The following is a 72,089-nucleotide window of genomic DNA, read 5'->3' on the forward strand; positions in this document are numbered from 1 at the left end:
TAATGTTGAACTTTGAACAATAAACTTGCACGCAAGTTAAAACAAAGTTGAATATTTTGTGTGTCATCTGTTGAGACGAAGCCACAAATTGTTTTGGATTGCATCCAGAGTCTCACGTGTTATTTTTTTCTTTACCAGCATAATATTTGGATGCTGGCTGAGAAGGCTGTCAACTGTACCACCCCCGAGACACGCATATACACACCCAGCCACCATCAGCTCTCCATCCACCCCTCCCGCACCCATCCACATATGCCACACGCTCCTGTCCACCCCACACCACCACCTCCTCCGCCTCTTCTCCCTTCCAGCAACCGCCCCCCCTTCCCCATCCTCCACTCCTGCCAGGCTGCCACCTGCTCTCTGCAGCATGCTGCACAGCTGCTGTGCTACAATGACAAATTAAGGTCCACCGTGGCAGGCAGGAGTCATTACCTACTACTCCTGCCATGGAAGACTTGAAGAGCTATCAGCTACCGGCGCTGTGTGCCTCCCCCCTTCATGTGCAAAGAAGGGGTAAGGGACACTAATCGTTTTAATGAGAAGCAGGAGATCAGGGGGAGTTACAGTTTGGGGACACATGAGCCAATATGCTGTGTCAGTCAGTGTCTGTGCAAGTCAGGTGTTATTGACTGTGCTGTTCTCACAAGCAACATAACAATGAAAGAATACACATTCACAACACATTCCTTATTATTTAAGATAAAACTGTTCAGAATCTTCAGATTTTACAAGAGTTGCATTTGCCACTCACTAGAGCACTTACTGTTCACATTCAGATAGCATTTTTCAATAGTTAAGTTACACTTATAGGAGAGTAACACAGTTTTAACTTTCTTTATAATAACATAAGAAGCCTATTTATAGTTCCGGTAAATAGGGTTGGTTTTATGCCTGACAGGTGTGGAAAACATACAGTTAAACACAGCACTGAACAATATAAGAAGTATGCAAAAAATAAGCATGCATGAGCATGCAAAAAATCTATTATTGTACGATCTACTGTACAATATAGAGCGCCTTGAGGTGACTGTTGTTGTGATTTGGCACTATATAAATAAAATTGAATTGAATTCAAATCTATTTATATGAGTCAACTCATTGTTTAAGTTGGACAGCGGTTGTAAACTTAAAATAAACACCCCAAATTGTAAACCACTTGTGCGCACACCTTAACTACTTAGCAGTACTACTTCAGACAGGCTTCACTGAAATACTGTAATGCCCCTGTATTGTAGTACATCTGTTATTATTTCAGTAGGGAACTCCATCAGTCACTGTGATCTAATCTAGTACTAATTCAGTGAGTCACCCTTTAAATGTATAAGTTTAAACAATATCTTTGACAGTGACAACAATGTCCTAACTCATCTTGTCAACTAGCCCTGTGACAGGTTAACAAAGAAGTGAGTAGTCAGTTGGCGGGAGACTGGAGTCAATGAAGAAACAGGCTTAGATGGTGGTAGGATTTTCAGTGGCCATTGTGGTCCCTCAATGTGACAGCTGGCCATTGCTCCCCCTTGAACCTCTTTCAGCCTCTTTGTCACAGCCTCTTTAATCAAACCAAGACTGTTACACAGCAAATACACTGACCTGAACTATGAGCTGACTGGATGACTAGCCAAATGTATTTGGAGCTGTTACAAGGTTTTAGCAATATGTAAACCCCCTCCCTGTTAAACTGTAGGACTAATATTAGCATGCGACCTAATGCATGAGCATTTTCATTTTTAAGTATAAAGAGAATGGTAAGTGGACTGGTTCTTATATAACGCTTTTCTACTCTCACTGAGCACTCAAAGCGCTTTATACAACTTGTGCATTTACCCAATCATGCCCATTCACACAAACACTTTATCTAAGGTTTTTAGGGCTTCTAACATTCACTCGCATTCACACTCCGATGGATGCATTGGAGGGCAACATGGGGTTAATATTTTGCTCAAGGATATTTGGCTCTTATCTGATTTTTGTGACATGGTAATGATTAGAGGTTTTTGTGTTTTTCTTCTCAGTGTTGAGACATAGTATTCTCGAGCCTTTGGGTACGGCTTCTCCAAACTCTGTGGAGCTCAGTTATAACCAGCTTTGACCATTACTACACCAGCCCCCATATTTACCTATTCACTCTTCACTGTACAATGGTTGACCTGACAGATTCTTAATCCACATGAGAGATTGCCCTTTTTTCCAATAATGTGCTTTCTCAGCTCACTGTACAAAGTCAAGAGGGGGCAAGTCATTAGCTGGTACTGTTTACCCTACTTTCTCAGCAGTCGTGCCATCTGTGTGAGCACTGTAGGTTGCATAAGGCCTGGCAGATATGACACCTCCGCAAAACCTGTTCCCTTTCATCCATTGTTTTAGTCAGCTCCTCCAAAATTATCTCCTTTTTTTGTCTGTTCCCTCAGCTTTCTTTTTACAAATCCACCCTCCTCAGCTATTTTCTTTTTGCGATTATTTACCTTTACCAATTTTCCTCTATTATTTACACACCTCCTCTAGTCTCCTCCTGTCATCCCTGACAGCTGACAGGCCAGACCCTGCCTGGTGGTGACACTTCACCCACGCCGACCCAAGCCAGATCACTTGTCCATGTGTAAGCCAGAGCCAGGGCCAAGTCCAGGATTTCTACTGGGGTGTGGAGGGGAGGCTGCAGAGGCAAGCAAGATGGCCCTAGTCATCATAATCATTCATTGCCTGCCGGTCCTTCTGTCCTTGGCCTCCTCCCACTCTTCATGCTTTTTTGTCATCCACATGTCAGGGCCACAAGGCACGCGTATCAGCTGAGCCCAGGATGGTCAGAGTCAACGGGGTCAGGTGGCAGACGCTTGGTTAATTCCTCTGAGACCACAAAGTGCTTGTGTCAACTCATACAGACACTGAAATACACAGATAAAGACAAACAGACATGCATTTGCATAGACACACATGCACCGCATTCAGTACGCAAAATAAGGCAGGCTCTATATAGACCATGATGTTAGAGAAGCTGATTGGGGGAATGGGGTGGGGGTATCAAATAGATAGATCAGCATTAAGAAGGAGGAGGGGAAGATTATAAACACACGAGCAGATGGAGAGAGATATATTCCTATTATGTAGATCCGTCTAACCCTCAGTGTGGTCTCCTCTCCTCCGCATGAATGTCTCATCCATATATACCTTTACATTATTCAGGAGGTTTTAATGAGAGTAACTAAATATTGCGGTGATTGTGGTTGCTGGGTTGTTTAGATGGCAGAAGGAGGGCCACAGGTGTACAAGCCTGAGACTTATTCTTCTGTTTGACCTCTCATTATCACCCCCAAATTCATTCATTGTTATCCTGTGTCCTTGGGTGTTCGGGAAGCAGGGCGGTATGTCTGTCTACTGTTGTCTGTTCACAGCACAGTCTGTCATTCATTTTTAAGAATAAATTATTCCATATTTTTAATCTATTATTATCCCCTCATTTGTCTGTCTGCTTCAGCTTATCCATCTGTTTTCCTGCCTTTTGCCCCATTTTTTTTAACCTTTCTCCTTTTTTTGCTCATTTAAGAACATTTTCAATGACTTTCAGGTGCTTAAAAATAACATAATTCCCAGTTGCTCTGCTAGATGAAAATGCCACAATCATCACTCGTCTATCTATATAGATATCCTTAGGATAGGATAGGATATCTATCTATCTATCTGTGTGAATGAGTGTGTGAATGTGTGTGTGAATGGGTGGATGACTGGATATGTAAAGCGCTTTGGGGTCCTTAGGGACTAGTAAAGCGCTATATAAATACAGGCTATCTATCTATCTATCTATCTATCTATCTATCTATCTATCTATCTATCTATCTATCTATCTATCTATCTATCTATCTATCTATCTATCCATCCATCCATCCATCCATCCATCCATCCATCCATCCATCCATCCATCCAGCAGCCCGTCATGGATGGCTTGATGAGAGGTCTGGTCTGTTGTTACAGAGGAACAGGTGGGGCAGACTAAACAGTCAGCACAGGGTTGAAATGAACACATACACAAAACACACACACATGCAAGCTGCAGGGAGGCAGGCTGTCAGCCGCTCAGACACTAGTCCATATGGTAGACCTCTGGAGCTGTTGCCCTTAGCAGAGTAGGGGAGGGAAGCAAAGATGCTTGGAGGATGGCAGGAGAAGGCAGAAGGATGCAGGGGGACGTTGAAACTAATCAGTAGGGCTCCCCAACTGTCCACTGTCTTTGGGGAGTTGAGATATGCATATATGTGACTGACTGAACTAAGGGTGCAGAGATGATAAGTTGGGGGGTTGTAGTCTGTTTGTCTGCTTGAGTGTATGTGTACATCCATCCATTCATTTTCTTAACCGTTTATCCAACTGTGGACATGGGAAGGGGGCTGCATTCTGTCCCAGCTGGCGTTGGGTGAGAGGCAGAGTACCCCCTTTACAGGTTATAAGTTATGTGGAAATAATGCTTTAAGTTCTTAATTTGATTTCATTTATTTAACATAAATACAATACATATTCTAGTGCTTTAAGCAATTGTTAAATTGAAATATATAAAAAAAATAGATAGAAATAATGATCTAGCAATTTTCACATGTGTTCTGTATATACAAATTGTGTTTGTAGTTTGTTGTCATTATTATTCAAACGTATTGTCTTATTACTTAAACAACAACAAGAGATACAATAGCAGTCTGATGTTGTTGAGAAGTGCTATAGGGTAATGTTAGTTGTCTTCAGCATAGCAGAAAACCAGTCTGCCTTGACCTAGACAGAAATGACGTTTATAGATCATTAACATGTTAAACTTTTATTCAACTTACATTTAGTCATATATATTTATATATTAGTTTGTTTTTGTTTTTTTAAATTTATGTTAGCAAAGATAAAATTAAATACATTGTCAACTACACATACAGCCATCATAGATAAAGTTAATATTGTTTTTGTTTTTTAATATATCATATAGTCATTTTAAGCATTTAAATAAGGTTTTTTTTTAATATTTAAATGAAAATCTTGTGTTTTATATCCTTTATTCATTCATTCTTGATTTTTACATGCAAGCCCAATATAACTGCTATTAGGTTTATCAGCAATGACATACATTCACGCAACGCACTCTATTAGTGCAAATCATCATTCACCGTTTTGGTTGTTTTTCCTGTACACAACAGAAAACAGATTTAATTTCAGGTCCTTGACTTCTTGCTGACTTAAGCTCTAGTGTAATTTGACGGTGCTCAGTATTGGTTAAATCCTGCAAGGACAATGGTGAAATATGATGTCATCCTACACTACTGTAAATGCAAGCACACTAGCAAACAAGTCACTACTTTAATGTGCACAATTTTAATACTATAGATGACTAGATCCACTCCAAACAATCCAATCAGTTTTGTTTTTTGTGTGTGAGAGATCCTTACAAATCCTGCTCTTCCATTCAGCTAAGCTTTGCAAATATATTAAGCTGTGCTACTGTGAAAGAGAGGCCGGCCACCTGCCACTCACATCCCAAATAGACCAACAGATGCATAGACTGGAGGTCAGATGGCCAACCACTTGTCATAATGCTAAACATCACCATGTAGACCCACTTCTTAAGTCAAGCACTGTTGTTGAAGTCTCCCATTCATTTTTGCTGTGCTATTTATATGTGTGCTTCTATACATGTGCTAATTAGTACAAGGACGTATCCTTTTCTAAACAAAAGTGTGGACAAAGGAGGATAAGGTTTATGGGTGGAATGAGAAAAGGTGACAATAAACTTCATATAAATCATTTGTTTCATTAATTATGTTAAATGTAGCAAGGGTAACTGAACCTCAAACCACACTGGCTATGTATAAAAGATGGGTAATTTTTACCTAATGCCAGCACCAACTAGTTTGGTTAGGCAGGTGGATCTGTAATTCACTGTGATTTTGAATGGGGTGCTAATTTTAGATGTTGGAAAAACAGGTTTAAAATATACTTACTGGAGAAACTGAATAGCCATTTCCTTTAGGCGACATGTTTATTGTTTTGGGGATTTTCCGCCTTCTAGAACAGGAAGATTGGGATGACAATCCTACATACCTGCACACGTGAGCTGGAACAGAACCAAACCCAGGCCTCTGAGCTGAGGACAGACTTTTCTACATGCGGTACACACTCTGACAGGTGAGCTACAGGTGCTGTTCTTTTGTGCGCTCATAGGTTGAACAGAACAGGACACTGCCGCTTGGCTAAAACAAGCTCCGATACTGGACCTTATTTCTACCTCACAAAATCATAGCAACTGGCCAATAAATCCATTCGTTCATTAACCATTAATTAATTAAATGCCACATTGTACACTTGCCATAGAGTGGTTTCATCATAGTTGTGTCTTTTTTTAAAAAAAACAGTTGCTTGCTGTTGCTGAAAACAACAGGGTTGATGTGATAGCTGAGTTTGTATGACTTATTTGGAAACACAGGAATCATCTGACTTCACTTTAAATTTGAAAATCCACATTTTTAACTGCAAGACTATGTTCCCCATCACATCTATATAATATTAATGGATACGATGCCAATAAAAACAAGCTCCATCTTGTATGTTCATAAACAGTATAATTGTTGTATCTTTAGTATTTCCAAGTAAACCCTTTGTCTTTACTTTAAAGTGTCACCCCGGGCAACTGAAATGTCCAAATGATAGTTGTGATTGGTCCAATATTTGTTTATATTATCTAAATGTATTTATTTATTTTGCTCTTTGAGTACCATATGGCATTAATTGCCTACAAATCCATGAATACTAATAGACATATGGTTGGATATGAACTAAATAATCAAAGGGTAATCCTGGGACAGGCTGTGCTTGTTTAATATCAGTTAATGACGCAGTAATTGCATTTTAACCTTATACATATGGCCTATACTTTATAACTGCAAAATGTGTTTTCTTTAACAAGACTGTAGTAAAGTCTGAAATAGTTTCTCTTAATTCAGCTGTTTTTACTGTTTATTTTATTTCTATCACAGTGAAAACCTCATCGCATAACAATCAGAAGCTGTTCCTAGATTTTTTTTTAAAGTACTCTATAGGACATGTGGGAAATCTTTGTTATTTAAACAGATTAGGTTTCCAGTGTAGAGGTAATAGAGCCATTTAATCACTAGAGGGAGACAAAAGATTTGAATCTAAGCTTTGAAATTCCCTGTTGAATATTTAGTGTGAAGCTGAGCCATGGTCTATGACTTAAAAAACAAGTTGTTAGAAATAAAGTTGTTACATCAATATTCACTACAGTAAACATGAACCAATTAGAATAAAGTAAGCGTTGATATTTGAGTTGATTAGCTACTTTAGAATTATAAAGAAATGTTGTTGACAGATGAGAATATTTAGAGCATCTGTGTGGGTTTAGAGGAATTTTCAGTCAAAGCTCCAAACTTGTTTTCATTAAGGGAGCAACTGCCTCTAAACAGCCCACCCAGAAGAGTGTTTTCCAACCCTGAGTGCTGGGACTTCTTTGCTATTTCACCTGCTGTGAAGCAGATGCAACACAGGCTGCCACACACACAGCTGAAGGGCTGACAGATACCTTGCCGATGCAACAGAGCATAGGAAATGAGGACTGCTTCATCAGCTTGTTTCAGTGACTCCTGCATGGTCTTAATGTCTATGCTGCACAATTAAGTGCACCTCTGCTGAGTCACCACAACAGTCCAGTACTTATCCACGTTGAGTTTCTGTCAAGACCGAGACTGAACGGCTTGGCTTATTACTCCTGAAATCATGGCATATTAGGAAATAGTTCAAAATAGTTATTGCATTTTTTTTTCACATTTTTCATTACATATTTACTACTCACTACTAAATGAAAAAGAAAACTGACAGCCAGAGTAGATTTCTGCAAATTACAAAAGAAATGGAAAGCATTGCTAAACAGTTTGAACTGAAGAAATGAGGAAGGAAATAAATTAAATCTGAAAAATATTTTAGTTTGAACTGGAAATTTAAACATGAAAATTGTGGACTGAAAAGAACTGAAATTCCACTTACTGGCACTCATCTTCAGCATACGCAGGATTGTTTTGGGTTTTTAACTGAAACACCATGAGTTGCATTTTTGGCAGTAGCCCCGGTGGAATCAGTTTACTAATCTAAACCACGATTCTACCTTCTATCTGCAGAAAATTTCAAACACAAACAACAAAGTTTTCATGTATTTTTTTTAGCCCATTTCTTCACTGTCATGGAATTCCCAGTCTGGGAGATGAGGTCGTTTGGTCTTGGTCTGTATCCAGTATTGATTCATCCTTTGCGATGCTCAAACACCACGCTGCCAACTCATTTGGTACCTACTGGAGAAGAGCTTTGGGCTAATCATGCTTTGTACAACATCTTACTGGTCACGTGTCTGGTTTTAACAACATTTACTGGTTATTTGGTTACTGACCAACTTTAACTATGCCTCAGCTGCTGCAACAGGGCATCGGTGTCATGGTACTGAGGGGCATTATGGCCTCTTTCAGTTCCTGTTGTCCTGAAACTGATTTTGAATAAGAGCTAATAAATATAATTGTTCTGATTAACGTGCAGGCTTCTTCATGGTAACATCACACCCACTGTTTTCTGTCAGCAGAATTCAAGCCGAAGATGCTTAGTGGGTGTCATTCCTGATATAAGCTCTCTTCACTAGAAATACGTTTCTGGCCTTGAAATCGATTTTGTTTTCCTTATTGCAGAACTTATATATATATATATATATATATATATATATATATATATATATATATATATATATATATATATATATATATATATATATAGGTGCGGTGACTCCCAAGCTAGGCGAGTGGCTCCAGCAGATCCCAGGAACAACATCGGAGATCTCTGTCCAGAAGAGTGCAGTCCTGGGAACAGCTAAGATACTGCGCAGGACCCTCAAGCTCCCAGGCCTCTGGTAGAGGACCCGAGCTTGAAGGATAAACCGCCCGCAGGGGCGTGCTGGGTGTTTTATATATATATATATATATATATATATATATATATGCGCAGTGATTTTGCGCGTTTCGGGCACACTGGAAATGAGATCTGTGATCTGAGGCTGGGTGTTGAAATACACTCGAAATAAATAATGAATCAAAAACTTAATTATGCGTGGCTCAACCTCACATTGCTGATTAACGAATGGGCTGAACAAGAAGCTCTTTGAACTTTGAGTGTGTGTCAACACCGCTGCTAATCGCATCGCCCTCAATTAACTTTACTTAGCCTACTACTGGATAAACCTCTTTTGGAGGAGGAGGAGAAAATAGAGGGAGGGGGGTTCAATGTGTGTGTCTGCATGCCCCCTACCACAGCCCTCTACCCCCTCTTACAGGACTGCCAGCCCGTCTAGAGTTATTCCAGGAATGCGTTGAACATGGCTGCCGCGATGAAGGCGCAGAAAACGGGACTGCTGGAACTTCGAGTGACCGTGGACCGCTGGATCCGGGTATTGGCTACACTTACCGAAGATAGTCTCACGTTAAACCCCGGCGAGGGCACCGAAGAACCCGCGAAGCCAAACCCGAGTCCTGCCGGTGCTATCAACGGAGACCCCCCGAACCTCAGCTCGTCCCCGGTCCCGGAAACCATCACCAACGTGAAGCGCACGGTGCGAGTTACCAAGCAAGATGTTGGCGGGCTCGGAATCAGTATCAAAGGTAAGGTAGTTTACGAAAGTATCTTAAAGATAGCTAACTGCATGAACGGCGAGTTACTGTCAGTTAACACAAGTTTTGACTACAGCGTACCTTCTGTCACCCACCGCGAAAACAGCGGCCAGTTAACTTGCCTAACTTCAACAATGTGCAACAATTCTCAGAAACGTGCGTAAAATGCAACTTTTCCGCGATTTGCTCTATGACAAATATCCGTTCGTGTTATAACTCACACGTATAGGTCCGATGTTAGCGCAGAAAAAACGACAGCTGTGATTTTCTCAAGCTGTTTCTCTCCTCAACAGGGAACCATTTCAGTGCACCACAGTCACCGGAGACGGTAATTAGTTCGCTACTGTCATGTAACGTTGGGTTCCACCGTGTTTAAATAACTTGGATAATTGAATTGAGAGAAATCAGGAAATGGCACGTGATTCTGTTTAACTCGATTTGGGTTTTAAAAAGTTTCCACAAATCCCCGAATACTTTCCGTAGATGCTTATTACCCAGCAGTGTCGACACCAGCAGTTCATTTAAACATATTTATTTATGGACTACAGACACCAAACAAAGCAGGTTATAAACCTGAATATTATGCGTTATCAACCAACACTCACATACACAAATGTGTCATTAGTTTTATTAGATCTAACTTCTGATTATGAAGCTGTAACACCAATAAATATATGTGACAGAGTAAAATCCACGCTCTACAGAGTATTTTAGGTGGTTCAAAGACCTTTTTGGCTGTGGAACTTTGCTTTTGAATAAGCAATCTGGAGTAGACATGGACACAGAGACCTCTACTGCACATAGTGGCCACAAGAATATTGTTTCTACAGGGACTTCTCAATGAAGAAAGGTTGTAATCTCTCCATATTTTACCAGCAAAGCCTGCATACCTGCCATGTGTTTTGCAGCAGCTGATAAAAGACTTTTCCTTGTCCTGCTTCCACAAAAATAGCCTATCTCTGTGGGGATCTCAAACTGAAGATGATTAGGAAGGTTGAGCAGTGGGATGCTATGTAAATATAAAAGATTAAACGGACAGGAATGTGATAACAAAGTTTTAGGAATGTTTTGGATATTATTATATTTTATAGACGGACAAATATTACAGCTTTTGTTCTTGAAATTTAGTAGCAACTGATAGATTTACACTTTTTCTTTTTACACAGCTTGCTTTGTGTCTTTACATTGTCTTTATAATTGAAACAGTAATTAGGTGGTCATTTTCATATTCTTGCCACACACAGTGGGGTTCCGCCGCCTTGGCTTTAACTAGAATTGTTTGAGGTTATTGTGGTGAACTTATGATTCTTTTGTGCAACTTAAATAAACACTGTTTGTTGCACACTGATGTATTACATACTGTGTTTCTTATTTTGCTTGGGTCGTGATAAATGCAAATGCAGACCCCACAATTCTCGCCTAAAAAGTCAGCTTTCTAAATTCAGATTTTCCTGGTGGTGTGTTGTAAATATGTACTGGAAGAGTTTTCCTAGAATTACATATAAAAATAAAAATCTCATTAGGTTTCTTGCACAGTCTCAATAAATCTAATGATATTTTTTAATCATAACCCCTGTGTGATGACATGTATCATATCAATGAATTATTGTCAGTTCACAACCTTAAGTCACCTTGTGTTGTAAAGCATGGGCTGCCAAGGCAGTAAAAGGTGTAATAAATAACGGGCATGGATCTATAAGCAGCATGTGTGGGTATAATTGCATGTGTGTGAGCTGTAGCTTCCTCCTGGCAAGTTTGTCTTCCCAGGTAATCACTTGGCGATTGGTTGATGTAAAGTGTCGAGTTGATAGATAATTGTAAACTTGCATTATTGTCATGTTGCAAAGATGGCTCATCATTGTAGCTGCTGGTGACATCTTAATTTTTAGTCCCCCCGCAATTCCGAACAACAACAAAACAAAGCCAAACCCTAATGACATAACTGTGATGTCCATCTGTGGAAATGGGTGGGTTTGAAAATCAGACAGCATGTTATTAAAACCAAATCCTAGCTAGAAGCCTTTTGGCTTGACATTGTTGCGATGCTGGATGTTCAGAGGCAGTTTTGGGAGGAAGGGTATACAAGATTGAAAGTGAAAGGTGCAGGCAGAAAGAGCAGGCCAAACATGAAATGGTATATGGGACAAGAGGTCAAAGAGGTGAAAAGAGTAAAAAGAAAAAAGAAGCAGGAAGAAAAAAGTGTCAGAAACGCAGGGGGAAACAAATGAAAGAACAGAGAAAAACTTGTAGGCTAGTTGACACCGCATTGCGAACAGCTGAGAGAAGCAGCTCACAGCAGTCAGTTGTCATTGGCTAAAGATGAAAGCTATGTGGCTGGGAGTGGAGTACTCCACTAGTGTTAATTTTAGGGAGCCCACCCCAGCTTGAGGAAGAGTACGGAGGCAACTTTAACTCACGTCTAAATTTAAGAGGGGAGGCATGAAATCTAGACTCCAGGTCTCTGGACAGGCAGAATGGTAAAAGTTTGCGTGTCTCTGCAGACATTTTTCCTTCTTTGGAGCCACTGAGGTGCACGGTCCGTGCATATAACCACAATGACAGTCAGAGGGAATGCTACTTTGAGAGAAGGCAGTTGGTGAACAGTACCATAAAACAATTATTTCACTTTAAAACCATCCCAGACTTTGTTTGAATAGTCCCTATGTGTTGAATTCCAGTTGGGTGGGCCAAATATTATGAAACCATGTTTTGGTTCCTGAAACTCTTATAACAGACCAACTCATACTTTTTCCAGACATTATTTTTGTCAGTCAGCAAGACTCAAGTGCAACATTGCATAACAAAAATATTAATAAAATTGCATTAGGAATATGAATCCACAATACTTTGAAGTTTTGTTTTGACTCTATATATTGTTCCAGCATTGTGTGAATTAAGCTGATGACAGTTGAAGTGCAGACGTGCAGATTTTTTGATGATGAAGAAGCATTATAATAAATAAATTAGATACACAGCACTATTATACCATTTACTAATCTGCCATAAGAAGCTTCTGTGGCTCCACCCTGTCTGTACCACTGCCACCCACCTTATATTTGATTGACAGATTCCCAGCTGTAGGTGCTGAACTGTATTTGACATGAAATGCACCTGCAAGAATGGTAGGAAGGAAATAAAGGTTTGTGTGGGAGTGGCAGACATATTAATGGTTATTTTTTAGAACAATATGTCAAAAAATGTTTATTCTGCAATCATTCCAGTAAGTGGTATTTCAGACTTGAGGGAAACTTCAGACTCTCTTGGGAATTTCCTCTCTCCTCCAAGGTCAGGCTTTATAATGTAAAGAAAGTGGGAAAAAAATATTTTTAACTGTTCCTTAAAGGTTTTGTCTCCTCATTGATTCAAATGTCTACTCTCTAAACGTGCCCCCATCCTTTTCTCTGCCAACGCTAAGTGTTTCTGACACCCTCCTCATCATCCCCTGGATACTTTAGCCCTTTTTCAGACTCACACTCTTTACCATAAAACCGATGACCTCCAAACTTGTTGGCCTTATGTCTAAACGAGCTTCACTTTTTTTTGTAAAAGTCATGATCTCTATCTTTCTAGGCCAGGCCGAGTAACATTTAAATATAACTTTATTAACGACACAAGTTTGAACTGCAGCCACTGCTGTCTCTCACATGCTGGTATGCTGAGCAGCACACACTGAGACGTTGCTCTTGTAGACAATGGCATGTTCAAAAGTGTTGCCACACTTGAGTAGAGCTTATGCTGACAATGCTTGTCTCCTTTTTTTATGGTAGAAAGCACTGGCTCCGTCATTGCCTTGGGCATGTCTGAATGAACCTGTGTGGAACATTAAAGTGATAGTGACCTATATTTGAATGCCGCCACTTTAACAGACTAATGAAGCCATTAATGTTACATTCATCATGTCTGAAAATGGCTTTAGAAACCAGTATCACTATATCCTAGAAACTCTCTTGCCTACTGTGCAACTGCTGTACTACATTTGAATCCTCTGTTATATGCACTGTGTCATCTTGAGCTATATCAATCCATATCAGCTTTAATGAAGCCTTATTGTATGTTCACTCATATTGTCTGCAGTCGTTGTTGCAACTCTGTCCATTCACAGCAATTCTGTTAGATCTTCCAGTATTAATTATGTGGTTGGATTAGCTTATTTACTGTTATTATTCAGTTTTGTACAAGAGTGTAGTTACTTATTTAAAGAATGTAATGAGTTGGGGCTATCTTGTGCCTGTTACCTCATGAATAAAATGTTAATTTAGTGGTATATAACATGCTAGGCCATGATATGTGTGTGTGTGTGTGTGTTCCTCCTTGGGTCTTCTGCAAAAGTCTGAGGTACTGCACAGAATCTTAGCTGTTCCTAGGACTGCACTGGACTTAGACCCCTAATGTTGTGCCTGTAATCTGCTGGAGCCACTCTTCCAGTTACATCTCCTAATGCTCCTGTTACCACTGGGACTATTATGGGCTTTACCTTCCACATCTGCTCCAGTTGTTCCCTGCTACTTCTCTGTTTTCTTGTGCTCCCTTTTCTCATGTTGCTGTCCCCTGGGACTGCCACATCTACGACCACTGTGGTCTTCTGCTCCGTGTCAACCACCACTATGTGTGGTTGGCTGGCCAGCAGCTGCTTGAAGTCCCACAGGACCTTAGCCTTGTTGTTCTCAACCACCTTCTGTGGTGTCCTCCATTTGGGAGTTGGGTACTTCTAACCCATATGAGGCACAGCTGTGCTTGCACACTATCCCAGCCACTTGGTTGTGTCTCTCAGTGTACACTGTCCCAGGTTACATCTCCTGCACCTTCCTGGTCCTGTTGACTGTGGCCTGTAGATCTCCAACGTTGATAGTAGAATTCTCTCACACTCCATATACAATATGCAATATCCATTTACAATGTCACCCACTAAAGAAAGAACTGCAGATTTTTTTTGTATTGTAGTATAGTGAAGTCTATCATTTCTACCAGTTAGTTGTATCTACTTACAACCACAAAATGCTCTCTTAGAATGACTCTTATAGGCTTATAGGCAGATAACATGGTATCCATCTACTTTGGCTTCTGTATTTGTTGTTGGTTCTTCAGCTCCTTTTCAAAATGGCATTAATTAAACACAAACCTTAAAAAATATACCTAGCAGTATTGATAGTCATGCATGTTACTTAACTGTCCTGTGACAAATTCCCATATCTTTTTTTAAGATTTAAAGTAATTACTCAAGTTTATAAGTTTAGTTGTTTTTTTATTAAACATTTGATGATATACATAAAAGATAGCATCACCAACAAAGCTTTAAAACCCACATTAACTTATCTTTTCTATAAGCTTTCTGGAACACCCTCGTTAATTCAGTGACTGAGTCAGTGAGGGCCACATATTGCCTCTGATTATACATCTATATGATGCTATGGTGCTCAGAATAGTGGATAAGTTCATCGTCCTGGTGGCGTGTGTAGAAGTTTTGATATTTTTAAGAATACTACATTGGGTGTCCAAAGAAATTTGCATGATAAAAATCCTCGCAGAGGGATCACCCAGAAGAAATAGCAAAAAAAACCAAAACACAAAAAGCATTTTATCGTCTTTAAGACTATTTCTCACTAGCCTGAAGGCCAAAGTCCAGCTTTAAGCTGACATTAACGATGATATTTCACATGAAGTGCGGAAGCCCACCACAAGAGTTACAGTGCATCCATCAGCTTACTAGTTGACCTTCATTGTGTGACAAAGAGACAAAGGGAGGGAGAGTCGGAGACACAGACCATAGTACAGTAGGCCGATCACTGTCTCCATCAGTTTTTATGTGCTCGTTTAACTGCAGTTTAGGTGACTAATGTTAAGGTGATAAGGGACAGAAACTGTTTATTTCATATTTATAACTACCAACCAGCCACACACTTTTTTAGTTTTATGACTCAGCTCTAACTTATACCTTCTGGTGTGAAGTCACAGTGAATTTAAGGGCATTTTTATCAGTGCTTTATTTACCAGCGTCCAAGAAAACATATAATTTGATTTGCTTTATATACTGCCAATAGGCCGTTCAAATAGGAACTACCAAACTGCTTTGTGAAGCTAATTAGTGGTAAAAGTTGGATTTTTTCCACATGATTTTTAACTTGATTTTCTTGTCTGATCATGCAGGTGGCAAGGAAAACAAGATGCCAATCCTCATCTCCAAAATTTTTAAAGGCCTGGCTGCTGACCAGACCGAGGCCCTTTATGTTGGTGATGCCATACTCTCTGTCAATGGTTACGACTTACGAGAGGCCACGCATGACGAGGCTGTGCAAGCGTTAAAAAAAACCGGGAAAGAAGTCATCCTTGAAGGTAAGATAGTTTTCATTTAGCCAAAAACAATTAGAGTACATCCTGTGACTCTGACATTTTCTTCTTTGTCCAATTCAGTCTTTCTTTCATTGTTCTTCCTGTTGTGCGCCCGCTTTGCTGTTCAGATGCTCTAAAAAGTGACAGGATATTAGAAGTTAACTACAAAACATGCAAAGAAGAAAAACTCCTCGTATTGCCAAATGATATAGTCCTCAGGGTATTAAAGTACGTAAGTTCTTATATCTCATCCACCCTCTGTGCACCCCACAGCTCCAAATAGATACATAGGTAAAAATAATGAGAATGTTTGATACCTTGATATTCTTTATAGATTTTTCCAGACCTGATTCAGTCTTCCTCGAGGGTGATCTGACTTCACCGGAAACATCCAAATAATGAGTTGAACTCAAACAGCGAGAGGAAAAGCCTCACTATTTAAGAATACTGTTAGGGCTCACACCTGTGAGCACCCCAGTATGCTAATGAACCGTCTTTCGATAATATTAAACCGTTTTGACACTGATACGAAGTTAGGTTCATGTCAGAACTACTGCAAACTCATGGGATCCGGCTGGCTTTGCATAGGAAGCTTTGTGGTGGAGTCAGAAGGTGTATTCCCGTCCTTTTATGCTCACTCATTTGTGTGAGATGCTGCAGCAAATGTACAATATCTCAGTCATTCTCTATTTCACTCTCAGTATATTCTTTCAGGGTATGTTCATGCATGGATGTAAATGTGACAGTCTGCCAGTGGGTGTAACACAACAAGGTGAATCTGAGATGTGAATTTTAATTGTGAAGACAGGGGGAAAGGATTAAAAACACTCTTTTCTCTTTCTAAATGATTGCTCAACAGGAATTTGGCATCTCCTGCCAAGCTGACACAGAAAGGACAGTGGTTGGTTCGAGTTGATATTATTCAGTGACGATGCTTCTCGTCTTCCAGATGAAAACCTAGTAGGTTTTTTTAGATACAAATTTAATAATTATGTATTTTCTATCCTAAAAAAACAGAATTTGAAGTTTGACACAGGTTATTGAATCGCTATTTTTCTATGACACAGAATTTCTCAGGGTTAACTGGCACAGTAGGGCAGCTTCAGCAACTTAAGTCAGCACAGGAGATACAAGTAGCGCTATAGCCAGGGGAAATCATTGCAAATCCCCCTGTCTTACTTGTCCACAGTCAGGCAGAAAAGTGTTGATATCAGACAGCTCAACCGGTGCTGCTGTGTGATCTGACATGTCAGGAATCATTTCATGGGTTTCCCTCCCCCCTGAGGGCCCGATAGAGGAGTGAGGAGGCAAAAGAGGCTCAGAGGCTCACTGAGGGGTATGTGTGCATGCACATTTTTGATGTTCTGCTGATGTATGTCTGTCTGACCAGGAGATGACTGGACTTCAGGATGCATATCTGTAGTGGAAATCTTGTGAGCATTTTACGGGAATAAAAGAAAACATCTTTAGGGTTGTGTGTTTTTTGTTTTTTTTTCCTGCTGTAATTTTCAAGATTGCACCTTTATTTCAGGACTATTCTGTATCATGATAATGCTTGAAAATACCGATGACATAAAGTTCATGTACAGTGCTTATTTTGGTTTTGGCATTTTGTCAAGATACTCACAAACACAGTGAGAAGCAAGCTCCTTTTTGGCACCACTCTGGTGTTAAAGGTCAGGGTAGCACTCTCTTTTACATGTGCACAGCAACAAACACACACCACTGCTGTGCTCACGGCAGTTTTCAGCGCTCTGTTAAATTCATAACACAGACGGCCTTGACTGAGATCAAGGAGAAACGGCCTCCATCATATTAAAATATCTTGACTATATGAACAGTAACACTTGAATCTGTCAGATAAACCCTTTCACAACATTTACAGGAGTTAAGGCATATTAGACACCTGGTTAGCATTCTGTACCTTTGCTGGGATTTTTTTTCCTTTCCAACTCTTTTGAAAGTCAAGTGATAAAATATTTTGTATTAAACACATATCTGCCCGCTCAGATTAATGCAATTTGATTGCTACAGCAGCACATGTAGGGTATTAATGTCAAGGTCTGCTTTAGCAGTATAATCAAAGGCTTCAAGGACACTAGGTTTTTCTTTAATGATGTGCTAGCTTAAGGTTTTTCTTAAGAATTGTCTGTGTGCATAAAATTAGAACATTAAAAACAGGAAAATTGCTCATTAGAACCAGTTTTGTGAGGGGTTAAGCATTTCCAGCGGCACATATGTGGCACAGCTGGGTATGATTTTACCAGTGTTTACTTTATCGATTTATAATGAGTCACATGATTTTAAATAGGCCACACAGTTGCTTAGCAGCCAATAGTACAGGAAAAGGGCAACAGTGGGCAGCTCCCAGGTGTGACCATGAAGGTGTGTAAAGCCTCTCACTGTAAATAGGAATTTGTGAATATTCTGTGTTTTTATTTTTTTGGCGGAAAACAATTAGAGCTAGCTTTCTTCACCTTACTTGTGGCCCTTATATTATATTGTTGATGGAATATCAATGGATGTGTATGAGAAAGATAGCACATGGGGTGGGGGGTGAGGGTGGGGGTATCAGATAAATATAACAGGCCAGATGAAGCCATAAAAGCACAGCTGCCAGCATTTCTTCACAGCGACATTTATGGCCTGATTGCTTATGTGTGAGTGTGCGAACATGTGGTGTCTTTACCTGTGTGTGTGCTTCTGCTGCATCACAACCTGTTCTTTTCACATTTTCCAGTCACAGCAACAACTTTTAGGCTTAGGATCAGGAGGAATGATGAGATTTATATATGAGTTTTGTAAAATGTTAACTGTGAAAACATCATGGACCAATTAGGCATTGTTTGATGAAGTGAAGGTGTACAACTGTGATGTTTCCATAAATGACAAATGAATGAGCAGCAGTTTGTCATTACTGCTGTGTTTCTATCCATTCTTAATTTGGACTCTTACTGAAAATGCATCTGCCGTTGCAGCCAGCTCGCCAGCCAAGACAATGTGCGCATCCACTCCACTATGTACATGCACAGAGTTATAAAACTTCGTGTGTGTAGGTGTGTGAGTTCATGTGCGTGTGTGAGTCTGTGAGAGAGAGAGAGCGCGCAATACCGGGTGGAGGGTTGGAATAGTTTGGTGGGAGAATTGTTCCCTGGGCAACCAAGGTTTGACTAAAAGGACACAAACAAAGAAACTATAGTGCCACATAGAACACAAATTTCCACTATCACATAAACACACACACACACACACACCCACACACACACACACACACACACACACACACACACACACACACACACACACACACAGAGGAAGGGAGGATAAAGAGGCTGCAAAGGACAGGTCAGGACATTGAGGCAAGTGTGAATGTGAAGGGGTGGGTTGGGGGTGGGTACATGCTGTCCATGTTTCCAAGGTATCCCAGGAGTCAAGTTTAAGTTTTTTTTTATTGTACGGGAAAGAATGTAACACACCACAGTGAGAGCTCCCGTGATGAACAAGGTGGAAGGCTGCTTAGTATCTGTGCAGACATGAGCTCCTGCAGTAGAAGGTTAAACTCAGAAAACAAGTACACAGGATTACATTTATTTTGAGCTTTCGTAATTGTTTTTTATACCTCGTTTGGTAAAGTCTAGTCATGCCTGCAACCCATGTCTGAAGTCCATCAGGACAGAGCCAGCAATGGCTAGGCCAAGTAAAGTGTCACAGTTAAGCCAAATAAACAGGCGCTAAAGATAATTAATGGTCACAAAACTGCCGAATTAGCTGGAGTTGCTCTCGACAGTCAACACTTTCTAGTGTAGTAGTAAAGATGGAGATTTATCAAAGAGGTCGAGTATCAATTTTGCAACTGAAGGAGAAGATAAAAGACAGATAGTTTTCATTTTAGAGCATAAAATTTCAAGTGGGGATTATTTAAACTAATAATACGAATGTGATTTACCGAAGGTTTGTGGTAGGCAATTCAATGCAAGTTGTGTGTCATTAACAGTTGTTAAATGACAAAAACAGATGCCTGATATTGCTTTGATGTTTGCCACTAAGAGTTTATTTGGAATGACTGTGGGAGATGTTATCAGAATGACCACATAACTGAGGTGGATTGCTCAAAGCTTTGAGTGTGGTATCCTTTGGCTCCTTCCTGCAGTTTGTCATGGAGTCCTTATCCTGAATGATTAGAGCAGAGCTCCAATAATACAGGTGTCACAGTCTGGCGAGGGCAGACTGTATGAATTGAGAAAAGGACCCAAAACGCAGACTCCAAGGAACAGGGAACAGAACTTGAAATGTTAACAAAAGGCGAGCCGTTTAATATGGCTGGTAGAAAAGGTACAAACAAAGGGCAAGGCAAACTGAAGCAAAATTAACACAAACCTAAACTGGGGAATCTAAACAAATAATAAGAAAAACCTAGACAAGAAAATTGGAAGCATGGCATCGGAAACATGGCGTGGACAACAGACGACCTGACAATCACACACTGAAAACAGAGGACTTAAATACACAGGAGGTGATTAGGGGAAGTGGAGACACATGAGGAAACAGCTGACTAGGATAAACATAATGATGCACAGGCAAGAGTAAAACTAACCGCATGAGCACAGAACACAAGACCCCTTTTCAAAATAAAACAGGAAACATGCAGACTTAGACACGACAACCAGAACTTGACAACGTAAGACACAGACATGAAACGCATGAAGAGCAGGGGAGATTTAACATGGTTGGAAACGGAGGGGGAAATAATAAGAACTAGAAACACTTAGGCATGATAATACAAACTTGATAACATAAGACACGCAGCATGAAACACGAAGGGTGAGGGGAAGCTTAAATACAGGGGAAGAAAACACAAGGAGTCTAATAACCAAATGAACTTAGATAACCTAATGAACAAAATAAACTCAAACTTAAAACGCTGGGTCAAAAGACCCAGGACCATGACAACAGGTCTTCTGATGAAACAGTATAGAACTTTACTGTTCTTATTAACATTTGACGTTATCAAGATACTGAGAGTCAGTATTAAAACAATTTTGTATTTTCTTTTTTTTGTTTTATGTTTTTTGTCACAATGAAACATCTGTGTGTCGTCATTCAGCAGCGTACATAGGAAGCTCTGCAACATCGCCAACAGATTTTTCATTTTCGTAACTTAACTCTGTTATCACATCTGTGACATGCTATATGGATATATATGTCAAAATAAAGCAATGTATAGTGAGTGTTGGATTATGGTGGGTTCCTGAAAAAGTCCAAAGTTAAAATTTTGAGTTCCCATTTGGATTTTTTTTGAGGAATGCCTTTTCAACCCAGATTCCCACTAAAAAGTTGGAGCAGGCCGGCATACCCTGAGTTAGAAATTGCGGCAGTGAACATAAACAGTAGTAAAACTGTAAACTTTTGATCTGTAATGCCACTGTAGTGTATTTTTGACTCAATAAATAAGCCATAAATAGATCATAGATCAGGCTCTGTCAATGAACGGAAAAAATAAGCACTGCTCTGTATTGCTAGTCATACCTGAATTGCTCTCCCTTGCTACGGCTGACAAAAAATTCAGTTGGACACTTTCGTGTTCCGCAAAATCTCAGCAAAAATCATTCCGTCATTAACACATGCATGGGGCAAGATCAGTAATTTTTGGTGTTCTTTGACACATCCTACAGCTTTAGCACACACAGATTGCAGGTTTATATGATAAAAATGTTTGCAATATTGCAGCTTTATTGTTAGGATAAATCCAGTGCTCTACCTGAGCTGCAATATTTATCCAGAGAATGGCTGTCTTACCCTGGAAGACCCCACACAGTCCCCAGTAATTTCTAAAAGAGAATTTCCCTTTCCATCAAAAGCGTATCAGTTCTGCTTCAACTGCTGCTCATTGATCTGGATTGCCATGCTGTTTCTGGAGAGAAACACATGCCTAACACCTATGCTTACACTGTACTACCTTCCTTGGCAGATTACTTGCTTGCTCATTGGGTGCTCCTTTCTGATGAGTGTGCACTCTTCTTGGTAGAATGTGTTGGTCATTATTCAAATGAAATGCTTATGTATTTGTTTATAAATAAAGAATTCAGCTTCCACCTGCACATTTTTTCTGTGTGTCTGCAACCTTACGCTACTTTGCCCCATTTAATACATTTGGCCATAAAGCAGAATGATGAGAGATGTGATCATTTCCTCATTTAAATAAGGAAAAACATGAATGGTCTTACAGCATACTTACAGTATGTCCTCAAAAGCATACAGATTCTCCTCAGGGGTCTTCAGTGTATTGTGCTTATTTGGACAAAGGAGAAATATCTAAAGTAGCTAAGAAAAGAATTTTAAAAATTCTATACCAGAGTATAGAAATAATATTACCTATACAAGATGTGCTTGTCTGTAGTCTTAAATTGCTGAAATGTTCAATGTTTAAAGGTGCATATAAAAAGTACATTTTGGTCATGGTGTGATTCAAAGGTTTGTGCTTGTGTTTGTGCTTAATGTCAACCTGATGTTCAGCAGAGTTGGAGATTCTGTGTGTTTGTGTGATTATGTGTACAGAGGGAGAATGAGGGATGGAATGAGACAAAGAGCTTAAGACACAGAGAATCACAGAGTTTCTTATGCCCATTTCTCAGGACGCTTGCAGTTCTCTCTGTCCTGTCTTTTTCATTAGGGTAGCTGTTCTCTGGCCCAGTGCACGCATAGTCAGGGATTAAATAGGCTTAGTTATGGAAGCTCTATAGTTGCAGTCTTTCCTTTGTCTAAAATTATTTTAGCAGGAATGGTATATGTTTTGGACATGTCCTGTTAGTTGTATAAAGCATCCTAATGTCTGTTATCCCTGCTGGGAGGTTGGTTAGTTAGAATTATTTATTGACTTTGTTCCCATTTATTCCTGTTAGAGAAAAGTGTGTCAGTTTCAAAAGTGAGATGTGGTTAAAACAAATTAGAATTGAAGAAGCTTCTTGTATGAGATGTGAAACGTCAGGTTAAAACAAATCTTAATTTCTTATTCTCGTAGGCTGTTTAGAAAAAAAGTACAGCATTGCTAAACTTGATGACACGTACAAAAAAATTACTTTTCAAACCTTGTGATAAGTTGCATGATTAGGTTTCTTAATTGCATATATTTTCTTAACCACTTACCCGATTCAGGGTTTCAAGGTGGCTTGCAGCCCAAGAACTTGCAAGTAAGGTTAAGTGGCAATTCTAAATTAGCTGGATGTGAGACTGTCTCTCTTAGACAGACCTTTCTGTGGTGCATACAGCTTTTCCTCCAGTGTTAAATGGAGGAGATACTAGATTATACTAATTTATAATTATGTAATCTCCCACATTTGGTAACTTTTTGTTCCTTTAAATTCTTTGAAATATGTCAGTAAGATGCTTTGCCAAATAGGACATGTTCGGTCTGCGTAGGTTTAAAACATCTTTTATAGATGTTTTTTTGTGGCCTTGCCCTGACTCTTGGCTGTGTGATGTTTGAGTTGGCTTTGTCAACACACTGTGGATTGTCTGCCCACGGGAGTGCAAGTAGAGTGCTGCAAACACACACACACACCCACAAACATAGACACTCAAATTCCTGGGTGTCACACATTTAGTCAACTTTGCAGATTTGTCCTGATTTAAACATCGTCATTGATGGCAGGCTATTGTGAACCATTTCCAGTATACTGAACAACGGTCGATGTGCATGTTTTTTCTGAACTGTAACTGCTAGCCAGCACCTTCTGTGCATTTCCCATCAGTTGTTAATTTTTAGCCACACTGTGTAGCCAGTTGCACAGTGTGATGCTGTGTAAATGGCTACACATGTATCACATGTGCCAGGGACCAAGAGATAACTATCAGTGACGGCTTGTGTTGAGTCATGTGTTGCTACGCTGTTCAGGCTGTGCCTTTCATGCAGGCTGTATTTTGAATCTGAATCATTATGTCTCTTAAGATGAAGACTCAGTGAACACAGTGTGTGCACATTTGACTGTATTTAATAAATGTGGCTCCATCATCCCCCCAGACCTAAGGGTATTAATACTTGCTATGAAGCTGTCAGATTGTGAACATCCAATATGCACAAACGGTAATGTGTTTCAGCCTGAGGTGAGACTTGATTTGAAGAGGTTCATTTGTGTTTGTGATAAGTGTTAGCTGAAGGATGCTTTGTCAGCATTCTCAACTAGAGCTAACTCCAAACGTAATCTCTCCGATGTCTCGCTCTCGCACATTCACGCAACTCAGGCCTCTTTCTCTCTATGTATATTAAAATTTATGATGGAGAGTTCCCTTACATTATATGGCGAGTTTGTATTCCCGGTTTGTGCAATATGTGTCAATTGAAGAAGTGTATCCATATAATAATTTTATGGAGTAAACCTCACATGTTGAGTATTGTTGTTAATATTTGACCTTGCGGATTGTAAAAGGCAGAAGCAAGAGATGGACTGCAGAGGTGGAGGAAGTCCTGACAACAAATTAAAATCCTGAATGTACAAAAATACGTTTATATCCTTCTTAATTCGTTCGAAGAACTAAATATACATCATTCAAAGTGATAAAAATCAAAATAGGACAGACTTCGAAGGGGAGTTCTGCGCGTGATCTACTAACAATGCGCTAATTTATGTACAGTACAAAGACGCAGTCATTTCATTTTAATAATAAGAAGCATTCTACCAAGAGCTGCGCAAATTAGCTGCTAAAAATAATCTGATGAGGGAATGTGAGGCATGTTCTAACAGAAATAATACATTGCAAGCCAAGGTTTCATGTATTTGTGCTTCTCTTTGAAAACAGTGTCACAATTCAGATAAATGAAAGAAAGCTGAAGGAGAATCAACATGTTTCTGATAAAAAAAGGCAAAACGTTCTCTTAGAAATTGTTCAGGACAGCGAGCGAGGTCCTGGAATGTGAGAATCAGGCAGAGCCCGGGATTTATCCAGAGCAGAGCTGCATTGCAAAACCTGTTACAAACAGTTTCACAATATAACCCTGAAATCTCTGAGGTAATACCTGTGTGTCTTTACACAGAGATACTTGTGTATCTGTGTGTAGCAAAACATTGTTTACAGTGTAATCTCAAGCTGTCCGTGTGTTAATGAATATACTCTGTGCCACATGTGGAACTGCATTCATCGTTGTTTGTTTTTCAGTCACATATTGTAGCATTCAGCTATTAACATGCTTACACGATGTCAGTAAAAGCTGTGTTTTAACAGACATATGAGACGTTTCCTGTTAACAGATCAATTTGGTTCATAACTGATCCAACACCAGAGGCAAATTAAAACAAAGTGCAAACCACTGTGCTCACTCCTCCCTCCCTCTGATGCTACACATTAAGTTAAGTTCATTTGAGCAGTTACCTTTTACTGGGTTTCTGGAGTACTGTGCATATAACCTCAAGATAAAACATTTTCTCTTGCTGAAATGTGACTATTCAGTTTAACCCTTACAATACATTTCCGAGGAGTAATATGGGTCCTTAACATAGGCTTGTATTGTATGATTTGGCAACACTTCAGATCACACCATGCACACAGAAATTCCTGTGTGTTGCAAACACTGTTTCATTTTATTTAATGAGTGAATGAAGGTTCTTATTCCATATCTGTGAATTTAAATGCATATATTTTTCTAATACTTTTTTTTATCAAATTAAAAATTAGTGTAAGCATGCAATATATTGTGTATTTGGCTCAATGATAAACATCCAATATATGATTGGTTCTTGTACTAGCATTCACAATAACATTGTGTATTTTCAACTAGAGTCTTTCCTTCTGCGATTTCCTGCCTGTATGGAAATCAATAAATGCCACAACTGGTGCTTTACAAACAGCAGGGCCACAACTGATCAAACTGAGAGCATTTATACGGCACGCTACGTAGAAGATTTTTTGTTGACCTTTAACTGGGTTCCTGTTAAAGAGTATGTAATAGCCACTCTAGCTCTGGTTTTGTAAGTAGTCACTTCTTTGGCTACAAAATGAAGAGCTCAGTCGCTTTTAGAAGAATAATGAGGACCAGACTGAGCTACATTTTGCTTTGAGGGCTAAAATCATATTTCATATCTACAAATCAAGCTCTTCAAGGACATGTGTGAATATAGCCCCTCAAAGGGAGATACATACCATATAGTCTTTTTAAGCAAGGCCAGCAGAGATATATATTCTTGCTCTATCTTACTGTATTGATTTAAGTAGGGTTAGGCGAGTGATTTATGGAACATAATGACTGTGGAGAGTAAAGTTTTAAGCTTCTCATTGGGACACAGCATGCTGCTGGCTAAGATTATTCATTCCTTGTCTGAAAAAGTTTCTGTACAAGTTGAGATTCTGTTACTGAAGCAGCATATGTCTTAGCCCTCTTATCTATTCACACATGATATAATCTGTAAATAGACTGTACTTTCACATGAGTTAGCACTCACACATGATTCTTTTCCCTTTCCCTGATCCAGAGATTGACCTGTGTGTTTTTTAGGACATGCTAGAAAGGTAGTGAGGGAGGCAGGTGAGATTTTCTTAATTAACACGTCCCGACTGCAAATTCTCAGGTGGTCGTGGCTGAGCTGTGTCAGTCCAGTCAGCAAAGCGATCGTCTGTATTTCTGTGTTTGAGGTAATGTATTCATCTGGTGGGTGGCAGCAGATGCAGGATGGTCCCGTTGTTTGGAATGTTCAGTTTTGTTCCTTCATCTGGAACGTGTGTCCCTAAAACTACTTCTCTCCTAACTGGAGAATAATTTATGGTTCTATATTGATAAAGATAGATGAAGATAAAGATTTCTGATAATTCCAGTTCTCTTTCTAAGGGGTACAACTGACAGCATATGTGGGCAACCTTTGTTCAGTGCAGACTATTACTTTCATAAAAAAAATAAATTATTAAACTTAACAGTATTGCAGTAAATTGCAGGATTCTCTCACTGAAACAACTGAAAGTAAAGTGCTGTGGTAGTGGAAAGAACTACAAATAATTAACTGAAATATAAACTGTATATAGTTTGTAACACTGATGTGTTCTTAAGGTCTGTATTCAGCAAACAGACTGGTTTCTTATGCCAGTATAATTATTACTGTGATCATGATTCCTTTCCTTTTAACCTGGCTAATACACAGCTGTTAGATCTTACTAGGACACGAGAAGGTGGGTTTGCTGTTGATTATTATTTGGCACTTTCTGAAGAATAAATTGCACCTATCTAGTCCCCCAAATCTTTAAATGCTTACGTGGCACATGCATTAAATATGATAATGTGATGTCACAATAACTTTTCTTTCGTCCTGCTTCTGTTCTTAGTAGTTATGTATTGTAAAAGTGACAAAGAATTTTAGTACAGAAATATAAATGCTAATTCAGCATCGCTAAGATGACTCCGCTAAGACTGCTTTATGAAATGCAAATAAATATAAACGACCCTTCTCAGTGCTGCAAACTTGCTGCCACTGTCCATTATTATATTACTCTCTTGCAGCGAGTGTTAGAAATGGCTGAGGAGTCTAACAGACTGGATGCGATCAGACATCAGTAGTAGTGTAGTTCTGTGGTAATGTGTGGTGTTATGTGGATTGTTCTGAATCTCTGTGAGTAACCCTGCCATGAAACCTCTAACGCTGTGGACACAAAGCTTGGGTCCTTTTTCCTTCAGAGCTGCTGGCCCGTAAGGACATTGTGCTTACACTCAGCAAGGGAATGGATTAACCAGTTAAATAACATAGCTTTATTAAATCACAAATCTCCAACAGGCCCTTTCTCCCTCAGTGTCATCAAGTTTACTTAACAAGCCCTCTCTGAACCCTCTGCCCCGATTCTAGGCCCCTGTTAAATTGGTGGCCCACTCTTTGTGTCAGTCTCTTACTTCACTACAGGTTTAAATTCCACTGAACTGTCTCACAGCATTGTGCCCCTTAGCCATGCTGGGGATGGAGTGGGCGATATTTACTTATATTATTCTCAATAAATGTGTTTTTGTAATCGTTGGAAGCTAAAATTGCACATTTGAGGTGGAAAAATAGTTTGTGTATACTTTATAAATCGATGAGTCTTTTGCCTTTTAGGCAGCAATCATAAGCAAAAGAAAAGTGAACATTTGCCACCAAGCATCCCTTCTACTCTGTTCTTGTGTTCTGCCAGATCCAGTTCAAGTTTCCTCCACTTTCACTTTGTTGAATTAGGATAATTAACTCTCCTGACACACTATGCAAAGTAATCAAATCTCTTTGGCAGCATGTGAGTTCATTTAAAAGTTTCACTGTGTTCTGCTTTCTCTCTCTCTCTCTCTCTCTCTCTCTCTCTCTCTCTCTCTCTCTCTCTCTCTCTCTCTCTCTCTCTCTCTCTCACTTATGTCATACCTAACACCTCCCAAAGTTGGCATGTATCCATGATTTTAATGAAATGGGCTATAGGAATGACAGACCTATCTAAATCATATAGACCCAGGTAATTGACCAGAAGGAGATGCACATTAATCAGTGATAGAATAGGGACACATACAGTAAAGCTGGCATTTAACAGCCCACAAAATTAGGGATCAATAAGAAAAGGCTCTGACGAGAGTGTTTTTCCTCTTCCTTGTATGTGTACCATACGCCTCAAAATGTTCACAAACCCCACTTGTGGTTTTGGTAAATCGAAGCCTAATCCTGATCATTAACTTTTTTTAGACTGATTTTGATTAGTAACGAGTATTTATTTTAAAGGAGTTCCTATTGTGCTCACTTCCAGCACAATCACTTCTGCAATTGCATAATTTGCAGTTGTCTTAAAGCATTCCCTTGTGAAACTAGACATTTTAGCTCCTGTCTTTTTTAGCTTCCCTGTCCCTGTAGACCATCCATACATCCATCCATCCATCTTCTTTCACTTATTCAGTTCTGTGTTGTGGTTAAATTCAAAAACAACAAAACAAACCTATAAACCTATTAAAAAACAAAGTTTCACATACCAAGCATGAACATCACCATTGACGTATTTGTTAGATTAAGCCTTTATTTACAAGCACAGAACAATGTTTGTGTGTAAAATGTCAACCAAACTTCAATACGTCTACTGAAAGTTTGAAAGAAATATATGTATATATATATATAACATAACATATCTGACTTTTAACCATACCTGTGTTCTATGATGAAATTTAGTCACAAGCCATTCAGCCTGATTATCAATAGTGGTCAATCAATCAGTTGTTCTGTCTCTGCAGCAGTGGTGACTGTTTAGCATTAGTCCAGCCCAGAATCTTGTTTACAAGTTTAAGAGAAGTGCTGAAAAAAACAAACGTGTTTTCTTTTCCATTGGGAAATAAAAGCAAACTTCACACATGAAAAGGTGATGTTTGAACACAGAATGAAACCATTACATAGTGACAGAACATGAAATGGACCGAAATGAGCTCATAATGTATCTGTAACATTTTCCTTTTTGCAGTCTTGAGTTTTTGCTAAATCTTTCATTTGTTTGATGTCCACTTTCATCGTCTCTTGAATAGTCCACATCTTACATTTTGCGAAACATGAACTCCACATTTTTGTATAATTGATTATTGCAAACCTGTTTTTTTCTTCTTCTTTTTTTTGTTTTGCCTCAATTGACCTCTATGTACTGAACATGTTTCACTTTTTTATACAGTAATTTATGACGTTGTTTTCACCCATAACATTGTTCCCCTGAGGTGTAACATTGGGACATTCTTTGCTTGACATAGTTTACAGAGGCAACAACATGCTTCTGAGGTCAGCAACTCCCCAGTCACATTCCAGCTGCTCCCACAGTAACCAGTGGCAAGCGGACGAAGGGCTGGTATTTAGCTTTAGTGTATTGTTTGGTCCAGTTTCAGTTTATAAGTGCCAAGTCTGAAAACATGTCAGCTCATGCCTAACTTCTTAAGCTGCTGGCCTCCTGATATGCTCCTCCTGGGTATGGATGGCTTCAGACAAGCATTAGCAGTGATGGGATAATGATATATGTGATGGTTTCTGTGTATATTAGGTAATCAGCATAATAATGAGGTCTGGCTGTTTAGAGTTCGAACAAGTTAAAGTGTTATTTGGCAGTTTGTAATGTCCAAGTTACGGTTAAGCAAACTGTGCTGGAACTCAGCTGACTGAAAGTGTCTGGCTAGGAGTTGTTAGGTTCAATGTAAAAGTGACGAGTTTACCATGAAAAGCTTAGTGGCAGATCCTGCAGAAGAAGCAAAGAACCTCCTCACATGCGCACACTTACTCCCACACATAACTCTCTCTCACACAGACACGCACACACTACAAAAGTAGTTTCACTGGCTGCCAGATAAGCTAAAGTAATAACAGTGCCATCTCAGCTAATTTTAGCCCTGTATTGAATGAGCCGCCACTGGTATTCATGGCAACATTTCTGGCTGAGCTAAGCTGTATATTCACTCTCCCTGTATTGCCTGTCTCGCTCGTTCATATTCTCTTTTCTTGCTCCCAATCTTCATTTTTCCTGCTGCCTTTCTCTTTTCTATGTTGTTCATTCCATTTTACACCCCTTTCAGTTCTCCATCTTTCTTATCGTCTCACCTCTCTTTTTAATACGGCACTATATTTAAAAGCTATCACATCGAGATTGTTATTTGGGGAGATTATAAAAGCCTCTTTACAGAAGTAAACATCTCTATAGTTGCTGCTTTCTCCCAACCTATTCTGCTGTGCAGTTTGTGCAGCACCAGAGACATAATCTCACCCTTACATAATAAAGAGTAATGCCCACTGAGAATAGAAATATGTTTATGTGCTAGATATTAGCACCTCTAGCCACGACTATGTTCGCTCTCCTTATATTCTCTTAAAGTGTTTTTGAAGAATCTGTTGTTATTGAAATTGTGCTTTTTGTGTAACTGAGGCCTTCTTATTAGACAGATGTCACTGAAGTGTCATTTGGCTGCACTATACTGACATCCACAGACCATGTAGTCCATGTAAAGCAGTATTAGATATGTGCTCTGAGTTTGTCACACGATAGAAATGGGCGCTATCAACCACATTGCCAAATTTGAATTAAAAAAGCCAGTAAGTATATAAAATCAGGGTTGAAAAACTTTAGCAGCTTTCTTAGCATGGAAATGTTTTCTGTTGTTGTGGTCGCTTATTGACAGCTCACATTTCACATCAGTTCAAATGGTCTGCTGAAGCAGGCAAACACTCTTTTAACCAGTTTACATGAGTTTGGGAGGAAATTACTACCCGCTCTGTATATGGAATATTTTTGTCACTTGGTGGTTCTTTGTTTTTGTAATAAGTTTGAAACCCTTCTTAAAAGCTACACACTTATGAGGCTCGAAGATTCAGTAATTATGTTACATTGCAAGGCAATATAAAATTCTGCTGAAAAATACTAAGTATAGGCAATTTTTACATTTATTAATCTCTGAAGTCAGCATACTTTGCTGACTTCAGAGCAGTAGGTGTTTGGATGAAGTCTGGAGAGCTAAGATAGGAGAAATGATGGGATAATAAAACACAGGCGATGCTAAAAACAGACAGGAATAGCTATGAGAGATTTTAAGGTAAAATAGGAAGTGAAAAAACACTGGTTGTAACCAACCCGTAAACCAAAAAATGTTGTGTGAGTTCCATAAAATGCATTTGCTGAAGTAGCCGGTTGAACTACTGAGATTTTCTTACACAACTATCTCTGAGGTTTACAAAGAATGGCACTATTAAGTATTAAAAAAACTCGCTACTACATGTGTACCCAGGTGCAAGTGTGTGAAAACGTTTTTGTGTAAATTTTGTGTCTGAGTCACAAATGTGTATTCAAGGAAACTCTCCATGCAGACTGCTGAGAGAAAATTTGTACTCCTCAATCTTAATCTTTTAAGATTTTTGCAGCAAATCTTTAACAAAATTTCAAAGGAATTGACTTCATCTCTGTAGAGAGAGAAAAGGGAAACATCGCAGACAGGTTTTAGATCCAAAACATTACTATTGATCCACACTACTTTTGAAAAGTATGGAAAATTAGTTTGCAAACAAAGAGGTGCAGAGAAAATTATTCCGAGAATTATTCAGAATTTAGGTCATGCCCTTTGCTGGAGCATCTTAAGACTTCTTCACACATGCACTGTAATCCCTAAATGCTCATAGCAGCACATCTGAAAAAGAACCTTAGTCATGTTTTACATAAATGTTGCTCATGCAGTTTTCTTGCTTCGTACTATGTGACAGTTTGACAATATTCTGCACACTACTCACGTTTGGATACTTGCAGTTACTTTAAAAGCACACAGTTGTAGCAATGTAGCAATTTTCCATAAGAGTGAAAATTTGTAAACATTCCCTAAATTGGCAAATAAAACGTGCACTGTTAGAGAGTTGATGCTTGGAAGCTAAATAAGTGGAAGGCTGTGTGTATCTGGCAGGATCTCTATTTTGGGAAAAGTAAAAGCCTCCTCTCTCGTTCCTGCTGTCCTGTGCTATGACTCTTCTGCTTGCCCTCTGGCTACATGCCTCTTGTACAGAGCACTTCACACTTCCCATTTGAAACCAAAGCTTTGCCTTAAACCTACTGCTTTGCCACGTCCTCTGGGCTATTTTTACTCCAGCAGTGGCTACTGCTGTTAAAGCCATACACAGCCTTTTGGACTGCAGCAGAGGACTCCATCTGTGGTGGTGTGTTTAGGTATCTGAGCTTGGGTGTGTGAGTGGTAAAACTGCGTTTAAAAAGATATGTGTACAGAATAAGATACAGTAACAATTTCATAACACTTAATTATATCCACCAAAAATTATGGGCACCCCCATAGCCTTGGGTTTAAGATGCTGACCATGAGCCACAGCTTCTTTCTTCAAATTTAAACTGGGAACTTCCCCCTCAGATGTACCTCTGACACTGACATTGGCTATTAGGAGACAAATCTGTCTTTAACTTACGGGACAGCATAAAGATCTCATAAATATGTTTTTAGCACACTTCTGAACATGGGTGGATAGATGGATGGATGTGTGTTTTTGCACTTCTTAACCTCCTGTTGTATTAATGTGAAAGTCCTGACACTATTGTGTCAGTCATGCACCATACAGAACTGGAAGTCCTTATGACGAAGCACCTCGGGCCGTGTTTTTCTAACTTCTTAGGCATTTGCAAGAAAGAACTCCACAACATATGGTGTCAGAATTGTGATGGCTTGTCGGAAGAAGAAAACTGGCCTTCCAGTGCAATGAACAGAACTGCATTCCCAGCACATATGGTCAGATGAATGCTAATCAGCTTTCAACACTGTGAAAGCCTACCTGTTTTCTTCCCCTGTCCCCAAGAGTCCAGACTTCAGTAGAAGTAGTACAGGTTGACACATCTGTAGTCAACCTTGGAGCGCTCCTGGCCCGGGGAGACGTCTCTCTTTCAAACAATGTCGCATCAATAAACCTTTAATAGATTTTCAAGTTTTATGCGCTGCATAAGCTTCTCCGTCTAACTCATGTCTCTGTTTTTCTTGATCCCTGAGAATATCTTTGTTATTTACAAGGATTTCCTGTGCCTTTACATCCATCAGTTGACAGGGTTTCTTAGCTAGACTTTGATCAGTAGTTTACCATTGTATTTCTTGCTGTGCTTTACTCTTTCCTCAAACATTGTGGTTTGGAAACTCAACCATATGACCAGTAACAGAGTGCTTCACAATCAGTTTAGCCAGTCCTAACTGTTAATGGGTCGGGGTTACTGATCTATATATATCAAAAGCCATATTCATCAAAGTAAGCTGTTGGATACTGCTGTTGAATCCTCGGTCACACTGATAGTTCGGTGATGTCATCATGTTTCATGATGTTTCACCTCCATGTGGTCCTTCAAACCACAAAAAGATAGTCATCTTGAAAACACACACTTAGACACACAAAGACACACATGTATATTCACACCAGTGTGTCATGGTGCACTTATAGACTCTTCCATTTACTGAACTTTCAAATTATTTTTACTGTTGTTATTATTGTTGTTAGAGAGGGTAGAGCAGTGGACAGCTCTCTGGGTAGAATCCAAAGACATCTGTTGCTAAAAAGCTGGCTGCAGGTGTGAATGTGAGGTTACTTGTAAATGGTTTTCTGTGTATATGTGTCGGCCCTGTGATGACGACCTGTCCAGAGTATATCTCACCTTCAATAGGCTCTGGTCCTTCATGACCCTGAGATGGATGGAATGTATATTTTGTTTTCTGTTTTTCATCTTTATTTTCTGTTGCGTTTTTCTAAATAGTCCCACATTTTGGACCTTGGCAAGCTTATAAATACATTACTTTTTCAAGTGCACCTAGGTTTTTCCAGGGCTTAACAAGCTTTTGAGGAAATAACAGGTAAACTGATATTGGCACTAAGAATGCCACTGTTAGTAGCACAAACAGAGACGCCGTAACGGTCACTACTGATAATCCTTGTGCTGGAGCACCAGAATGACATGTGACACACGAGTGAGATATGAGTGTCAGATTACATCTTCTCTATGGCACCAGTGGCTGCTAAAGACATGCCAGAATCAACTACCTACAACAGAAATGCAACATAAACATCATAGGCTCTGTATGGGAGAACTTTTGTGACATAGAGCTCTTTGTACTGTGCGTTGATTTCTGCACCACTTTGAAGCAGTTCTTAAGTGTTACAGCTTTCAACTCATCTCCAAACCTGGAGGCTTCATTTTTACATTTTTTCTCTCTTTCTCTTCTCTGTCCTCTTTTACTTCTTCTGCCTTTTCTCTTATCTCCCACACCCTCCCACTCTGCTTCAGTGAAGTACATCAAGGAGATGTCTGCCTTCTTTAAAAGCTCTGGGTCCCCTGGAGCAGGTCTCCCGTGGGATTCTCCCCCTTCCACACCTCAAAGGGGCACTGAGCTCTCCCCTGCTGAGGTGAAGGAGCCCCGGAGCATCCCGCTGAAGATGTGCCAGGTGTCACGAAAACAGTGCCCTCCAGACACAGAAAACAGGTATTACATGTTAAAGCTTCAGCGATTTATGTAATATTTCATACAGTTTATGCATTTGGATAAAAAATATCTGACACATGAAAATGATATGGCTTTGTAAAAGGGACTTCTTCGTGTGTCTTTTTCACATTCTCTTTGTTAAAATCTGAAACTTCCTCCTCACCCTTAAGCTTTAGTCACTTTGCCATGTCTTTTTAATTCCTCTAACAGCTTTTTCCCACCTCTTTTATGTTTTTCTTCTGGCATCATTCTCTTTTTCTGTCATCTCATTTGCCAGGTATTTTGAGGTGATTTCATCCAACAAAAAGAACTCTGTGTTCCTGAGGGCAAAAGACCCTGCCATGGCCCAATCCTGGTACAATGCCATCCAGGCTGGTGCTGCCAGCCTTTTACCACGAGTGAAGGAGGAGATGAGGAGCATGCAGCCTGGCATGGAAGTCAAACATCTGGGCTGGATTACAGAGCAGGTATTGGGGGGGGGGGGGGGGGGGGGGGGGAGCAATGGTTAAACTGATCTGCAGCCTAATAGAAAGTTTAAAATATTTCTGAAGTTTTGATAGAAATTTCAACGTGCGCAGGTATCTCAGGGTCCAGAGAAACCCGTACTGGCTGTGCTGACTGACAAGGACCTGCTCTTGTATCCCTCGTGTCCTGAAAGCAAAGAGAGCCTCAACAATCCGACAAAGAGCCACCCGCTCATCACCACCAGGTTTCCACCCTTACAGCACACGCTACATAACATGACACTTGTGCTTTCGCTCTCTTTCTTATATCAACGCATTCACATAACGATGGAGTCTCAGAAGCTGTTCGGCTCAGGCCTTCCTCTGGCTTGATTTAGCCCAGAGAACACATGCTCACTCTTTCCATAGCTGGACTGTTGGACGTTTTGCCAAATAACATCATATTCATGTGGAAACAGAACCTATGAGTCATGGGTTTTTCCTCTGTTTTTTCTCTCCTCTGTAGCCCTGTAGCAGTTTGTCTGCAACATCATTTGCTCTTATGGCCACATTATTTTCTATAAGTCTTCATTATCATCTTTCTCATACACTTTTTTTCCCCACTCTTTCACCTACCCCACACCCTCCTTTCTCAGACTGGTCCACTCTGGTCCAGGAAAAAGCTCTCCAGTCTTGGATTCTGAGCTGTCATTTGGCCTACGTTCAGGCACAAAGCAAGGCGTGGAGACACATGTTTTTAGGGTGGATTCTGCTAAGGAGCTGTCGACCTGGACTCATCTGCTGGTGGAGGGTTGCCACAATGCTGCTGAGCTTACCAAGGAGGTCACCACGGGTACAGAGATAGAAAAGATTCTTCAGTTTTTGGTTCATTTACAGTTCTTTTACGAATAAATCTGAAATTCAGATGTATTAAGAGAAAAGCCCACTACATGTTAAATACCAAATGGTGATGTCAGTTCTATACTAGAGTACACATGAATTATGTAATTCAGTTAGCAGCGTCTGTATGCTGTAAGTTAGGGTAAGAGTTTTTTGGTTTTGGGTCCCCCCCCCCCCCCATTACTATCAGAAACACTGGTTTGTAATCATTGTTAACCTGAACTAAACAATATTTTAAGAAGAATTTACCTGTAATGGCAGGTAACATTTCCGTATCCGAACCGATTTTCAGAAATAAACAAGGTTTTGTTAGAGGTGGAAGCTGAAGAGGAATAAAAATGGAGCCTTCTGAAAGTCAAAATACTATCCAACTAGGAGTACAACATGACTTTTTTTCAGGGACTGATTCAGACATTTGAATCATGTCTATAAATATACCTCAAATCTATTTCAACCAAACAATTCCTGCTTGGGCTTAAGACTTGGTTCTGTTCAACAGACACACACAAACATTCCAGTTTAAAACAGAGGCTCGTCTCACAAAGCAGGATTAGTGCGATTTATTGTTCTTTACACAGTGATCTGCACGCTGTACCCCTTTGTAGAACGTCCCTAATCTTTGCACAATTCTTCTGGTTTCATTTTAATAAAAGATTTGGGTTTTTAGAAACCAAACTTTCTTGCAATGGATTTTTATAAGGAGCTTGAGGGAAGACAAAGCATTTTGTCGTATGTATTGTAGTATATAAAGTCTTAGCTCTTTGCTTACATCTAGACTGAGTAAAACCCCCTACAGCTTTACAGCTGGATTTACTGCTCAGAGTAGTCCTACTTTCTGAGACAAGTGCCATGCGGTGTAAAACCTTGCTGTGTAGTAAAGGTTTCACATTGCCCTCTGCTGGTGGAATAAAATGATGCAAAAACTTTCCAGTATAAACTAAAAATGGTTCTTTTAATTCCAATATGTGAAACTAATTCTAACTTTCTTTTACTAAACTAAAATTTGGAACAATTTTGTTTTCTTACAGCAAAAACTATTTAAACTGCATCTCTGTCTTTTCAGTGTCACATTTAATAAAGTGCATTCTGTAGCCCTGTATCAATACTGAATGATACTACTAATGAAATCACAAATAAATCATTACTTGACCTTTACGCCACATAAGCACTGCTTTTTCTGCTTTGGCAGTCTGCAGTTGGAATGGGAAAGAGTGCATGCTGGGAGTTCACATCGATGACGGTTTCACACTGTTCACCGAAGAAATGGGTGTCAGGAAGAATGTTCTCCTCCAGCAGCCTTTTGAGCGCCTCAGAATGTCCTCAGACGACGGCGTTCGGATGATGTTCCTTGATTTTGGAGGTCCCGAGGCTGAGATAGTAAGTTTTCCCCTGTTTTCTGTTCAATTTTGACTTGAAGTGAAATATGTGACATTTCAGGGCAATAATGCATCAGTAAAATCATTAGCACCATTACTCTGAGTGCTGAGTGCTCACTTGTTAGACAGATGGTGAACTTGACTAAATTTGATTTCTACCTAAGCTTGTGTGTTAGCCATCTCTTTGACATTTAAGAAAAAAAACATTACATGCTCCCTCTCAGACAGTTACAAATCATATTTCACTCTGTAAGTTATTCAGATAATTTCGATTCAGATGGGTTGACCTGCTTGTTATGCATTTATAGAAATGTTTAAAAAAAGCAAAATGATATGGATTTCCTTCATTTAATCATGTTTCTTTTTTACATATCTGTATCTTCTTACAGCAACTGGACCTGCATTGTTGCCCTAAGACCTTAGTCTTCATAATCCACTCTTTCCTGTCTGCTAAGGTCAAGCGACTTGGTCTCTTGGCATGATAAAGGCCGGAACGTCACAATAGGAATATTCAATAAAATTTATGGTACAGCCTGGGAACTCTGAAACTCCAGACGATGGGAGGCTTGGGAATAATGCTGACAAGCCTTCCTAAGCCTCTAAAAATCATCTTTGGTCAGGCATCTCCTGATCCTTCTATGGAATGAACTGCAGCAATGCAACGATGGTTGTTTGTTGAACTTGTATTTGTAAGGTAAAACGTTGGTGCAAGTCAGTAGCCACTTAAGGGAGCTTGCATCTGTCAAATCTGTCACAGTATGTCATGACACTTTGTGATGACAAACTGTACGAGTACGACTGCCTGTATCTTAATGTTTCTAAGCTTAAAGCCCCAGACATTAGTTTTTTGTCATCACATTGTTTATCTTTATTTCATAAGTCAAGATGGGCCTTTGTCTTGAGAATCTTTTCATCTTTCAATCTTTGCTTTATGTGCTGTGAACAAAATCATTTTGTTGTGAATAACAAAAGTTATTTCACAAAAGTCCTGATTGATGTTGGACAAACATTTTCATAAAGGCAGCTCGAATGGAGTGACAGGATGTCACGGCTGATCGCTACATAATCAATAGTCTGTACTGAACAATGTACAGAATGGAGCTATTATGATATGCTGTTCATGTGGATTCTTGCCAATACCCTGAAATTTTTCATGCGTTTTAAGACGACCTCCAAAAGAAAAGTAAAATAGATTTTTCAGTCTAGCTGAAATACAACTTTCATTTCACCTTTTTCTACAAAAAGTAAAACCATATATTTAAAAATGCTATTTTTTTGTGTTTAAACCACAAAATATTCATACCAAATACAAACCTGCAGTGCTTAACAATTTTATTATATGGAACGCCAGGACTGCCATAATGAATTAATTAAATACACCATTAAATAATTAATTAAATGTGGCAATAATTAATTAAAATTGGAATTAATTAATTAAATAAATAGTTATGACACATGTAATTAATTAATTATTGACACATTTAATTAATTATTTATGTATTTCACATTTTAATTAATTATTGACACATTTAATTAATTAATCATTGACACATTTAATTAATTATTTATGTATTTCACATTTTAATTAATTATTGACACATTTAATTAATTATTTAATGATATATTTATTTATTTCATTTTGGCAGTCCTGGCGCCTGGCTCTCGTCATGAAATAATTTTATCTGTCAGCCTCACCCATCAAACTCAGGGGGCGGGGTTAACGCTGCCCATGCAGCTTCTCTAACATTTGATTGGTTGCCGTGCAAAGTAAGTCAAAACAGGTCGATCCTAGATAATCGATTGCTTGTGTAGACTTGGGGCAGCCAGGTATCCCAGAATGCAGATCAAATCACAGGCAGCAATGGTGGTGGTGTAGTTTTAAAATACCCCGTTTTTCTGTCACCAGCTACACTTTTAACAGTGTTTTAGCCGCGAATGTCGCGCCGTATGTCTGGTCAGGTTGTCAACATAGAACATGCTTGCAAAAGTGCTCAGATGTTTTCAGAGATTTCACTAGCTCTGCTAACAGTTAGCATGCAGAGTGCACCGAGGGGGTACATTAACCGGTTTGTTTACATATTCCACTCTCCGTGTTCCACATGTTGCATTCGCAGATTCTCATTTTCACCGAACGATCGTCTCTTTCCGCCTGGTCTTGTGTCTCTGTGCTTCTGTAACATAAAGAACGAGCTGACATTTTTCTCACGAAACCAGCGATCAGCTCAGCAGACCCTCAGTTTACCTGCATGCATCCTCCTCCTCATCTGTCAGCTGTTTAACACCTGCTGCTAATTCAAGAAACACGCCTAGTTACCTGGTGATAGTCACAGTTTAACTGGGCAGCCGGTGCTCGATATAACGCAATGTCAGCGCATTTTTCTGCACAAGATAAGTAAATATAGTGTTTTCCCCGAGCGCAGAGCTGCTGGAGCTTGTTTCCTTACAGAGCACTTTATAGGCGAGCCAGCTTTATCAGCGGCTGATGTCCAATCACCGGCACACAGCTTTGAAACCTCAGCTGAGTTTTAGCTCTCAGTGGTTAAACGCTGGACTTCATTCACTCAGGTTCTGTCTGTCGGGTCACGTTTACTTCGCTGTTTTATTTACAACTGAGCAAATCGGTTTGGCTGAGGTTAAAGTTACGTTTCATAACTGCATAGTTTCACAGACGTTTAATGGTTCACTGGCACATGTGTTAGACTGAACTATCATCTAAATATCATCTGTTTTTTAATAGTTATTCAACTGTATTCTAAGCACCAGCTGTCTGTTAGAATGTGATTTTTTTTCTCTCTCTGTTGGCAGAGGTATAAAAAATGCGCAGGAAAATCTGACATGCATGGCGAACTTCACCGACGATATTTAGGGAGGAATAAACACACATCAAACATAAATGAACCATTTGCCTGTCTCCATAATTGAGAGAATTTTCTCTTCTTATGTCAACACTCTCTCTCTTTTTTTTTTCTTTTTTTTTTGCTTTTTCGGTCATGTTATGTTTACCTGTCAAAGGCTTGTTACAAACTATGAAACACATCGTGCAGACTTCTGGATGTTAGAAGAAAACGAATACTGCTCATGAATGAGACTAAAGGCAGGAAGGTGTCCTTTAAAACTAAACATGTTAATAGGACCTCCCTGTTTATATCATAGTTTAAGATATAGCACGTGTATTTCAGTAATAGCCTGCTGAGGCCACTATACGTGCTGGCCTCATATCAAATGTGAAGGCAGACTGAGTCTATGTTTGACGTTTGTTTATATCTAATCTTCCTTTTCAAACATTTAAACAGCAGCGAGTCTGCAGCTGAGGGAATACAAATTCAAATTGTCGGAACAGGTTTGCTCGTTTCTTGGATTCATTTGGTGATTTATTAAATGTATAACTGTTATTCTAATCTGCTGCTGAGTCTCTTACACTTTTCTTTATGCTGTATATTTTCACGTCTCTGGAATAGTTGGCAGTTAGATAGTCAGCTGGGAAACTTTGTGTTAACTCATGGAGCTGAGGATATCGTGGATATGCTGACCTCGCTGCGTGGTGTACAGAGCGAGGTCAGCATGATTAATATTCACAATAAAAATATTAGCCGAACATCATGAAGTCTGTATATGTTTCATAGTGTCGAACAACCTTTGTACAGTTAAAGCCAGCAGTTACTACATGACGGAAACACCAACGTTATCTCTTTTATGTGTTTATACACAGGTCACGCTGATTACTGAACAAAAACCCAAAGATCAGATGTTAAACAGATTTATTTGCTCTCTCTCCTCCTTAAACATGTTTTTAATGTTAGTTATAATTCAGAATTGGCGACTGAAACACGTAGGACACATAAGAACATCAGGAAATAAAACACCGATAAATATAACCTCAGTAAAAGAAGTCAGCGGGGGTTACTACAGCTGTGTACTGGGGCCTGCGCTTTGTCGGTGGGATTGCTTGCGAGGCGAGCGGGTCTATCCCACGCTTTGCCGTGAGACTGGGACGACATCTCCGAAATCATCGAAACACTTTTGCAAAGAGGCTGTATCTTGACAAACCGACCAGACACATGAAGATTAAACCACTACATTCTCGGCTAAAAAAATATTAAAACGGTATTTGGTAACACACAAACAGGGTTTTTCAAAGCTCAGTTCTGTTAGCTTCCACATGCCGGTTGTTGTGTGCTAGAAACAATGGCCACCAGGCCAAAGCAATGGTTTTGACTCGATCAGCGTTAACCCCGCCCCCTGAGTTTGATGGGTGAGGCTGACAGATAAAATTATTTCATGATGAGAGCCAGGCGTCAGGACTGCCAAAATGAAATAAATAAATATATCATTAAATAATTAATTAAATGTGTCAATAATTAATTAAATGTGTCAATAATTAATTAAAATGTGAAATACATAAATAATTAATTAAATATGTCAATAATTAATTAATTAAATGTGTCAATAATTAATTAAAACGTGAAATACATAAATAATTAATTAAATGTGTCAATAATTAATTAATTACATATATCATAACTATTTATTTAATTAATTAATTCCAATTTTAATTAATTATTGCCACATTTAATTAATTATTTAATGGTGTATTTAATTAATTCATTATGGCAGTCCTGGCGTTCCATATTATTAGACCATCACCTGATGTAAGGTTTATGCCACAGCTTCCCTGAATTAACAGTTTTGATATTTACCAAAATCGTGTTTTATGCTTCCGTAATGGTTAATCCACCAATAAGTTCTCTAATCAAAATATTTATAATGCTACAATATCATATGTGTTATTCATGAATTTTCAAAGTTACTATTCATAAAAAAGTTGAAAAAGTGCAAAAGCGCATTATTATTTTTGATTAACATGCCAAATCACAGTTATTTACTTGGATTTCTCAACAGAAAAACAAAAATCTTAGTGGTTGAACGTTATGCTTGATAAACTTCTAATTTCTGAGAGAGGGTCAGTGTGCCAGCACAGATTTAGGTATTTGGTTTGTTTCTTGACTAATAATTAGCAATATCATTTTTAAACACATTTTTGACAGATATTTGTGTTTTCTTGTTTTTATGACAGGTCGTGTAATAAATTTGCTAAGCAGTGTGTCTTAAGTATCAATGGCCTTAATCAGTCTTTTTTGTCAGTAACATAAACAATCTAATAAAAAAAATATCCTGTGTTTCACAGCACTGACAAAGGTTTTCATTATCATTTATAGATGACATACAGCCAGCTTAACTATACTTCTCTATGGATATGGAGTTTAACTCTTACTTTATGAGTTAATGTCTTTGTTAAGTACTATATTCTTAATACAGAGGGCAAGTGCAGGCTTGGAAAGTTTTACCACGGTCTTTTCAATGTTTTTGTATTTTTTTGTTTAAGAACCTAAGAAAGTATATGGAACTGTTATGTTGGTCACTTTTGTGTTGTTATCTGTGCTGACTGGACATCTGCAATTTGGGGCCTTCTTTCTTCTTTGAACACTAAACAGACTTCTATTAACATATATATATATATACATATATATATATGTACACAACTAAAATTGTTTGCTTTCAAGAATAAAATGTATTGTATATTCTTATTTAAACAAATGTGTGCCTTGCAGGGTTGTTTGTATATAAACATGTAATAAACTTTAACTTTTATTGTTTACCTTGCTTGTGCTTGATTATTATACTATTACTACTATTATAATTCTCTAAAAACAAAAGAAATATTATCTACATTTATTATGTAAACTTGGTTAAAGCTGTACTAATTATCCATACATTAATAAATACATAGATTCATCAATTAGAGCACACGTTTCTTTATACTGGCCGGGGACCAAATAGCACACCACTGATTCAAAATTAGCAGAAGCTAATCCTAGCAAACAGCCACCATCTGTGGTGGCTATCTTTTTTTGCAAGTGTCAAAGTGGCCCTGCCCACTAAAGATGTATATTACCATAGGTAAGTTTAACCCATAGACTTTGAGATGAGCAATTTCTTGGTTGCAAAAAAACCCCCAAGATGGCACAACAAGCGGTGAATCTGATGGTGGAACCTAATATGATAATAATATTTTTTGGAGTGTAAACATGTTTCATTAACGTGTAAAGACATGTAATTAGCATGTCTCATTAAAATTGAAGTATGGGCTCTATCCGGCATGTTGAGCAAGCCTCAAGCAGACGTTCAAGCAAGTGCAGTTAAGGATACTTTAATGTGAATTTCATTTTTCAGCTTACAACAAATTCTTAACTCTTTTCAGCCTTTCCAGGAGAACATTTGTTTTAGGTAATACCACTATTTTTGTTTTTTTGTTTTTTTTATTGTATTCAAATTTGTAGACAGGACTATTGACAGAAGCTTAGCAAGTAAAGCAAATCAAAAAGCATATAAAATGTGGCTTTATATGCTTTTTGGAGAAGAGGACAACGCAGAGGAAACTGAGCTAAAGTACTGTAAATACTGGCCTCATGTCCATCAAGTATCCAGCAGCTTGACTCTTAATGGCTTGGCTGGATGTGTAAATAAGTTAGTTGATGGCCAAAACAACCATGTGAGGTTAATGTGTCTACATTGTGACCCACATCATCTCTCTAAATCCCTCTTAAGCCAGACTCCTTTTAGTCAGCCCCAAATCACTTGATATATTCAGCTGCGTGTTTTATATCTCATGGTCTTTAACGAGCCGTTCCACCGAGCAGATTCAGACAGCGGATCTAGCCTTGTGCTGTCTTTATTTAACAGTCCCAGTTGGTGGTCTGACAGTTTTATTAAGTCCAGACAGATCTGTAGAATGGGAAGAGCAAAGATGATGATGATGAGATACTTAAGTCAGCAGGGTGTGTGATGGAGACAGTTAGGCCTGCTGCTAGCCATTATAAGAAGAGCAAGCAAACAGTCCACTCTCCTGTATTTTTACTGTCATTAAGGAGCGTTATCAGTGAGGCCCAGATGCTGTTTTTAGTAGACAAACTGTCAGTCTGTTAATGTGTGCGTGCGTGTGTGTGTGTGTGTGTGTGTGTGCATATGGCCTTTTAAACACAGCTTTGAATCTGAGTGTTTCGGAACAGCACATAGAAATGGCAGACTCTAGTAATAACAAACTGGGAGTTGTATATTAAATCACAATAGAGTGTTCACATTTGATCATATCTTCCCCCCTCCTCCCCTTTCAGTGCTCACCCCTCTTGTTTAGACGTTACCATGGCAACGGCAGAGAGCTCTGTTCACCTCTTCCATTATGGTTGCTGCTGTTAAAATTGTCAGTCAGGCTCTCAGATGCTGCTGAAGAGGAGGATCGAGTTCTGTGAATATATTTTGATCAATACAAATGTAAGGACGCTTAGAAATGAGAAAAATTGTTGGGAATTACAATTTGAGTAGCACGAGACGCTAAAAGAACATGTTGTACTAGATAAACACACTCATGTCATACCTTTTTTTTCCCCGATGAAGTCTGGAAAGGCAGAAATGACATACAAGAAGAAATCTCTAAATTAGCTTCCTATCTGCTTTGGCATCAGGGTGCTTGTATGAATGTGTACACTAACCCCAAAGACAGAAAGAAGAGGCAGATCATGACTTTGGAAAATAAATGAAATAAAAATTATTATAACTGTGATTATTAAAAAAAAAAAATGTTGCATGGTAAATAAAACACAAAAATTGATTTGATCGCCATCTTCTACTAAAGAGTTGGAACGTTTAGGACAAGTTTTTTGTGCTACAATTTCAAATAAAGTGTTATTTATTTAAAATATATTTAACTTTTTTATTTTGGATAGGTTGGATAGGTTGTAATATGTTGAAATATCTGGTAAAGTACACATTATGCAACGCTGAATAAGATGCTATTACACTGGATTTTTTTTTATTCAAAGGCATTATGTGTCATCTCCCTGGTTTGGTTTTTGGTTTCCATCTTCTGTTGAAGATATGGATTCTTCATTCGTGTATTTGAGTCTTTCTTTGTTTATTTTGTACAGTTTTTAGTTTAGTTTTCTTTTTTTAAATTAAGTATTTTTAGTCTTTTTTATTTTGGTGGAACTTCTGTTCCATCCTTGTTGTGCCTCATTTCTGTGTTCATGCACTGGTCCCTATATGTTCCCTTGTCCCTCAAATCTTGTGTGTTTTTTGATTTCTTTTGGTGATTGAAGCAGTTTGTTTTCACTTCTTATCTTCCTACCCTGTGTCCCTGATTGCTTTCACCTGTTGTTTATTATTTTCACCTGTGATTGCATCCTCATCCTTCCTGTGTGTCATTCCCAATCAGCTGTCAGGGTTGATGTTTTCTAATGTGTTCCACGTTCATGTTACGGGCTTATATTTAGATGGTACTTTCTATATTCTTATTGCAAACTCAAAATGCTGTAGACTACAAGCCACATTTAGTCATTCAGTCATTTACATTCCTACAGTGTACCTATTGTACTTAACTTGTGATTATTTTCATTCATATCACACTTATCTTTTGATCTTTATCCAACACCTTGATGAAAAGTTGTAGATGAACTGTGTGATAATTCAATCATTCATAATTTTCAGAATGACACCGATGACAGCAGTGATAGTAAGAGAGATTATACTGATGATTGACTTATTCAGTCCAAGTAGCTGCACCAGTGGTCTAAATATTACATTTAGCAGTGATTGCAATTTTTTTTTTTTTTTATAAAGGCTCATTTTTATAAAGATCACTAGTTGGGCAATAAAGTTTAATAATGATGCCAAATGGACAATCTGGGTCTGTGCCCAGCCTCAAGCTCAGGGATATATTTAATAATATCCTTTTGTCATTGTCGTTTCAGGACTGAGGACCCAAAATAGCTGTTCCAGTGTACAGTAATTGCATATGTGTAAATGTGAGTTTGAATGTGAGTTAATTCAGACAAAAAGAGTATGCTTTATACTCAGTGCATCCTGTCTTTACAGTACTTTACATCAAACAAAAAAAATGTGCTTATGTCCTTACATTTGTATTATGCAAATGTGTCAGGAACAGTATAGAATAGAATGTATAGTAAACTTTACTGGCATTGTGCTTACAGTTATCTCACATAAAAGGTCACAGAGTTTATGTATGAGAAGAAAGAAAGAGAGAGAGACTCTGCAAACCTGATCTGGATGAGAGGAAGATGGATGAGCGAATATATATACACTTGTATTAACTGTGCAGGTGTTTTCATGCATTTTGGTGGGGGTTTTTGTAACTACCAAAGAGCGATGCCATTGAGTTTTGTAAATGTTTAACACATATGCTCAAGTGCAAGTTTTTCAGTATTACAGGCTTGTGATCCTCATACTGGCATTACACTCGTAGCAGGCAGGTGGCAGTGGAATACTAAGGAATGAGAGACAAATCCAGTGTCAGTGTACCTTTCAGAGGCAGTAGGGGTCTCTGTGTCTCCACACAGAAGAATCACAAAGAGAGTACTCATGTTCTGTGTGGAAAGAGAGAGAGAGAGCACTCAAGCTTTGATTGGTCCTGACCAAATTCAGAACAGGACATCCCACAATATTCAATACTGTGCCCCCCTCCCCACTCTTCCCTTCCCACAAACACAAAAGGACTACAGAGTAGAAAGAGGACAAGAGATTAATACTTAGGCTCAAGCAGAGCAATTCATATTCCAATTGGAAGAGCATGTTATCTATTTTCTCATACTCGTTCATTGTGCTTTTCTTCCTGAGAGGCATTCGAATCAAAGCAGGGTTCAACGGGAATCAAATGCGACTTTCAAGGAACTGAACAATGGCAACAACATTTAGCATAGCTCGAACATGTCAACGTTGCACAGAATCCAAAAAGAAGCAACCATGCAATCACTTTTACATCAACTCCTCAATAACCATGTCAAATATGTACAGAGGGATGGGGTGAGGCTAACGCCGAATCCTGTGTCATTGGAAAGTCATTCATCCAAGCTTAATCAATCTAGGTTGTTTGATTCAATTCAAACTGCCTCCTGGGCAGAAGAGAGAAAAAAACAGAATTAAAGGGAAAGCTGACTCTTTCCAACTTTGACGAGCTTCTCACTATCTCCTGTCTCCTTTATTTCCCCTTCCTTTTTTTTCTCCCCCCCCCCCCCTCTATTATTCTCTCACCGGGCTCCTAGAGGCAGGAATTATAGGTAGTCATTTCATGCTAAGGTATAGGCTGAATTTCTTTTTTCAGTTACCTTATTTTTTTTAAAAAGAAACTGTTATTACTACTGTATGTCTTAAAGACCAGGTTAGAGTTATTAAATATGCCAAAGCGAATTGTATTTTCGCTCAAGTAAGCTCCTTGGAAATATTCCATCAGGGCACCCTTTTATTCTTTCCAAATGTAGTTATGAATTTTAAAGTAGACTTGTTTTACTGGAGGAGAGAGCTGTGTGATCAGAATACTGAGCAAAGCTCAGATTGGACTTCCTTGTTCTTGGAACATTGAAAGGGAGACTGTAGCTGTCAACAGGAGAGGTGGAGAAGAGAAGAAGAAAGAGAGGGAGAGGAAGAAAGTGGGAGTTAATATTGCTTGATGTCAAGCACTTTAAGTACTTTTTTAAAAATTGCAAAGTGGGAAGGGACCATATTTCTTTCAGAAAAGTGTTAAAGTAAAATATTCTATGTGAGTGTGTAATAGCTGCAAAGGAAATGACAGACAGATATTTTGCTTGTGGGCATTTTAACCATTTAAACATATAGTATCATCATCATATAAACACACCAGTCCCCCTACCCCACCACCCCACCCCATCCTGCCTTCTTTTCATTCCATTTTTTTTTTTTGGTATTCATGAGCATATGCTCCTGTGTGAAGTCCCCTGTCAATAAATATGCACAGTCTTAATTGTTCCCATCGCAATTAGAATACAGTTCTGTTCTTTTTGGCTCAGGTGTATGTTAAAGCTCTTTCTTTTGTCTGTGGTTTGGCACCTCTGATGATTTCCATGACAATCATTTGAGTGAGCAAGGAAGTGAGAAAAAGGGAAAGGCAGGGAGAGAGAGAGAAGGAGAGAGAGGAGGTGAGAAACAGTTGCTGGAATAAAGCCCCATCTCAATCTGAATAGCTTATTAATAGAGCTGGTCCCAGGCAAACAGATGGCAGCTGCCAAAAACAAACACAGAAATCACAGAAATGAAAACCCTAATTCAATTAGGTGGGAAGCATTCCTCACTGCAGCAGTTATTGAGCAGTTTCCATTAATTTGATAATCCATTTTTCAAAAGAAATGTATTAAAAAGTGCCTTTTCCAAAGTGTTCTCCTGTGTTTGTTATCCGAGGCTGATGAGCAGAGAAAGGAGAGGCCACAAGCTGCATGTATGTGGGTGTGAGAAGAAAACAGGATTTAAGTAATTACTGGCTCATGCTTAACAAATGCAATTAAAGTTACTAATGAATGATTACATCGCAGTGTTCCTAATATGAATTTGTTCAGATTAAAGTAGGCTAGATTGGTGAGGTAGGTTCTGTGTTGTTTTCACACTAGCACATTTCTTTTTATAGCTAAATCATTAAAGGGCTATTACAGAAGGAATAGAAAACAATCCATTTCTGTAGGCAATGGGTAAAGTTGATCTATTTCTTAAAAATAATCATATTCTGTTAGAAGTTGCACTGTTAAAAACAGTAAAGTCCTATCAGCTAGATGTACAGCACTGAACTGTAATTTTACAGTGGGGCTGTTGTACTCGGGAACAACAGTGTCTTATTGTACAACACTTTACAGTACTGTGAAGTAAAATAGTCTGAGCTCTTTGGTTGCCATTAAAGTTTTATTTTACTGTTGCTACTGAAAAATTCATAGACAGTTTATTATTATAAAATAACTGCAAGTTCTCACAGATCTACCCTAAAACAACTTTCTTATCGTTCTTGATCTATGATATTAGCTTTGTCACGGTTCCCCTTTGTTTTCATCTTTTACACATTTTAGTGGCTGAAAGGATTGCTGGAATTTCCCAACATGTAGAGGATGCACTTTCTTTTAGATAAAATCTTATACGGACATTCATTGTTTCCAGAGGATGAATCACGACTTGTTTCACTTCAGCCAAAAGCTTTAAACTTAGTTTCAAAGAGAAAATGGTTCACTTGTCCTGTCTAACCCTGTTTTGATATTTTTCAGTAAGCCAACATTTGTTTTTCTGAACAGGCTCCAAAAGCCCAAGATGCTATTAATTAATGTGGAACAGAATATATAGCACTTCTGTAGTCATACTGGCTCCTCTAAATACTGCTACAAGCAGCATTAAATATACATGCATATAGTGTTTTATATAGTGCATTATTCTTTGTACTTTAAACTGCTCATCTACATCACACAGACAGTCTCCAGATAGGTTTGAAACAAAGAACCCTTTTTGCTGTGAGACAACAGTGCGAACCACTGCAACACATTGTCTTAAACGTCTGACACAGAGATTCTGCACACATCAAATGTAATAAAGGTTCAATTATTTTTGCAGAAAACAAATATTTATTAGTAAAAGTCACAACGTTAGATGGTGGCCTTAATCTGAATTTTTCCCTGTAGCTCTCAGTGAGTGATTGAGCTCAGGATGATTTTTTGAATTGAATCCCAAGTTAGAATTCAATCCACATTTTTCACCTGCTCCAAGCCTTTTAAGTCAATTTCTTAAAAACCAGGGAGACTGATTGAAAACACTTTAGACTGATAGAAAGTATCATTACTTGGAAGAGATGCAGTAAGGGATGAAACTAAAGAAAAAGAAGAAAAACATTCTTGTGTATTTGATTCTAATGAATGCAGATGCACCTGACAAAAATAAATGTCCCTTGGGAAGAAAAAAAAACAAGTTTGTCACACAGACATAAATAGAAAGTGAGAGGGTTTAAAGATAGAGCGGCATATTGGATTTGAAATATGAAAATTGCAATCATCCACAAAGCATTCTGGATTTTGCAGGTACACAAAAACTGTAATTGGTAAAAGAGGAAAACTACCTGAGCATGACATGCCATGCTTGAGACACAATGGAGTTCACAGTGATAACAATAAGACAACAAGGCAATCCAATTTGTCCTCCCTTTAATTTCCTTTGAACCAAACAGCATTCTAAATTGATTTCTTTTGCTCAGGAACTGACAAAAATATGACAATTTTCAGAGATCAAAAGATGCAAAGAGATATTCATCCCACCTCTTAGTTGATAGTGCAAAAACCTTAAAACTTTTTTGATTTGATGTTTCTTTCCAATTGTTTCCAGTGATTTGTTTGGTGAACAAAAGTCTCACAGACATCAGGTCAATCACCCGAGATACTGAGTGTGACACACTGATTAAAGTGAGCTATAAAGGTCAATGTTCTTTACACTGGAGAATGTACTGCAAAGAAAAAAGGCAGTAAAGACATCTTCCAGCATAATAGTGCATCATCTAGCATTTAACTGTGGCTATCGTTGCAAAAGAAGCTCAGATTTATAAAAGATCAGAGAGATCTGAGCTGATGTCTTAGGCATGCTGACGAAAAAATGGACAAAAATTAAAAAGGAAAAAAAATTCCCCATAATTTTTAAAAAAGAGATTCTGGGAAATATTTGCCATTATGAGCCACGAATTGCACACAGCCCTCATCTGCACTGACAGTTACTTGGTAAAATTATACATATACTTCGTGATAAAAGCATTGAATAAATGCTCAATTTTCTCTGCACAAAGAAGCAAGCTGTAAAAAGTTATTTTTCTGCAGTCGCATTGTGTTTGAAGTCTGTTGTTATCAGTGAAGTGGGGGAAAAAGAGTGGCCAAAAGAAATATCCTATCATTAAATTTATTCAAAAGTGTAATAAAAGAAATCACATAAACGTTTAATGAAGAAGCATGTCTGCAGCCTGCAGAACAGCTTGGGAAAAGACATAGTATGTTTAATCATACTAACTATGATTTAATTGGTTTGAACATCAAATTTCAGTATGAGAATGTCATAGTGGTTGCTGATGTTCCCTGAACAACAATATTATGTTCTTGTTATTTTTCATAGTCAAATTATACATTTAGACTTTAGATAATATAAAAGTATTTATGTCTATATTTTTAACTAGCTTACTTCATACTCCTCAGTAGATTACCAGAAATACTAGTCATTGCATACTAACCATGTAGCTATTTCATCTTGAATTCAGTCAGATTTATCCGATTAAATGGGTCAACAGAACAAACTAAAGAAATTATTCATATAACTGTGGGTGTAATGTAACACATCTGTCTGACCTTCATCGTTTGACGGCAGCTTCAGAGTAACGATAATATGAAACACAATACACTACATTAGCCAATGCTCAGCCAATAAAATCAGTGGTAAACTCTGTCAAAATATTACATGCAGTATATTGAATATGGTGGGCTGGACAACCTTGTTCCATTTTGCAGGATCTTTATTTTTCCCATATGTTGCATTTGATAATTACACGTTTGAAATGAGCAGTGTTTCTTGCGAGTGTATCACAGCAATGGTAAGATAAGTAAATCACTCTAATGTATAGTGATGCTATGTTTACTGTATATTGGCAAAGCATGTTCCACAGATTGGTTGCTATGGTGCTGATTTTAAGAACATAACTCCTTTTATACCAACCAAATGCTAGGACTGTCTATTATAAAACATGCCAAGATGTTGCACTATATAGAGTTGAATCCTTTCCCAATCCCATCATCAGACTTATTTTAACAGTGTTACATGCCATGTGCATGACAGACCCGAATACCTATCTTCCTAAGTAACTATATTGTATTTTCATAACAAGCCTTTAATCCCAAACATCTGGACAGGAACCTTATTACAATAACACAACCGTTTCTTTCTGACACTCTCTCCAGCATGCAGTTATTAGAGGATCTAAGGTGGAGCATGTGTGGGCGATATTGCTCAAATAGAGCAGCTGCAGTGTTTAACAAACATCTAAAATGACTGCGTATGTTTGGTCGTCTTTCTGTGGCTCCAGTCTGAGGTGATCCAGGGCATAAAGGGACTTGACTTTCACAGACGACAGCAGTGGTGATGAGAAAATAGTTATGTGTGCGGTTCATGATCTGACTCATCTCCACTTCAAGTCAAGACTTAAGAAATGCTGAGATGAAGAAATGTGAAACTTTATTATTTTACCTCTTAGTCAGTGAGAACTGCGGGTTTTTTACAGAGATGAGGGTTCTTGTCCCACAGCCAAATGAGTGGGTGGGACTGGGGGACAGGAACTGTGCTACCTATCAAAAAGGGTGTCATCTGGACACTACTGACTTAACACTCTAAACCACAATGTTCACATATACACAAAAATCGAAAGTGCAGTATGAGCTTTTGTACATCCCTTTTTCGTTGCAGTTTAATAGAATAATGTGTAGGAAATATGCATTGTCTGAAATGAATTACACTGTGACAGTGAACCAGACCTGCAACAACTAAGTTTTTGGTCACTCTTAGATTGTGAAACAAGCAGTGGACAAATGTATCAACAGTGATCTGCTCCCTGTTGATACAGTGAGCAGATCAACAAGCATGCCTTTTAAGTATCCATGTTGCATTGTGAAATAGAAAGCAAAAAGTCTAGTGTCTTACATTTGAAGATTAAAGATAATTATTTAGATCTGTTTTAGTGTTATACATACCAGACAGAAATATCTGCCTTCCAAGGTACTAAATCTTCCATTGTTTCATTAGTTAGTTGACATATTAGACACATTGATGTTAAATGGCTAATTACTTCGGAAAAGACATGGGGTGTTTATTAATTATTGGAGTTGATTTTTATTCATTAGCAAGTGGCAGCATCATAAAACAAATTTTCAACAGATTACTGCAAATATTTAGCTTGGCTATGATGCAGTAACAGTAATAACTGTGTAGTTTTTGCCATATAATGTCATGAAACCCACTTACAAGGTGTGAGGCAACGTTGCTAAATTGATATTGATACATTTAAATTTGAGTTAATCCAATCATAGTGAGAAACTCTTCCTCACCTGATGTATCACAATGAGTCTGAGGGGAATTTTAGATTTTTAAAAAAAATGAACTCCTCATTATTGAACAGATATATGCAACCCGTTGAAACATTTGTTTGTAATATTGCAAAAAAAAAAAAAAGACAGGAAACGGATAAAATTCGGTCACCACAAGACCTACCGAAGGGTTGCTAAAACTGACATAGCATATATGCTGGATTACGTAAATGTCTACAGGTGTGAAACCGCAAGTATGCTTTGTGCCTCACCTTTCTGATATATGTTGTAGCCCCATGTTTGCTTTAGTGTTTTGTGCAACAGCATGAAGCTGATACTTAGGTGAACCAACTCAAAAAGAGCTATCTATACACGTTTGTTTTGGGGGTGTTTTTGGCAAATTTTTAGTGTTTGATTACTTAGAAAAAGCACTTTAGCTCTTTTTTTGTAAAGAAAAGCAGAATAATTATAAGATTTCATGTTAAATTGTTATTCGCGAATTATGCAGGAAATCTTCTGTTTTGTAGATTAACCAACACATTTTGTGCAGTACAGTCAGCATAAAAAAGAAACCTTAACTGATTCTCAACACAAAGCGAAACTCATTTCTTGTTAAAACCACCCACATTTCCTGCTGTTTGTTTCTCTTACCGCAGCACCAAAGTTGCAACTGAAACATTTTGTCTATATGCTGCAGTGGCTGGTCTCTGAGGGTTGGTGTGTTTGGAGTTCAGTTGCATGTAAGCGTTTCGTTTAACCATAGTACTGACCTTCTCACCTGTATCAAGCTAAACTCAAAGGACAGAGGGAAGCCAGTATCATGGAATCAGCTTCACCCCTCCCCCTCATTTAAAGTACACTGGTAATGAGCAAATATAGAAGAATTTTAAACCTAACAGGGGAAATTTACAAGTGTGTTGGTGATGAAAATTTTCCATCGCTGGCTATTCTCAACTTGCAGTCCAGGCTTTTTTGTAATATAAATAAAGAAAACAAAAGTTAATGCATGTACGGTGTGTTTCTAGCACTAAAAAACACTGGGTTATTTGGATCATAAAATATTTGAGGACACTGCACACATCTGTCCATATTGTCTGTCTTTGCATTTTTGCATGCAAAGATACTTTTGTGGTAGTTTTAACCTTTTGGACGACACATTAAAGATAAACTTTTAAAAGTTTCTCATCACCGTCTACTAGATGGATACCACACTGACCCCGTCTTTCTCATCCTGCCTGCTGTTACTCATATCATCCATTTAGTTGCAGCAGTGGTCTTTTCAAATCAATGGAAACCAACAAGACTGCTGCACTCACCTCTTCTCAATGGCATCCTCCACCATAAATTGTTGCCTTTCATTCTCTGTTGGCCTCATGACTTTGACTTTGGGATGAGGGATGGGATTAAAGGAGCTGATGGAAGTGTCAAATTGATATGGTCTTCTAGAAGTATTTACTACGGTATTACTTCAGACAGTGATTGCAAGCACAGACTGAATTCACAGTAGAGCAGAAACAGCCTATTGTTACCACACCACTTTTGTATGCACAAATATACCTACAGCTAGAGAGGCAACACCCAAACATAAAAAAGAAGAAACACGCTTCCATAAGAAGATATTCATACGAGCACAAGACTGCATGCACACAAAAGGCACAGAGGCAAGTCTGTGTGTCTTCACCCAAAACCTCTTTTATCTGACACTACATTAAGAATGTATGACTGTGATTTTCATATAATGTGTGTCATATCACAAAGTGGCAGGTTTTCCAATTGTCCAATAATGATCTATTTGCCAATTCAATACTACTGAAGAAGAGACGGCAGGCAGACATAACATGAATAAAACATTGAATGAAGGGATCATGACAGTTCCATTTCAATCTTTCTTCCCCTCTCTCATAAAGTCTCTAAGAAGACTTGTGTGCAATTGGGGTAAAATCAGCACTTGGACGGTTGCCTGAGTTTGTATGCACATTGCATTCCTCTGTTCTCTTTATCTCACACTAGACGCCTACGATGCACTACTTTCACAAGCAAACGTCTTCTCGCATCTGCTCTCTTGTTTGTTAAAATAGTTTACTGGCAATATCAATGCTGGCTGGTGCACACTGTATCCATGGTTAATTAGTTGATGCCATTGGAGCCCTGAGTTGAATGTAAATTTAGGATACAAATATGTGACCTTCCTTGGTGAAAATGCAGTGTACAGTACAGAAAGTTGGGGGTGTTTGTGATTTTTTTAAAATAACTATTACCACGTCTTCACAAAAGGTGTGATCATCTAATTAGAGAAGGAAAAAAACAAAAAGAGAGACATTAAGTCCGCAGGGAAAAGAGCAGGCGTGATCACTTTTAAACTTTTTAGTCTTTATTATGCAGGTTTGAAATAAAAGAAGCATTGTGACACAAACCGATGCTGCTGGCAAGAAAAGAAAAGAGCAGCACCCAAAATGTAAAAAATAAAGAAATAATCATTGTTGTGGTCATCATCATTAAGTTTATCAAACCAAAGAAAAGAAACAATAAAATAAGAATAAAAATATACCTCCATCATAAGAAGCAAAGGTGATCTACTTTATTTTATAAATAAGAACCTGTCAAATGGCTGATGGGCAACTAGCAGAAAACAATATGCTGATAACCATTTAAAATATTTATCATTACTGGCTTTACAAATAAAATAACTACAATTGGCAGGGTTTTTTTGTACACAACTTAAAAAGTTATAGTTTTGCAGCAACTAAAACTGAAATGATGCTACACTTAAAGAGATAAAAATGAGATGTCTTGTCAGCAAAATGCATTTCTGTTAATCACACAAAAGTTTAAAAAAAGATGAGATCAACACAACCAAACACCAACTGGAAAGTTATAAAAGTCACCGTAATGTGGCTGTGATGGCTCCATTCACATATTTCATTACTTCACTTCTCATTGTAGAAGGACACAAAACTGACATTATGGTCAGACAACATAACAGAAGGGTGGGGCAGGCATTTTGAGGCAATTTTTTTTCACCTGCAACATTACATCTCATTTTATTTCACAGCGCTTCTTTCTCTTTTTCTATCTCTTTGCTCTCTGTCTCTCACCTGGCTCTTTCCATTTAATGATCTGCAGGACACATATTGTGTATTCAGTTTTAGATTGAACTTTATTGGAAAAAAACACACCAGTGAGCACAGATTTAATGCAAGAATGAGAGTGTGAAATACTCCTCTGAAATCCAGCTGCACAAGGCTGTTAAAATTCACGAGAAAGACTCGACGCCCGAACGCTGAGACACTCCTGCACACATGTGTCCGTGCATGTACGCACATACATACTCAGCCGCACACGTCATGAATGTGGTACATTCTAACGTCCAGGCATGCATGCGCCCACAAACCCACCCCCACACACACACACACACACACGCACACGCGCACACACAATGACTTACAGGTAATATTAAAGAAGAAACAAATCTATCTGGACTTCCAATTCCCAATTTGATCCCATAAAAGTGATATTTACAATCACACTGTGACAGCTCATAGACCTCAACAGGTCTTTAATATTAAAAAAGATTCTTTTTGTTTTGTTTCTCTTCCCCACCCAGACTTTTGTATTAATTTGCAGGCCCTTAAGCAAAGCTACGATAACATCAAGGCCTGCTAGAACCTACTAAATGTTAATATTTCTCTATAGAACAGGGCCCATCGCTTACTGGCAAAAAAAGAGGAACGGCTTTGCAAGCCAGAAATAAATAAAACAGCATCAATAACAACAAAGAAAGGAAAAAAACAAATGGAAAATAAAGCGATTAAAGGAAAGGAGTATTTTTCTTTCTTCTCGTTCTAATTAAAGCTGGATGGGGTCCCTGAGGGGACTTTATGGTGACACACGAGAGAAGTGCTCTGCAGCCCGGCCTGTATCAGAGAGGGGGCAGAGACACACAATTCAGAAGGTGGGAGAGGGTTGGGTGGGTAGGGCGTGGGGGGAGGCTTTATAAGTGCTTGGCAAATTTCAACAGCAAGAGGACTGCTAATACATTAAGTGGTACAGACAGTAGTCATCAAACTCTGTTCACAAGTTCTAGAAACTGAGAAAAATAAAAATTACACTGACAAAAAAAGGTGGTGACGTGTGTGATTGTGTGTGTGAAGCGGCATGTGTGTGTTTGCATGTGCGTGTGTGTGTTTGTATGTCAAGTGTACACTGCATGTAAGTGTGCACGTCAGAAGAAGAAGAAGAAGAAGAATGGGAGGGTTGGGGGAGGAGTGGGGGAGTGGAATAGGGGATGAGAGTAGACTCCTCTGTGTCGTTTTTGTCGACAGAGTATCATCTTCAGTTTCAGGTGAGGTAGAGTGGCTTGTCCCTGCCTATCATGTTGCCACTGGAAAAAAACAAATAAACAGAAAAACGGAAAATCAAAAACAAAGGCACAGTTTAGATTATGAGTCACACTCTACAACTCTACAAAATAGAAAGGAAGAGGGAAATCAGAGGTGCATTTTTCCTTGATTGCATGATCGTTCTCTGGTGGTGATCATTTAATTTTTCTTAGTTTGTTTCTCAAAACAAACCCTCTTAATGAAATAAAAATTGCACTGTAATTGAGCATGAACAGCACTATTGACTTACGATATCTTCCAGTGCTGCAGGGCTGCGCAGTTTGCCAAATCATTTAGTATAATAAGAGTGAAAACTTGTGTATGGAACTTGTTTTTTTTTCTCTTCTTTTTACTGCTGTCTGACAAACACATGACAAGCTCTATTATCTCACCATTACCTCTACAGCTGTCACCCCCGTCTCAATGGAACAGAGCTGACAATTTTCAACACTTACTTTGCAAAAGCAGTGGAAGAGACATCTGCTGCCTTAGCTATAACTATACTATAACTTATTTCTGCAGGAATTCTGGTCTAAGGGCAAATGCAACCTAAATTATGAGGTAAATATGGTGTCAAATTCCATTCTTTAATTGAGGCTTTTTACCATTAAATTTAATTAGTTTGTCTGTGTTCCACATTTATTTAACACAATATGATGTGAAGAATTCCCACTGACCTGCAGTGGTTGCCACACTCCCGATTGCAGTATTCATTGTCCCAATCATGGGTCTGAGCCACTCCAGGGCCTGGACCAGGGCCAGGAGCTCCTGGAGACTGGGAACCCCCAATGCTCTTCTGGTACTCTGACTGGAGGTGGGAAAAACCCTATAGGGAGTACATTAAAATTAGGCACACATCTTAAATTATAATCTCCTAGCAGCAGACGTGTCTTAGTTTGTCACTATACCTGCTGCCCTGGAGGTGGGGAGTGAAGAGAGGCCTGAAGCCCCATCTGGTGAGAGATGATTGACTGGGACTGGACCTGCTGCATGCGGATAGGCTGGTTGAGGAGTGAGCTCTGGTGCAGGGAGAGCTGCTGGTGGGGGTGAAGTGGTGGGCTGATCTGGAAGGAGGAAGGGGGAGAGGCACTAATGCTGGGCAGCATCTGCGATTGGCTGAGTGTCTGCGACAGAGTGTGGCGAGGGGCGTGTCCTGCATAGCTCTGCAGGTCAGTAAGTGGGAAGGCCCCAGGCCCCAGGTATGGCGATGTCGGCTGGGGAGGAGGTGGCACACTGTACAGCGGCGGGTTGCCTGGCATCATATGTGGAGAAGCCTGACTTGTCTGGGCACTTTTTGTCTCCACGGGGTCATTATATGTCTTAAAGAGAGAGAAAATCAAGAACAATAGTTACACTCCATGTAACAATGTGTTAACTCTTATGGCTTATTGCAGTACAACATAGAACCCAGTATATATTCCTGGGGAAGACACTGAGCCTCGAGTTTACCAGTAATAAGCAAAATGCACAAGCTGTATATTGCAAATGACACCCCTACTATTTCCATAGGAATAAAGACAGTAAGTGCTACACTTGATTAATCATCATCAGCAAGTCTATAAAAGATGTATAAAAGCACTGTACAGTGAGAAAGATTATTCACACTATTCAAGACAGCTGCCAGTCATCCCAGAAGTGGACATCCCATCAAATATACCCCAAGGTCAAACCATGCAATGCAAGAGATACTTCTCAGAGTCTACAGGCTTCAGCGTGCTAAATGTTCAAGTTTATGGCAGTTTAATTAGAACAAGACTAAACAAGTATGGCTGGTATGGAAGGGTTTCCAGGAGAAAGTACTTTCTCTCTAATAAGAACATGGCTGCAATGCTTAGGTTTGCAAAGTTGCACCTGAACAAACCACAACTTCTGGAACAATGTCCTTGGGACAAACAAGACCAAAGCAGAGATGTTTGGTTTTCAAAACCCAAAAACAGCCGATCAGAAACACACCTCACACCAACTGTCAAGCACAGTGGTGTAGGGGTGATGGTTTTGGTTTGTTTTGCAGCCACAGGACCTGGGCACCTTGCAGTCAGTGAGCTAGCTATTCTAGAGTCAGATGTGAGGCCATCTGCCTGACAGCTAAAGCTTGGCCAAAACTGTCATGCAACAGGACAATGATCCCAAGCAAAGCAGCAACCTCAACCTCAACCTGATTGAAATGTTTGTAAGCACCGTAAGAGAACTGTGCATAAACAAAACCCCACAAAACATCAATAAAATGACGGTTGTAAAAAATAATGGGCTGAATTCTTTCCTTAACAATGTGACAGACTGATTAATACTTACAGAAAATGATAACATTCAAGTTATTTCTGCTAAAGGTGGTTTTAGAAGCTACTGAATCATGGGGCATACTTAGTTATTCACACTTTTCCAATTTAGCTTAGTGTTTGTTTCATAAACAATGCCATGGTGTCATATGTCATGTATTGCTGCTCATCTGAGGTTGTATAAATATTTTTAGAGCCTCCTAAGTCACAAACTGTTTTAGTATATCTAATGCGTAAAGAGTCTACCGTCCTCTTCACATGGCTGTACCGTTTAAAAAACACAGAGTACTCAAATTTTAAAGCATTCATTATTATGTTAAGCTATCTTTGCTTATTCAACCTATAGTTCCCACCCATTCTTCATTCTTTCTGTTTTTAATGTATTAAATCACCCAGCCCCGCCCACCTCCACTGCACTCACATGCAGTACACACACATCTGCTCTGCAGACTGTTCTGTCTCCCTTTTTTTTCGTGGAGGAAAGTGTATGTCTATCTATGAAATGCATCCAGTATTTCTCATTAACTGTCGGACTGGTTGGAGTTATATGTGGTGGTTTGCTACTTTTTTATGGCTTCCATCCATCCAACTGAATCCCTGAAATAATCAATGGAACGGGAATGAATGGATGGATAAAGAAGAGAGACAGCCACATTCGCAGGGTCAAGTGGAAAATGAAATGCTAAAAAAAATGAAGTGAGGGGAGAGGAAAAGAGTGAGATAATAGATTTGATCTGTGTCAACTTGAGACTTGCAGACATTTAAAGTTGTGTATTGCAGCAGAAGGATTTACAATAAACAATATTTAAGTTGAAAGATGGTTTGCAAATACTGAAACGAATACAATATTTAATATAAAGTGCACCTTTTTAAAATGTAAACTTTTTAAATTTTCAGTGTGGAGTTTTTTGGATTGAAACAAACATGAGAGAAATGACATGGCATATAGTGGGTAGCTATGAAACTTTAGTTTGTCTTTTCTCCTCACAAACAAACTAACATGAGTCACAAAACAAAAAGGCAACAGGTGCACGCTTAAGAAGTGAATCTTTCAAATGAAGCTCCAATTACCTCCAATTCCACCCACCCCGATTCACTCTGAAAAGACCCCTTCATTGGTAATTTAAAAAAAGAGAGTCGTGGTGAATCATGAGATTCAGCTCTGCATTCAGATTGGCTGATCCTGAATGAGTGAAGGAGGGTCTGCAGGCTTATTTTAGTCAGTCAGATTTTTGACTGGCAATCTACCAGCATATAGTATCAATCAAGCCCCTGTATAGGAGCAATGACATGAATGTCTAATTGCAGCAAAGACAAGAGATGAGAATAGTCTTTTTAGCTGAAAGTACGCCACAGTGAAGAGGCTGATGAATTAACTATTCATGCCTTAATCAAGGTGCTTGTTTTCGGCCCATGAGCATGAGAGGAAGTGAGGCGCTGTGCTTAGTGGAGACAGGAGGAGGGAGGGAAAAGAGGAGGGGCTCGGTATATGCTAATGCAATTTAGAGTTGTATTTAAAAAAACCACAATGCAGAAAGGGAGAAATGAAATGCTGAACACCTAAAGACTGATATCCCTGTACCATCACGACTGTAGTACAGACAAACCAATGAGGAGTAGTCTAGCAGCTTTTTTAAGAAAATAATTAGGAATTGTTTTGTTTTTTACACAAGCATTGATAGAAATATGTTAATGTGCTGAGCTAAACTGTAGTAACCTGCATCAAAGAGAGAGCGGTAGTTGTGCGCAAACCTCAGGCAACACATTAGTGGCGCATCAGGGAGGACAGAAACACCAAGAGGATAGCAAATGACAGGTAATGTCCACTTCTACTTTTGCACATGCACAGCGATGAGCGTACACACGCACGCAAACACACACGCATGTACTATTACTTTCCATTTCTCCCCAGCTTCCAAATCGGGTGTGTTTGAGGCCTAATTTTCACTGTTCTCCTGTGAGCACACACACAGGCTCCTTCTCTCTCTTACACATACACACACATATATATGCACAAACATAGCTCAGTGCAGCTTGTGGACCCTTTCCATGGAACAAAAGTGAAAGGAATTCTGTCTAATTTATCATCCCTTATATCGCCGCTGACCCATGTATATCAAAGACGTGACCCCTGCTGTTACCTTGGAAACCAGACTGGCTCTGTAGGCGGCCAGGGCTTTCAGGTACTCCTTCTTAGCAGCCTCTGTTTTCCTCTTGTAGCTCTGCAGGAACAAACACAACAACAACAACGATTGATTACAAGGTGATGTGAAAGGCTAAAATGACCCTGTGGTCCACACTGACTGATGTGAATGAGATTTTGGGAGTCATGGTGTGATTGCGTGACCCGGCGGTGTACTCCTTGATGAAAAGCATATCAAATGCATTCACTTCCCAGTTATCAGGTCAGGGAGATTTGACCATCTGCATGATGTTTGCGTATCTGAAAGTAGTTCTTTTTCTTCAGAATATCCAGAATGAAATGTGCATAAAGCTTGTGCACAATAGTGTGAAAATAGTTAGAAATGAGGAGCGAGATGCTGTTTGTCATTTTGTGTACTGCTTTTCTGTCTCTTCCTCTATTAAGGCTGTTGCTCATCTCTTAATCAGAGCTGATGTCCCAGCAAATCATTCAGACGAGGGGGAAAATAAATAAATAAAAGAATTCAAAACAGCATTAGCAAAGGAGCAATCTCAAGCCTTCTGAATGAACCTCAAATGATGCGTTAAGACAGGGAATTCGAATTAATGTCATCACATGTCACTCACAGGCTCTTTATGGCTGCCAGTGCCTTTGTGATGCAGGAAAAGCAAGTTGCAAAAAGTCCATCCTTAAATCGATAAGGAAGACTCAGATCTCAGCTCATCTCGGGAACGTTTTCATATAAAGGAGAATGTACGTTTGTGCGTGAGTAAATGCATCGGGTAATTACTGATCCTCAGCGAGGAGACTGTCTGTGGCTCTGTGGACGGGGTCATTTCCTTCAAAGAGGTGGGGTACGATAACCATTAAGCATTCATGCCTTGCCAAATGCGCATAGGCTGGCAGCCGCTAACACGTACAGTCGATAAACAAACAGACATACACAAAGAACAGCAAACAAACCGGGATGACGGCGGATACAATCTCATGTTCAAACAGCTGATGTTTATCCACTCATTCATCCTTATTTACAATATCATAATTGTTTTCCTTCTGTGATAGACACTTTGGAACAAGAATGGATGAATTAAGCACTCATCCAGACTTTAAAAATAAAAACAAGCAAAAAAAATCAATCAAATTAATAATGATGCCCATGAGGAAATTCATTGAAAAAACAAAAAATAAAAAAATAAAAATGGGCTTACCCATCACCTCTTATAGACTGACAGACCCACGGTTGCTTCTTTAATAACCCAAACTACTCCCAGCAGCTTTAATTTCAAATTAATTTAACACAGCTAATGATTTGCGCAACGACGGATACTTTTAAATAAATTACCATGCCTAAGGATGTCTAATTATTCCAAAGTGGGCGGATTCATTAGCAATTGAAGCCGTCAAAGGCTGCAGGTCAGTATGAATAAAAAATAACAAAGCTGCAAGGAGAGAGCATATGCCTCTATCGTAATCCTGACACAGAGGTGTCCCGGCTGAATTAGCCCCTAATTGTACCTTAATGAAATGTTCTTGTTTGATAACCAGTTAATTACAGGAGACAATAACTCTGCACCCTGCTGACACTGAAGAGAGTGATTACTCTACGACTGAAAGACCCGACGATTGGTAAGAGGAGAAGTAGGAGGAGAGGAAGCAAACGGGAAGCAAAATGGAGGAGAAATAGGCAGAGGCACATTAAAACCAAAGAAAAAAAAGCACAACAGTGTTTGAATACTAGACAAAGATGCAGAAAATGGACTAAAATAGTTGAATATTGCATGACAGATTTTTAAACTTAACACAGAGAAGGAGTTTATTATCTAAACATGCCATCTTTTCAAACTCACAGTGTTCTTTTCTTTCCTCCCTTTCTCCCTGGTACAAATCTACAGACTCAATTAAATAATACTAAGGTTTCTCCTCCCTCCTCCCCAAATCCATTATCACTGTTCCCCCCCATTGCAGTAAAAACTGAAAATTGATCTTAATCTTAAATAACAAAAACAAGAAAAGTGTTCTTTTGTGTTTCTAGGGCAGCTTTAACATGTAGTCACCTTGAGGGATAGCACAGCCCAAATAATGCATTGATCTTGCACTATAAAGCAAAGGCCTTTGGGAATTAAAAAGCGCTGTATAGTGTGCAAACTATGAAAACAGCTTAATAAAAAAAGAAAATATGAACATAAACATGAATTTAAAAACAAAAAACAAGACTTTGTTCTGCCAAACCTAAGGGCGGCACTGGAGAATACACAACAACACAAGCAAAGTGGGAAAAATGCACACTGAAGCGTAACAAAAAGAATCACAGAAGGAACATAAATCACAACAATGAAACTTTTGATCGTTTCTTCAATAAACTACAGCAATAAAAAACGCTGCCTTCAGTGCACTTATGTGAATTTTGCTGCACTGTGTGTTTGACGAGCGCTATAGGTAATTGGAAACAGGGGCTGTGATCTAGTTAAAACAAAGCTGTGTGTAGGGGAAGGGTTGTGTTTACATTCTGGAGGTCCTGCATGGCTCCAGAGGGTCTGACTGTGACATGAGAGAGCACACCTCGTGGGTCCGGAAGAGACAGCCAGGACATGACAGCCAACAATTAAGTAAGTACATGTCTTGGATTTTTTAGGCCTTTTGACACTTTGTACAAGCAAACATTTGACTCTCTTTAATAAAATCTCTACAGATACTGTAAATGCAGGATTCAGATCTACGGTTTGACCAGGTCATACCAAAACCTTTCATTTCTACTTTTTAAGTCATTACTTATAGTTTGCCTTTAACTTTTGGATAGAAGGCGTCCCATTATCTTCAAACAGTCCTGGATATGATGCACAATTCTATTTTTTTACTTAGCAAATACTGCAGGCTGCCCAGTCCCTGAGGCAGCAAGCTAGCTCTCAGACTAAGCTAGAGGTGTAACAGTTGTAATAATTTTCTTCTCCTGTAACACTGTGTTTGGCTTCCACCGAGCATATCAACTGGTCATTTCTCTAGAACACATTTTTGTCTTTACCTTTTTGCTCACTCATTAACTCTAGTTTTGCTTTAATGTTTGTTTTAGGACAGCAGGACTCAAAATGCGCATTCTTCTGGTCTCCTTGGATGCAAAAATGCATTTTGACCGTAGATTCTGTAATGAAATTTGAGGGTTCTTGGACGTGTTTGGCATCAAACAGTTTTTGGAGAAAGTGGCAGTTGTTTGTAATCTACCCTAGTTGAAGACAACCGTCCCTGCAGTGAAATTACTTATTTCAAATAATTTGGAGACCAATTTAAATCAGTTTGAAGGAGCTCTTTAGCTCTTGGTATTATGGCATCCTGTAAAAACAGAAAACCCAAAAACAGGACATTGGCATAAAATCTAGTTTATTCCTCAGAAGGTACAATGCATGTAGGGGTTCACTTACTTTTGTATGTGACCAGTGTGTTTTTTATTTATTCAAATAACGAAAATGACTACCAAGCTCAAATTTATGTCACATTTATTCATTTTTTTTCAAAGGGGATCAAATGTTACCGAAAATGTTTAGGATACGAGCGCATTGTGAATGCATTTTACTATTATATTACCAACCAGCAGATGTGAATGCAGTACGCTATAATGTCCTTTCATGAATTTATTTCATTATGAAAGACCAGGACAGAAATTTTAATGACTTTAATGAGGATTAATGTGCACTAGCTGAATTGGTTGTACTCTGTAAATACACGGTTATCAAGTTTATCCATTTGCTGGCCTGGAATAAATGACAGTGCTAGTCAGTGAGAATAATTAGAGCACTCACTGTGTTATTGCCCAGACAGGCTACTATATTTTATTCCATAATGACATCATTACCTCAAGTTAATTATGTGTCTTGCGAGGTGACATGTTTGATTAAACACATGAATGCACAAACAAATCAAAAAATTAACTGTGAAATGGCATGCTAAATGGCTGGATTTTAATGATGGAATTGCCATATTATTAGTTTTGTCTGTGCTCCCAGGTAGAGCTGTGAAGGACAAATGCATAAAGCATGAGATGAAGACAGACATACAGAGACAGAAAGAAAGAGAGTTGCATCTGCAGTGCAAAATCTAAGGTGAATAAGAAACCGGGACACGAGGGGTTAAGCAGCACAAACAATAACATTTCAGGAGAAGATGTCCTTGAGGCAAAACCAAGGACAAGGCAATTGCTAATCTTGTATTCCCAGCATGATCAAATCACCAGGCAACAGATATAAATAAAAGGACAGGAAATGAGGAATTCACATTCAAGGGTGTCAGCAGCGAAATGAAGATTCATGGTGAAGAGCCCTGGTGAAGGCGGCAAAAATTAACTGCAAATAAAAGGGACAGACGGCCTCCAAAGTCCAGCGTATGAAGTAGGTTTGGTGGGAGAAAAACACACATGCTAGATAGGGTCTGGTAGATGGTGGCTGGGGCTGGGGGGAATGGGCTGCACTTTGTCATGGAGACAGGTGCTTTTATTTGACACCCAATAGGCTGCGCCCTGACTGGATATTCTAAAAATATGAGTCTGCGCATGATCATCAGACTGTCTCGTTTTTCATTCATTTCACACCATCATTTGTTACCACAAACACACAGACAAAAAAAAACCTTTGACTTTGCCTGTTGGACTGGAATGTGGAAAATGAAATAGAGAAAATGTGCTGGACAGGAAACCTCTAAACTGCAGTACGTGTTAATGCAGTTTCATATGCACAGGTTGGGTTATAATAAAATCCAATTGACCATTCAGTTCAGGTAAATATAGCTGCACTGCTGGTGGTTAAAATCTTTACAAGTCCGAGTGCAAGAAAATTCACTTTATAAAATAAAAGCATAAAATTTTTTATTTGCTTCACTCTCATGCAAGCTGCAATCACTCAGAGTGGCAGGTAGTTCTTTAATTTTAGAATCAGAATTACAAGTTTTTACTGAAGCATTATTCAACTTTCAAAAAAACGGGTTGCTCATTATAATGGCGAAGCCAAGGAAAATTATCACCAGCTAAATAAAACTCAGTATGTCCATCAACAATTGTTGGAACCCAAAAGCAGATCTAGAAGGTGAGTGAATACTGAACTTGTAATTGTTAGGTAGGCAGACGCAAGCTGCTCAATGTGTAAATAGGCATCTGTTTTTCTTTGTTATGCTTTTTCTTTTTTCACAATTTTACCACGCTGGCATCATCCTAAAAGGTGATAGTAATGCATCCCAGCTTATTTCTTTTTCTCTCTTTTGTCTTTAAACGCTTTTCATTTGCAAGCTACATTTTTATGCTCCTTCTCCTACTTAAATGATATTAACCTCTTGCCATCGGGTAGTCACAACTGCCGCAAGGTCAAAACTGTTTCAGTTTTTATGGAGTGAATTTATAACTTTTGCGAGGTATTTTTTTTTAGATGTTTGATAAACAACAAAAAAAGCTCTTTCCAGAACTCATAGTGTATATACATGAATATTAAACGAAGCCTACCTGTTTTTGCTCCTCTCCCAGACCATCCCACATGGAGGCTACTATTTTGGATACGTCTCCAAAAGTGGCATTGGGATTCTGTCCTTTAATGGCTGCCTGAGTGTCTCTGAAGAACAAGGCGTAGGCCGACACAGGCTTTGTAGGCTCGTTTGGATCCTTCTTCTTCTTCTTTTTTTGGGGTTTGGGCTTGGGCTTCATCATCTCCGAAGACGGTCGCTTCTCACCCGTGATCTGGAAGACCATCAGTGGCACAAAACAAAAAAACAAAACAGCTTATTGACACTGAAAGTGAGTCTACTAATTCGACTCGGAATGAATAATTGCATTGCTGATGAATGCTTATAGCGCTGTGCCCAGGTGAAACATGTAAGCTTCATTAAATCCTTAATTTCTTTTCTGTGTTCAATACCCAGTGTTTGGATATTGCAGCAATGATTCACCGACAGTAACAATTTACACACACAGACTCTGGTTGACAGCAGTTTTTCTCCCTGCCTTACTTTGTCAAAAATAACATCTGTTATTTGAATGTATCAAACCTTTTCAAATCTTTATTTTGCAGTTGTTCAGCAAGTCATAAATTCTGAATTTTCATGCTAGGGGTGAAAGGAATTTTAAATCGCCTGCTGTATCTGCTCTGGCTTTGATGTGGTCTCAGAATGAATTGGAGAGAGCAAATGGAATTACTTACTGATAGGAGAGATGGTAATCATTTTTATTCACACAGCACAGCAGAGATGCATAGGCTGGGAAATATATATTTTTTAAACTAAAGGATCCCCTTCTTGTTATACTGTATCACTGTGAGCTGGCAGCTAAATACACAGATGAATCTGAAACACTGTGGAAGTGGCAGATTCAATTATACACTCATTCACATTCCCCTGACAGAAACGAAGCAAATCCACAGAGACATTGGTTGGTGGGCAATTTATAAAAGCAGTTTTACAGATTTACATAAACCAAATGAATGTAAACAACTATCCTTCTCTTCTTATTTAAATGAATGAGTGATTTAAATGAAGGAGTGGTTGCTTTGGAACCAGACTGTAACTGAGAACATGGTAAGGCAGTGACAAAGTTGGGGAGGACTGGCAACAGATCATGTTGTTGTTGAAAAAAAGCGCCAATTAAAACATGTCTCACATCTTCATTCATTATAGAAATTTAAAAAGGGTTTAATATCAGCTCCTGTGTGTCTAACAATAAGCAGCAAACCTAGATTAGAATGACAGCTATTCACTAAAGTAACATGGAAAACAGAATTTCCTTTTGCTATTAGGGCATAGATTTTGAACTTTTTGAAGAGATTAAAAGTAAATATCTCAAAAAGTTTCTTTTTTCAAAGCATGAAAGGAAAAAAATAGACATAGCTCCAACTCCAGCAATGTTCAAGTTTTCGAGGCAGCCAAATAACCCAAGCTCAAGCATGCCTATTCCTGCGTTCCTCTTAAACAACACTGCGGATTACATGTTAACAACCTGGTACAAGCACTGCCAAGCCTTTATCGCCACTACTACATGCCAGAGAAGCCACACCAGTACCTTCAAATGAGGATCAGTCTCCTCTTCCTGATTGGAGCTTGAAGGTGAGGGTGTGGCCGATTTACTTCCGGGAGGTGAGGGGGAACCATGAGGCACTGCACTCCGGCTGACCTGTGGGTTTAGCTGGGATAGTGCACTCATGGGGTTGGGCAGTATCGGAGGTGAGTTGTTTATCAGGGTGTGGTTACGGGCGGGGTCATAATGAGCGCCATCAGGATGCTGGTGATGGTGTTGTTGTTGGTGGTGGTGCAAAGCCATCTCCTGCATCTGGGGTGAGAGAAGAACACCAGCTTTACTATCTTCTCTATTTAAAACTCCTGACTGCCAATTAGCCAAATATGCAAATGTTTCGAAGTGGAGATGACATGTTCTAATTGGAGAAATTGTGTATACTGTATGTGTTGGATAAAATATAAATATAATACAATGAACTATGCGCAAAACGTTGGGATTGCTAGAGGGAGTTGTCTTTTGGAAGAAAAAAGAGGTCTCACAGATAATCTCAGGCTGAGAGGTTTTCTTTCTTCACTGTCTCACAAAATTGCAGCTTTTTAGCCAGATTACTTGATCTGAAAATGACTTCAACACTGAGGTTTGTGGAGGGTCTGAACTGAAAATTAGATGCATAATAAGTGAAACATCTAAACTAAAACTAATCAAAACAACTAAATGCAAGATTAAATCAAGGGGCATGCTTGTTCTCTAAATACTAACGACTTCTACTGTTAACTACTCCGATACGAAAAACTAAAATGGACTGTCTTTGACATCCCTGACTGATCTGAAGCCTGGAAATTTTTGGGTTATTGTTTCCTGACATTTTTGACAGTTAGCAGAACCAGAAAATACTTTGAATACATGATTGCTGGGAGGGAGCCTGATGTTTGGTGAGAAAGCAGAAATTAAGCAAAATGTATACTTTAAGAAAGACTGAGAGCTCAAAGCAGCAATAATCCATCCATCCACTGATCCATCCATCCAGCCATAATTAAAAATTTTAAATCGATAAATTGATCACAGTTATAAAGCTACAAAGAATGCCAGAAAACCCTGTAGTTCGCCTGTGAGACTTACAGAGTGTTGAGCATCTTTTGAGCTCCATATTTTTAATGGGGTTTAATGTTGTTTACAGCCACAGCAAACAAAATCAGCAATACTGCTCTAAAATCAGCTGCACACTACCTGTGTCAGACACACACAGGTAGAGACTCCAAATAAATGTGTGTGTTAGTGATTATATGTCTGTAGTATGTTCTGCTACTCAGCTGGCCACACACAGAGTGCATGTTATAATTTAATAAGGAGAAAATCAACTTTACAAGTTAGCACCTTTTTTTAACTGCATCCAAGCTTTTTGCATGTAAAAGCCACTCAGTGAACTGTATCCCAAAGCAATTTTGCACTGTTTAACCATTCATCCATATAACACACAGGCTTATCAGTGAAATCAGATTTCAATAGGTCCCTCTATTACAGCTGAAAGTACAATTTATGGTTCCTATTGACTGCTACAGGCACCTAGTGCAGGCCCCTTGGACACAGTAGCCTGTGTAGTATTGAGGTTAAGATTTCCTCATTTACTGCTTCTGAAATTTTTTTTCTTAGTATTTGAAAAGCCAGATGTCTCAGCACCTGGTCAAGCAATCACCGAGTCAGTGGTATGAATGAACTGAGATGTTATGGTCATTGTGTTGTAAAAAGGAAAAGAAAATGTATTGCCAACACTTCTATAAGCACAAGCAGAAAAAACAGTTGTAAACTGCTGGGAATGTCCCAGGAAAATATACTTTAGTGGTTACAGAATCAGGCTCATAAAGTTCTGTTCTTAGCCATCTAATAAGATCATCAACAGCAACGACATCAAAAGCTTTATTTCAAGATTCATCAGAACAGAACATGAACACAGACCAAAGGATGCTTTTAATGCTGGCATAAATGGGAATGTTTGGGAATTTACAGATCAGAAAGTGATGAACTAGCATTTGTTAGCTCTTTTAAACATTTATGAGTTAAATAATACATTACACATTAGTGCAGTGCTAAAAAGATCAAATTTAAAGGGCTCGAGCATATGAGGTCTTGATAAACACGAGTAGAGGTTCAGAGATGAAGGCTCAGCACTCTAATCATAATTGGTCCCAGTAGATTGGTAGAATAAAAATGCACAACAAAGTAATGTTGTGAGCAGCTCTGGCCTGCTTTGAAAACTCGTAATATTCACACGACATTAGATTCTGTGTTTGCCTCAGCAGCTGCTCACAAAAGCCAGCAGTGAACAAAGACATTCGTTTTGCATTTCAAATAACCAAGCTCAAACCTCCCCCATCCATGACAATCTCCAACTTCCAATCATAATTCAAAACACCATCACTACACTTCTTAAAACATGAGGAAATAGCTCCAGCAAAATAAGTAGTCAGACAAAAAAAGGAAGGAGGAAGGAAAATGGAGTAAAACGAAGGAAACAGAAATCCATTAATTTTCCATTTTCCATGGACTTGCTCTTTAAGGGTCCTCACAAACCAAGAAGCACTGAAAAACCAATTAATCAAACATGAATGGCCTATCATAGCTATAGCAGATGCATTTCCATAGCAACAGCCTCCAGGCAAAATTGTCACCCTTTAATCTGAGTCACACCATGTTTAATGTAAACAAGAAGGAGACATGCAGAG

General features: G+C 38.8%; 2 protein-coding genes across 4 annotated transcripts in view; one reads left to right on the forward strand and one right to left on the reverse strand.

The window, feature by feature from the left end:
• The first annotated feature begins 9,312 nt into the window (after positions 1 to 9,312).
• On the forward strand, positions 9,313 to 43,303 carry snta1 (syntrophin, alpha 1). The gene is made up of 8 exons (XM_080891343.1): positions 9,313 to 9,671; positions 15,825 to 16,010; positions 34,746 to 34,941; positions 35,219 to 35,408; positions 35,520 to 35,650; positions 36,041 to 36,237; positions 37,474 to 37,661; positions 38,050 to 43,303. The coding sequence occupies exons 1-8, from the start codon at positions 9,389 to 9,391 to the stop codon at positions 38,140 to 38,142; spliced, it is 1,464 nt and encodes a 487-aa protein (XP_080747469.1). The 5' UTR covers positions 9,313 to 9,388; the 3' UTR covers positions 38,143 to 43,303.
• A 14,243-nt stretch (positions 43,304 to 57,546) lies between these two features.
• Positions 57,547 to 72,089, reverse strand: part of tox2 (TOX high mobility group box family member 2) — an 89,690-nt gene continuing 75,147 nt past the window's right edge. Inside the window, exons 5-10 of one of the 3 annotated variants that reach the window (XM_080890429.1) lie at positions 69,415 to 69,681; positions 67,870 to 68,112; positions 62,392 to 62,472; positions 58,883 to 59,293; positions 58,652 to 58,800; positions 57,547 to 57,976 (exon numbers count right to left, since the gene is read on the reverse strand). In XM_080890429.1, coding sequence (XP_080746555.1) covers positions 57,934 to 57,976; positions 58,652 to 58,800; positions 58,883 to 59,293; positions 62,392 to 62,472; positions 67,870 to 68,112; positions 69,415 to 69,681 — 1,194 coding nt within the window. In that variant the 3' untranslated portion in view covers positions 57,547 to 57,933. The remainder of the gene's footprint in view (positions 57,977 to 58,651; positions 58,801 to 58,882; positions 59,294 to 62,391; positions 62,473 to 67,869; positions 68,113 to 69,414; positions 69,682 to 72,089) is intronic. The other 2 variants (XM_080890430.1, XM_080890431.1) reach the window with 2 other exon arrangements.

The sequence above is a fragment of the Rhamphochromis sp. 'chilingali' genome (assembly GCF_963969265.1).
Source record: "Rhamphochromis sp. 'chilingali' genome assembly, chromosome: 9".
Lineage (NCBI taxonomy): Eukaryota > Metazoa > Chordata > Actinopteri > Cichliformes > Cichlidae > Rhamphochromis > Rhamphochromis sp. 'chilingali'.

What these genes read in the sequence shown, in the direction of transcription:
- snta1 (XM_080891343.1), top strand. Translation starts at nt 9,389, where the DNA reads ATGGCTGCCGCGATGAAGGCGCAGAAAACGGGACTGCTGGAACTTCGA. An exon ending in CCTCCAGACACAGAAAACAG is followed by an intron (nt 34,942 to 35,218) that starts GTATTACATGTT and finishes CTCATTTGCCAG; the next exon opens with GTATTTTGAGGTGATTTCAT. An exon ending in TACCAAGGAGGTCACCACGG is followed by an intron (nt 36,238 to 37,473) that starts GTACAGAGATAG and finishes CTGCTTTGGCAG; the next exon opens with TCTGCAGTTGGAATGGGAAA.